Raw genomic sequence first — 72089 nt, forward strand, 5'->3', positions numbered from 1 at the left:
CTTGCTACTGATTCTGCTTCCGCCTCCTCAATCCAAACTAGTTCTCTCTTCTGTTTCTACAGATACTCAGTTTAGCCTCTTCTAACCTCTCCTTATGTCCCTGAAAACAAACAGAAAACTCTTCCAATGGCAAACACTCACAATCCTAATCCCACATATTAGAACCATGAAACATTTGAGCCACACACAACACAACCAACCGGCCCAAAACCAATACAATACAGGCCCAAACCAAATACACAACTCTAACTTCCCATCCAAACCAACTGCCTTTGACCTTACACATGATACCGGCCGTTAGCAACCGCCCTGAACAAGACAATATTTTCTATGCCCCAGCCTCTGATGGACTAGAACTTGTTTTAATCAAACAGTTTTGTCCGAATCTGATAATTATGACACTTGGGCAAGAGATTTATGGCGTGCTTTTGTCACTTAGGACAAAGAAAGCTTTATCGACGACAACTTTCTGTTTCCCACCGAAGTTCACCTCCACCGTCATTGGAAACGGTGCAACATGCTAGTCCGATCGTGGATTAGCAATTGCTTATCACAAGATATCACTTCTGAACTTCCTCCAACGGAAATCACCGCCTATATGTGGGTTAATATTAAGGAGATGTATGGCTGATTAGATCTAGCCAAGCAATTTACTCTTCAACAAAAAATGATCAACATTCAACAAGGCAACCAAACAGTCACGGCCTATTTCAACACCCTTTCAACCGTTTGGAACAATTTGGACGCCACCGAGGAAATCCTTGAAGGCTATCGGCGACTCTCCAGAAATTTCATTAGATTTGAGACTGGGAGCGTCTCAATTGTTTTCTTCTTGGTCCCAATGATAGATTTCTCCCCTTAAGAACTCAGATGCTCACCACCTCGCCGCCACCGTCACTTCACCAAACCTTCCAATTAGCCGTTCAAGACGAGAGTCAGTGGCAACTCATCACCCTAAACCAGCAAAGTGAGGCAGTTGCCTTTCTTGGTTCAAGATCGGCGCCTTTCTCTCAACCTTCAAAGACAAAAATGACAAAACTTTTTTTGTGCAAAATGGAAATAGGTAGCTAGCGTTGCAAGTGAATGAAAGGCATACATTATATGCCTCTTTGAACAGCCCAGATCAATCTCCATCATCTAATGGCCAAAATATGTTGGCTTTAATTCAACCAACAAATGGCCCTTATTCTACCATGTCATCAACTAGTATTAATGGGCAAAAAGGGCCTAACGGGCCTAACTTTACAAGAACACAAAAGGGTCGGTTATTTTGTGATTATTGCAAATGCCGGAACCACACTCGTGAGACGTGTTGGAAATTACCTGATCGTCCACCTTCCACCAACAAAGAAAAATCTGGAAATTCTGCAATTTTTCAATTTGCTAATGGTCCTTCCGGAAACACCACTTCGGCCCCTTTGATCAACACTGAACAACATGATCAACTCCTAAAAATGTTGAACAACATTCCATCGGCATCCATAGCTTCCTATGCAGGTATTTCTTATTGCCTAAATTTAATTTCGGCAAATATTTGGAGGATAATTGATTCAGGGGCTAATGATCATATCATTTGCAACCCAAATATTTTTTTCATGATTTTCCACTCACAAAATCAAACACCTCCACTCGTATGCCTAATGGACAAATTGCATCAACCATTCACATAGGAGTTGTTCATCTAATTGAACATTTAATTCTTAAAAATGTTCTATATGTTCTTGCTTTCCACTTTAATCTTATTTATGTGTCTAGAATTTGTTCTAATAACAATTGCCTTTTAAAATTTCATCTCAATGCATGTGAATTTCAGGACCCTTCAACTGGGAAACTGATGGGCTTAAGTGGAGTCGATAATGACCTTTACTATTGGACACCTAATCCAGTTCAGAGTTTATCTTCTTGTATTACAAATAATAAATCATCTTGTAATACAAATTTCAATAAAAACTCTATTATTTTACATCAACATCTATTACCCAACCTCATTATCCTATTTGTCCACTCGCTAAACAATCCCATACTACTTTCCCACCAAGTAACTCTGGTACTTCACACCCATTTGCCCTAATCTATCTTGATATTTAGGGGCCTTATCAAACTCCTAATCATGATGAATCCAGATTCTTCCTCACTATAGTTTATGACTTTTCCCATGGAACGTGAGTATTTCTCATGCAATCCAAATGCCAAATACTTACCCATATTGGGCATTTTTTATCCGTGGTTCAGACACAATTTCATTCATTAGTTCAATAAGTTCGAACTGATAAATGCTTGCGATTTTTTCAACATTAACTATTCCTCACTTTTTTTGTCTCTTGGTATACTACATGAAAGTTCCTACACTTACACACCTCAGCAAAATGGGGTTGTTGAACGCAAACATAGGCATTTGTTAGAAGTAGCCCGCACCCTTAAACACCAAGCCAATATCTCGATTTCTTTTTGGGGTGAATGTGTGGTAACAGCCACTTACCTGATCAATCGCATGCTGACTCGGGTGCTACAGGGAAAGACTCCTTTTGAAATACTCTTTGGAAAAACTCCAGATACTGGTCATCTTTGTGTTTTTTATTGCCTATGTTATTCAACTATTCTTGGGTCCCATGACAAATTTGGACCCCGAGCCATTCGTTATGTCTTCCTGGGATACCCGATGCTCTAGAAAGGCTATCGTCTTTATGATCCGATTGAAAAAAGATTTTTTTGTTTCTAGAGATGTTTTTCAGAAAGACAAGTTTCCATTTCTAGATGACACTTCCAACTCATCCGCCCATCAACAACCAAAATTTTTGGAGGACGACCCTCAACCAAGGTCAATGTTTACAATGCATCATGTTCTTAACACTAGCATCTCTTTACCAGATTCAGACTCGGATTCAGATTCACCCCAATCACCACCTTCTAGTCTTCCATCTGAATCACATCACTTGGATCTTGCTTCTTCTAGGGCCACTTCACCAGCATGCTCTCCATTATCTCCTATTCCACCATTGACACCAATCCAATAACGGTCCTCTCGTACCACTCCCCCTCCTATATAGGCCATTGATTATGTTTGCTCCACAATACAGGGGTCCTTAGGTACACAATATCCCACTACCAATTATGTGAGTTATGATCATCTCTCACCTGCACATAGGGTTTGTATCACTCATATTTCGACCGAACGGGAACCTGCCTTTTATTCTAACGCTATCCACCATGCTCATTGGTGCCAAGTAATGGCAAATGAACTCAATGCCTTGGCTCATAATAATACTTGGGATCTTGTTCATCGTCCTTCTCACTGGAAACCCATTGGCTGCAAATGGGTAAATAAGATCAAACACAAAGCTGATGGTTCCATTGAGTGCTATAAAGCTCTGTTGGTGGCAAAGGGTTTTACTCAACACAAAGACTTTGACTATCAAGAAACTTCCTCGCCTGTTGCCAAGAATGTCATTGTTCGTGCTTTCTTTTCAGTTGCTTCAGCCAAAGACTGGTCTTTACATTAGATGGACGCCCACAATGCCTTCCGTCATGGTGACCTCCATGAAGAGAGTTATATGGACCTTCCTCCCGGATTTTGCAGCCAGGGAGAGCATACAGTATGTTATCTGCGAAAGTTTCACTATGGGTTAAAACAAGCATCCGGACAATGGAATGAAAAATTTACTAAAGCTCTCACAGGCATTGGCTTTACTCAATCCAAGAATGATTATGCACTCTTTTCCAGGAGGAAAAGTAACACATTCATTGCTCTTATTATTTATGTTGACGACATCCTAATCACAGGAAATGACAAAACAGCCATCAGAGGATTGAAAGAATATCTCAACAAGCAATTTTGTATCAAATATTTGGGGAAACCAAAATATTTCTTAGGAATAGAAATCGCACGATCTCCAGTAGGAATATCTCTCAACCAACGAAAATATGTTCTAGAACTCATTTCAGACTCTGGACTATCAACATGCAAGCCAAGTGTCATTCCGGTTGAACAAAACTCCACACTTACTAATCAATAGTATGATAATGAAACATCCCCGTTAGAAATAGATCCTCCATGGGCAGATCCCTCACAATATCAAAGACTTGTGGGTCAACTCATTTATCTCACCATGACATGACCAGATATTATTTATGCAGTACACATCCTTTGCCATTTCATGCATGGGCCGAAACAATCTCATATGGATGCAGCAATAAAGGTACTCAAGTATTTGAAATGATGTCCTAGCTTAGGTTTACTTTTGCCTCGAGATAGGGATTTAAACATCACAACATACTACGACTCTGATTAGGCCACATGCTTAATGACAAGGAGACCACTCACCGTTTTTTGCATTAAACTTGGAGGTGCATTAATTTCTCGGAAGACAAAGAAACAATCAACAGTATCACTTTCATCAACAGAGGTAAAGTACAGAGCTATGGCCAAAGTCACTTGTGAGATCACTTGGGTTCTTGGATTACTAGAAGATCTAGAAGTGCAAGTAGGGAAATGTGCTCATTTGTATTGTGATAACAAAGCCGCAAATGACATTGCAGCAAATCCAATATTCCATGAAAGAACAAAACACATTGAGATTGTTTGTCAATTCATCAGGGAAAAAATTCAGAAAGGGGTAATCAAGACTATGCACACTCGTACTATAGATCAACCAGCAAACATCTTTACGAAACCATTATGCAGCAGAAAACATTCACATTTACTCAACAAGCTTGGCGTTTTTGACATATACAAGCTTGAGGAGAAGTGATGAATTATGGAATGCCAGGATTATGTCTTAATTCCAGTCACATGATTTCAATAATCTCATTACAGGATTTCAGCAATTACAGTTTCCTTAATTTCCTCCCTAAATTGATTGAATTACAATTTATTGAATTTCCTTTATTACATTCACACACTTGTATAAATTGAGCATTGTACAAAGCTTACCATATACAAAATACAATACAGTTTCTCTTCTTCTCATTCTCTTTCTCTGGCATACTCATGCTTCATTTATGCCGCTCTTACCATCTCAAACTCTAACAACATTTTTTACAATATGGGGTATATCTAGTACTTTAAACTACAAGGTTTGGACCTTAGTGGACCTAAACCCTTGGGAGTTAAATACAATCAACTCTACAAAGATGTGAAAAGTATTTACATCTCTTTTAAGTCTACCACAATCCTAAGAACAGTATCCTCCACACAAGGCACATACTGAATAAATAGAAAAACAAGAATATCAAACATAAAATTTGGAAATATGTCTCTTATACTCAATCAAGTGATAAGCTAAAAGAGATCAATACTATGACATTAACCCTACCCATGAAGAACAACAATAATACCAGTAATGTACAAAATATGTATAAACTCATCAATTTGTTGATATTTAACCTAATAACATCACACACTCCCTTTTTGAGAGCTTTCAACCTTATATTTGTTTGGCCTCGAGAAATTTAGTTTTCTAGCTTTCATAATAAGAACAAAATCACAATCCTACAATTATCATAATTTAATTTCAATATCTTATATTTAGAGCCAAAAGTATAATACAAATTAAAAAAGGTATAAGATTGTTTTTCTTTTTCTTGTTGTCGCTCTTTTTTATTGTTTGGTTGAGACCACCCAAGAATAAAAACTAAAATTTATAAGAAGGAATTATACAAAGAACACATCACTAAATTTTGATACTATTTATTGTCTCTCTTATTTTTTATTTTTTTTATTTTTTTGTTTCCTAGGAAATTATGAGCGAAAGTGGAAAAATCTTGTTGATTTGGAGATTTAACTTCTATCCTTAGGTCTTTGTTGAGCTTTTGTCTTATTTTCTCTTATTTTGTCTCTTTCCAAAGAAATTACAAGAGAAAGTGGTAAATCTTGCAGATTTAGAGATTTAACTTCTATCTTTGATTTTTTTTGTTGAGTTATTGTCTTTCTTATTTTGTGTTTGTTTCCTAGGAAATTACGAGAGAACGTGGTAAAATCTTACTGATTCAGAGATTTAACTTATATCTTTGGTTTTTTGTCGATCTATTTTCTATCTTATTTTGTCTTTGTTTCCCAAGAAATTACGAAAGAAAGTGGTAAAAATCTTACTAATTTATAAAATTAACTTTTAGCCTTGGTTCTTTATCTCGTTTTTATCTCTCTTATTTTGTGTTTGTTTCCAAGAATACATATTAAAAAGGTAAAACTGTTTTCTTTTTCTTATTGTCTCTTTTTTTTTTTTTTTTAATTGTTTGGTTGAGACCGCCCAAGAATAAAACCTAGTATCCATAGCAATGTTAAAACATCCCAACAAGGACTTATACAAAGAACACAACAATAAATTTTGATACTACTTATTATCTCCCTTTTTCTTGTTGTCCCTCTTATTTCATGTTTGTTTCTCAGAAAATTACAAGAGAAAATGGTAAAATTTTGCTGATTTAGAGATTTAACTTCTATCTTTGGTTTTTTGTCGAGTTATTGTCTCTATTATTTTGTGTTTATTCCTAGGAAATTAATTACAAGAGAAATTTGTAAAATCTTGCTGATTTAGATATTTAACTTCTATCTTTTGTTTTTTGTCAAGTTATTTAGTATTTTTTTTTTTTATTTGTGCTCAGAAATAAGATACATCGCTATAGAACTCATCGGTTACTTAGCTTATCTCAGAAGGCTTATGTTGAGCGTGTACTTGAGAGGTTCAATATGCTAAATTGAAAGCTCTAGGATGTACCTGTTGTGAAAGGAAATAAACTTAGCATCAAGTAGTGTCCCCAAAATGAGGTTGAAAAAACATCTATGCATAGTGTTCCTTATGCTAGTGCTATTAGGAGCTTGATGAATACATAGGTATGTACGAGGTCAGACATAACATTTGTTGTTAATGTTCTTGGTCGTTATCTCTCAAATCCAGGTTATGATCAGCCAAGAAAGTCATGAGATACTTGCAAATGATGAAAAACTTCATGTTTGTGTATAGGAAAGTGGAAAATCTTGAAGTAGTGGGATATTCTGGTTCAGTTGGTGGTTGTTCGGATGATTTCAAGTCCACTTCTAGATACATTTTTATGCTCATAGGTGGGGCCATATCTTAGAAGAGTGTTAAGCATACATTGACGGCATTCTTTATCATGTATGTTAAATTCATTGCTTGTTATGGAGTAGCTACTCAAGCTATATGGTTGAAGAACTATATCTCTTAGATTCGTCTAGTCGATTCAATATGTAGACCAATGATGATCTATTGTGATAATAATGTGGTTGTGTTCTTTTCCAAGAACAATAAAATTAGTAGTAAGTTGATGCATATGGAGATAAAGTATCTTACAATCAAGGACCTGGTAAAGGAGTGAGACATTGTTGTAGAGTACATTAGTATTGATTTTATGTTAGTTGATCCCTTAATTAAAGGACTAAGACCTATTATTTTTAAACGTCATGTAGAAAACATGGGTGTTTTAGGGTCTTTTGATATTTTGGGTTAGTGGGAGGTTGAGATATTTCTTGAAACTTTATGTAATTTTATTTTTTTATCATGATTATTGTTTCTTGTATACTTGCCTATATATATATACACGCATGTGGATGATGAAATACAATATTGTGTGTCAAGAATAAAGTTTCTCTTGAGAATGACAATTGTATATGTATGTTTCATGTTTTGATATCTCGAGATCATTGATTGAAACATACAAGCTTCATTGGAAGTTGTGAAATTTCTCTAGCTTTTCTTAAAACATAAAGGTTAAAGAGAAACCATAATGAGGACTGACAAGAAAATAACACATGTTTATGATCACATGTTGGGTGCTATTTTTGCCACACTCCCAGATTAGTGATCTATGTTAATTTGATTATTAATAATCGTAATCATGGATCAATCTTATGTCGATGAGAGATATAAAGATTTCTTTGATTCATTATTGATAATCATATTGGTTGAATTGTTTGGTCGAAGTGTTATCTCTGGACTACTTCGTTTTATTCAAATAGTGGCTACTTTAAAATAAAATTTCGTTTTGTTTACTCGGGAGCCAAAATTGTTTTATTTTCTTAAAATAAAATAACTAATGTTGCCCAAGTGGAAGAATGTTGGAAAATTTCCTAATTGTGGGCTAACATTAATTATATTTTGGTTTAATAAAACAAGGTAAATGCATAGTCCTATGAGAAAATTTTACTGGACTTAATGTGATCATAAATTATAGTCCAATACACTTCATTAGTAATTAATCTCGGTTGACGATAAAGTGTGGGCTTTACGGTTTAATGGGGCCCATAATGGGAGGGATCAGTAAAACATTATATATTGGCTAGATCCCCTTTCCGAAACTAATTAACGTACGTTTTACCAATTCAAAAGCTGTCATTGAAAGCAGTTTCAAGAGAGAAAGACCAGTCAAGGATTCAGCAAAAGTTTTGCGCACATCATAGAGCAGACATGTATTCCTAAAACCCTTATTTTGTTGATTTAGTGTTCTATTATCTATGTGTGATCCTACATTTATTTGGGTATTGAATTTCCGCGTTAGATATATGTGTGTGTGTGAGTTCATTGGGTGAAGCTCATGTTCTCCCAACTTCTCAAAAAGATTAGATGCTTCTTCAAATGGACAATGGATGAATGACCTACAATCATGGTAGTAGACAATATAATGCAACTTTTATTGATTGTTCTATCAAAAACTTGGTATGCTAAATGTGTCTATAACGGTAGTACTAGGAACATCATTCCTATACTCACTCTTGAGTATATAATCGTCCATCCATTTTACTTTAAGATCCAATTGAAGATAGCAAGCTTGATAATACAAGTAAAAACACAAGAATTTGGTAGTATATCGAAGAAACAACCTATCTATCAAGCAATCCATCGTATACATTCCTGGTTTGCACTACTAGGCCACATTTGGCATAAAATGTCACAAGATTTTCCCATTTTCTCTCATAATTTCTTGAGAAACAAAAAGAAAATAAGAGAATTGTTTTTTAATCGAAGTGTCAGAGCCAGCTTGCGCACACCTCTACTAATCAATGAGATCCATTGAATATCCTACAAGTCCAATGAGTCAGATAAGACACAAATATAGTAGGTGATCACTTTGTGAGACTCGAACACAAAACCTCTAAATAACCCACATAGATGGTTAAAGTCTTGTCATCCGATCACAAGGCTAGTAGTTCAAAATAAAAGAAAATATAAGGAGATAAAGTTAGTCATTAGTTCCTTCTTAAGTGTAAGAGCGGTGATTGAAAGCGATGAACGAAGTTTTGAAAATCTTAGTAAAATTAGCATGTGAGTGTTTATTGGAGAAAAGACAAAATACATTTTAAATATATTGTTAAATAAAATAAAATAACCTATTGTTAAATAATAAATTATTCTCTTGTTAAATAGTAAATTATTATGAGATTGAAAATTTAATTAAGGAGCAACAAAAGAGAAATTTTTTTTTGAATGACATGTCATGTCTGGACCAAACATGCATTCCTCAGTTGATTTGTATAAAGTGAGAGAAAACATTTGATAACTAGATTCCATATGTACTTTAAGAATTCTCATTTTTTTTATACTACTTTGCGAACCCAATTGGCAATTGTCCAATGTTTTTGACCAAATTTAATCGATTCTTTTTACTTCGATTAATGCATTAATATTAATTAATTTAACTTGTTTCATTGGATCACAAGATTCTCTTCTAATTTAACGTATAAACCTATGATATAAAATCGATCATTTAAATATGAGATAAATCAACTATTTAAATAGGAAAGGGGAAAGATTCAACTTTTTATTCCTCATATTCTTTTAAAATTTTGATGTGAAGTTTGGTTTAGGTGAATAGTTAAAGTAAAACCTCAGTATAATTATAATGGTAGGACCAAACTAATTTAATTATTATGAAAATGTTATAGTTTAATAGAAGTGTAATTATAAAAATAATTACTATAACGTAGTTATCCTAATTGAAAATGACATAGAGGTTAAGTATGTACTACATTAATAATTAATTCATGGAGCATGTCAAATTCAAGGTATAGACATTGATAAAAGAGATAGATGTGGTTTTAAAAAACTAGTGCACTCATCTATGTAGTGTTTGAAAAATGCAAAGTCATCTTAAAAGCAAATTTTTGCATTATCTGTAATGTTTTTCTTCTAATGTAAATTCTTTAAATACATTGTACTATAAGACAATCTATGCAATCTTCAACCAATTCAAGTAATACATTTCCTTGTTCCTCTAGGTAATCAACCATGCCACCCAAAGTTAATTTAGGAACACAATTGATCGAAAATGTTTGTGTTGAGTTGTGCAAAATGAAAGAATTAAACCCCAATTGGAAGCAAAAAGATATTGTGAAGTATGGAGTAATTATTATTATATAGAGACAAATTCTTTAAGATGGAGGTCTAGAAAAATTATAACTTAAATAATGTGGAGTTTATTGTTAATATATTTAAGGATCAGAATTCTTATGACTACATATAGGCTATTTCTATAGAATCACAGATCTTAGTATCAAATTCTGCATTTTAATGTTGCAGAAAAAAAATTATATTATTTAAAATTTATTTAATTAAAATGGAAGCGTTGAGATGGCCGAGTTGGTCTAAGGCGCCAGATTAAGGTTCTGGTCCGAAAGGGCATGGGTTCAAATCCCACTCTCAACAAATATTTTGGTGCAATTCCCCTTAGAACGCTGCCGTTTGATTCATACATTTTTTATTATTTTGTGCAATTTGCCTTAAAAGGGTGTCCCTTAATTAATTTATTTTCAAGAACTTTCCATAAAACGGAAAATATTCCTTAAACCCCAATGTCAATTCATTCATCCATTTTTGAGAAACTTAAGTTGTAAATTTTAATTAATTATTTTTCGAGAAATTTTCTAAAATATGTGTCGTTTAGTTTTCATTTTTCCCTTGTTTCATCCAGAAATTTGAATTAGGCATTTTGTATTGTAAAGAGAATACAAAGCCCGAAGATGTAAATGTAGAATGTGTAGATCAATAATAATTAAACCCAACTTGAAACGAAAGAGCATTTATCAGACAGTATTTACTTAGAGAGAAGTAAATAGCCATAGATCAAGTTGCAATATATTTCTATATAGGGAAAGGTGGAGATTACCTGCTTCTTTAGCAGCAACTTCTTTAATAAGGGTAAGACCCATACTGGATGAAAAAACCGTAAAACCATACTGAACTACGAAAATAATTTAAAATACCCCTTAGAAATTACTAAACCCCCAATAAAATATGAAAAAGCCTCCCACTAAAGAACCCAAAAACCAAACCCTACCAATTTTCCTGGTTTGGTTTGGTATAGTTCAGTTATATTACTCATATGGTTTATTTTACAATATTATTTGGTTCGAATTGTACTGCTCCAGCCTCAAGACTGCATAACTGTTCACATTATGATAAGCTGTTGCATTCATTTGCATGATAACAAATACATATTAACCTGATGATATCTTGACCTTGCTTATATTCACGCTGGCTTTGGTTTCCAGTTATCAATACAATCAAAAAGAGAATAAAGGACCGTACATGTATATTTATACACATAAACTTGTTTTGTCTCGTTATCCGGAAAAGAATGTTATTATCATCTTCCTACTTTAATCCCAACCAAATGCTTATGCACTTGAATGCCATAGGAGTAACTGGTCCATATTGCTCAAGTTGAGTGTGCCTTTCTTCTTTTAACTTCTTGCTGCTTAGACACAAAGCTTAAACTACTTGTAGTAGAGAAAGACTCAGACTCATCCATGCCACCAGGCCCTGTTTTGATTAGTCTTTCTTCATCAATACCATTTAGCCCAGTAATTCCAAAATTAACAACACTCAGAATTGCCAAGAACCAGTAGAACAGTTCCGCATGGTTTTTGTTCATGTCAAGCCCTTGAAGCCACCCTCTCTTACTTTTTTATAATTACTAGTCACCAAGCTAATAACCTCTACGAAAACTGAGCTCAAGTAGTAACCGATAGATAGAGAGAGCCAAGAAAAGAAATGGATAGAGATCTCATGCCAACAGGAGCCTCACTATAAAAGAACTCCATTAGCCCAACAAGTGTGAACATGTCCGCTATTCCAAAGATTGCATAATGAATAGAAAGCCGAAAGAGGCTAATGTGGTGGACAAATCCATGCTTTCTCTTCACCTCCACAATTCCAGCTATAGTCATTGAAATGGCTGAAGACAAGCCCAACCCTCACCCTTTACAGGTGTGTAATGCCATGGGGATGGCCTGTTACTTTCCGCAAAAAGGGAACAAAACCAAATTCATAAACAGGTATAAGAAGGGACATGAACACCAAAGGAATCAAAGGAATGGAGGCCGGAGGAACTTGGAAACTGCCAAGACCTGTATTCATAATGGTTCTTTGTTGGACAGAAAAGGTTTGCAACTGAGCAAGGCATGTGTTCATGAGGCTAGTGCTTAATCCTTGTTAGGATCTTCACTTCTTCAACTTGTGTCACTGTGCAAACTTTCCATTTTCCTGGCATCATGCCCTTGGGGAGAACGGCTCCTTTGTTCAAGAATTTGGCCAAAATTAAACAATTTAATTAGTAAAGGATAAAGTACGTTTGCTTTTTAAAACAGCAAAGGCGATTAAGTTGCTTCACCTGAATTGGCTGCTGTCGGGGATGAGATCCCCTTGAAGCAGACTCATGATCACGTATTGCAGACAAGTCATCCGAGTTGTGAGGCACTTTTGTCCGCCAGTTCTTTACACTGACCACTAAGACCTGAAAAAATGAAATACTTGGGATTTTTATGAACCAAGGAAACTGTTAGAATATTTAAGAAACAGTATACATGCAGGCCTAGGGAAGGGAACAAACAGACAAACCTCTAGAATCCTCAACAATGGACTATCTCCTGCCACTTGGACTCGATAAAATGGCTTTCCTAATGCAGCAAAGATAAGACCAACAAAAGAGCAAGACATGGAAATGATGAAACCTATATCCCATCCCACAGTTGCGCTGACATACACTACAAATGTGACCCCAATTGTTGTACTTAGCAAAAACCAGTTGAAGAAGCTGGAAACATGCGTTATTTAGGATCCTTGTAATCAAACTGATCAGCACCTAAAGCTGACCCTCTGATTCCACCTCCTCCAAGTCGCAACAAGCATATTGAACCATTAAACAGAAGAGCTTTAGTACCGTCCACACAGCTATTGGAAGACAATCTGGTTGGTAACTGCAACTGTAACTGAATAGGACAATTCCATCAAAAATTCCTCCCTGCTTTTTTCTTCAAACAACAATATAATACAATACAATAAAATCAACCATTCATGTCCACTCGATCCAAATTATTGTCTTGTCTTTTTGCTATGGTATCTAGTCGGCAATAGTGCAGATCTTATCAGTAGCATTACTCAAAAGCGCAAACCATTTTTTCTATTAATCTAAACATCATGTGAAAGTTGCACCCAATCAATTTAACAGAATAATTATAAATAATAAATCCCAACAAATATCGGCCCCTTTATCTTTTTTATATCCAAGAATAATCTAAAATTAAATATATTTAATTTACAAACTAATATAAAAAAAAAAAAAAAAAAAAGATAATGTGATTATGTTAGAACACCCATACACAAGGTTTATAAATCAAAGGGCAGGGGTAAAAATAGGCATTAAGGTGCAATGAGGGTGACGTAACAGTGAATGTGGAGACTTTGTTAGAAGGGTGGTTATAAGAAAGTACACGTGGCTGATAAGTGGTTACAGAATAGAATAATTAGTATATAGACAGGAGAGTGTGAGGTAGGTTTTTTTTTCAAGGAATATCTTCTGAGGACTGATTGGGAGGCCCCCAGCTCCTCGAACTGCTAGGAACCTGCTCATGAATGAATTTGTTCTGTCAAGGGATAATTCAATCCTGATTAATACTATTTTAATTTCCTTCAGATTGTGCACATTTTCTGTTATTTTGTGTTGCGGCTGTGTTTGACTTGTTTTGTAGGGGGGTTCCATCAGTTTGATATCAGAGCCGGGGAATGGCCAAACCGAAGATGGAGAACAGGATGGAAAATATGGAAAAAGAGATGAAGTCGGTGAAGGAGGACATGAGTTCAGTAAAGACTGATGTGGGTAGCCTTAAAGAGTATCTGACCGAGATGAGAGAGTTAATGAGGATGAGGGATGAGAGGAATGAAAAACGTTATCATGAAAAAGAGAAGACATCGTCGACCTTCGAGAATCATGATTCTGGTGTCGTCCGAGAACAAGGGCGAGAAACTAGTGGAGATAGTGGGAAAGAGGAGAAGAAAGGCAAGAAACTTGAGCTTCCAATCTTCAATGGAGAGGATCCATTTGGGTGGATATTCCGAGCAGATCGCTACTTTGCCATTAACATGTATGGATCATCGGAGATGGTCAAAGCCACCGCTGTGTGCATGGAGGGTAGGGCATTGAACTGGTACCAATGGGTTGACAGGCGAAAACCTTTCAAGTCGTGGGAAGAGTTCAAGGCAGCTTCAATCGCAAGATTCCGGTCGTTGTTCCAAGGTTCTGCACACGAAGCTCTGGTGGCACTGAAGCAAACGTCCACAGTGATTGAATACAGGGAAGAGTTTGAATCCCATACGGGACCGTTGAAGGACTTGGGTGAAGAATTGTTGATTGGGGTCTTTATCAATGGACTCAAAAAGGAGATTAGAGTTAAGCTGAGATTGCTGAGGCCCAACTCTCTTCAAGATGTGATTGAACAAGCCCATCGGGTGGAGGAAAAGAACTAGGTTATGGAAAGATGTCGGTCCAAAATTTTTAAAGCCCAAGGTGCAAAAGAATATTACTCAAGGGTGTCCAGCAGACCAGACTTGACCCGATCTGCGTGGTAGCCCAATTCAACAAAACAGTCCAGCAGCCCAGACCCGACCCGACCCAACCCGCGTGGTGGCCCAATTCAACAAAACCACCAGATCCTATTCACGTCTCGCCATCTCGCGCACCAGAAAGGAGAGAGAAAGCACTAGAGAGTGGAGCTTCGAGTTTCAGAGGGGGAACAGGAGGAAATTTTCAGCGACTGTCAAAGGCCGATATCCAATACAAGAGGAAAAGGGGACTCTGCTTTCGTTGCGATGAAAAGTTCAGCCCCAATCATTGCTGTAAGAGTAAATCATTACAGATTCTATTGTTTTTTGAAGACGATGACTCTGAGAAGGATGAATCTCCACTAGAAAGTGACGAAAATTCTAACCCAGAAGGTAATGCTTTAGCTCTGTCCATGAATTCCATTGTGGGTATAACTTCGGACAAAACTTTGAAGGTTAAGGGGCAAATTGGGAATACGGAGGTGGTGGTGTTGGTTGACAGTGGGGCGTCCCACAATTTTATTTCACATGAGTTGGTGTGTAGGCTTGGCATTGCGGTTGAAAAAGGGAAGTTGTTTGGGGTGATGGTGGGCAATGGAGTCACAGTTAAGGGGGAAGAGGTGTGTCAACAGGTTCCTCTAGAGGTACAAGGCATCCGACTTAGGCAGGATTTCTTCCCTTTTGAGTTAGGAGGTGCTGATGTTGTGTTGGGTGTGACATGGTTGAGTTCTTTAAGAGATGTGTGTGCCAACTGGAAGAAGTTAACCATGAAATTAGAGGTGGATGGGGTCAAAGTTTGTTTACAAGGAGACCCATCTCTAGTGAAATCAATAATGTCCCTGAAATCCATGATACGATCCATTAATAACACAAGGGGAGGGTTTCTGGTAGAATGCTTTTGATTGAAGGAAGTATAATATCTAAGGGAGAGGATGTCGACCCTAGAGTTCAAGAAGAGTTGGATCAGTATAGACACCTTTTTTACCAGCCAACCAAGCTTCCTCCACACCATACTCGCGACCACGCCATAACTCTTAAAGAAGGTGCCCTAGCCCCTAACATTAGACCCTATAGGTACTCGCATTTCCAAAAAAATGAAATTGAAAAGTTGGTGGAATAGATGTTAGCAGCCCGAATTATCCAGCCTAGTACCAACCCATACGCTAGTCCGATGTTAGTCAAGAAAAAAGACGGAAGTTGGAGGTTTTGCGTTGACTACAGGGCCCTCAACGAAATAACAATTCCCGACAAGTTTCCCATTTCTACCATTAAGGAATTGTTGGATGAGTTGACAAGGGCGACCATATTCTCTAAGTTGGACCTTCGGTCCGGGTACCACCAAATCAGGATCAAAGAAGATGATATTTCCAAAACAGCTTTTCGAACACATGAGGGGCACTATGAGTTCCTTGTCATGCCGTTCGGCTTGACCAATGCTCCCTCCACGTTTCAGTCCCTAATGAACAGCATCTTTAAGCCAGTTTTGCGGAAGTTTGTGCTGGTGTTTTTTGACGATATTCTTATCTACAACCCTGACTTGGAGTCCCACATAATACACCTTCGGCAAGCTCTTCGGATATTGGACGATAATGAATTGGTAGTGAATTTTAAAAAGTGTTTATTCGGGCAGTAGAAACTGGAATATTTGGGCCACTTCATTTCGGCTAACAGGGTTAAGGCCGACCCCAAAAAATTGCAACTATGGTTTCATGGCCAACGCCAACTAATGTGAAAAGCCTATGCGGATTTTTGGGACTAACGGGATACTACCGCATATTTGTTACGGGGTATGGAAGCATAACCCAACCACTCACGAGATTGCTGAAGAAAAACTCTTTTAGTTGGGATCTGGAGGCCCAATAGGCCTTTGAATCAATGAAGGAGGCTATGACTTCGGTTCCAGTTCAGGCAGCTCCTGATTTCAACACTCGTTTTGAGATGCACACAGATGCCTCGGGCCAAGGCATGGGGGCAGTGTTAGTTCAACAAGCAAGGCCTACAGCTTATTTAAGTAAGGCTTTTTCACCTCAAGCTAAACAAAAATCAGTCTATGAAAGAGAGTTAATAGCCGTTGTTTTTGTCGTGCACAAATGGAGTCCTTACTTATTGGGTAGGAAGTTTATCATTAGAATAAATCAGCGAAGTCTCCAATTTCTCAAGGATCAGCGGATTAAGACTCTGGAACAGCATAAATGGTTGTCCAAATTAATGGGGTTTTCGTTTGACATCCATTATTGGCCAGAAACCACTAATAAGGTGGCTGATGCATTATCCAGACGAGATGAGGAACCAGAATTGACTTCTCTATCGGTGATCCAGTTTGCGGAGTATGAGGACTTGGTAAACGAAGCCCAACAGGATCCCAAGCTTAGGCACTTGATTCAGGACTTGATGTTGGATCCCAACAACCAACGCAATTACAAACTCTGCCACGACTATTTATTATACAAGGACAGGTTGGTTTTGCCTAAGGGCTCACTGTTTGTTGACAAATTAATAACTGAATTTCATTCAAGTCCATCAGGGGTCACTTCGGATTCTTTCGGACATACAAAAGGGTTGCAAATGTGGCTTATTGGGTAGGCATGAAGAAGGATGTCCAAGATTTTGTTAAAACTTGCTCCATATGTCAAGTTAACAAGCACTCAGCTCTGAAACCTGTGGGGCTACTTCAGCCAATTCCTATTCCATCTCAGTCATTCGATGAATTGACAATGGACTTCATTGGGGGCCTCCCAAGGGCTAAGGGGTTCGATAGCATTCTGGTGGTAGTTGATAAATTGACTAAATATGGCCATTTCCTTCTCTTATCACACCCTTATACCGCCAAAGATGTGGCTTTAGTGTTCATGAAAGAGATAGTGAAACTTCATGGTTTTCTAAAGTCCATCATTTCCGACCGGGACAAACTTTTCATAAGCCAATTCTGGCAAGAAATCTTCAGAGTCTTGGGGACAGCTTTGAAATTTAGCTCCGTTTACCATCCTCAAATGGATGGCCAATCCGAAGTGGTGAACAAGTGCTTAAAGGCATACCTCCGTTGTTTCTGTAGCTCATAGCCCCGTCAATGGCCAAATTGGTTGTCTTGGGCTGAATTTTGGTATAACACGAAATATCATCAGTCAACCAAGATGACACCCTTCAAAGCCTTATATGGTCGTGACCCTCTAACTCTTCTTAAGTTCACCGATTATCCCTCCCAGGTGGACGACGTGAACCACCAGATCCGTGAGCGAAATGCTATCCCCCAGGAACTCAAACACAACCTGGAAGTGGCACAAGTTCATATGAAAGAACAAGCAGACCGCCACCGACGGGATATCCAGTTTTCCCCAAGTGATCATGTTTATCTTAGGCTCTAGCCCAACAAATTTAAGTCACTGGCCACACGGTTGAATGAAAAACTTAGCCCCCGGTTTTATGGACCTTTCCGAGCACTGGAGAAAATCGGTCAACTGGCCTACAAGCTGGAACTTCCACTTACAGCTCGTATTCATCCAGTTTTTCATGTGTCCCAGCTGAAGCACAACCTACATAGCTCATTCCCCGTTCAACCTCTACCCTTTTTTTCTTACGAACGACCTGGAACTTCTGGTTCAACTTGCGAAAGTCCTGGATGTGCGCACCCTTATTGATGGTTCCACAGAAGCTCTCATCCGTTGGCACGATTTGCCTTCCTTTGATGCTACGTGGGAATCCTTTGATGTAATCAACAGCCAATTTCCTCACTTCCACCTTGAGGACAAGATGACTCTTCAAGGTTTATAAATCAAAGGGCAGAGGTAGAAATAGACATTAAGATGCAATAAGGGTGACGGAACATTAAATGTGGAAAGTATGGTGAGTTTGTTAGGAGGGTGGTTATAAGAAAGTACACGTGACTGATAAGTGGTACCAGAATAGAATAATTAGTATAGAAAATAATAGAGACATCGGGAGTAGTGCACCGAATCTGTGCACCGAATGACGAGACAAAATCCTGACCCTCGATTAATTATAATTAATATTAATCAACGATCAGGATTTTACCACATCATTCGGTGCACTACTTTTAGTGACTGTATCATTACCCAATTAGTATATAGAGGAGAATGTGAGGTAGGTTTTTTTATCAAGGAATATCTTCTTAGGACTAATTAGGAGGCCCCAACTCCTCGAACTACTGGGAACCTGCTCATGAATGAATTTGTTCTGTCAAGGGATAATTCAATCCTGATTACTACTATTTTAATTTCCTTCATATTGTGCACATTTTCTGTTATTGTGTTGTGTTGCAGCTATGTTTGACTTGTTTTGCAGGGGGGTTCCATCAGATTGCATTTAAATATGTTACTACTTCCAACATTTAATAGTTACTATTACAAAACTAACATATAACATAAAAAGAATTTCATGTCATCATAAGTTTGCATCATCCACTTCACCACGAAAACCAAAATTGTAAAGGCATGCCAAACAAATTAGGACATCAGTGAGAATAAAACCCACTACATCAAAAACAAACTTAGGAGCAAACAAGCCCCATACCTGCAAATGCAAAAACATAGCCACTTTTTGTCAAATGCGTACATATGAATGGTAGCATAGAATGGTAAGAAAATTTTTTAGTGGAAGTATGATATTACCATTAGATGTCGCCTCTGTATAGTCACACAGATTATAGTTGCTATGACAGTAGAGGCCAATAAGTCTATACATCAAATACATCTAAATTTGTATTTCAATGAAATCAAAGAAGTGAAAAAGATCAATCAACCTTCTCCAAAAATTAGATATGTCCAGCTCACAAAGACATAAAAAGATTAGTAGGTGATAAAACTTACTAGGAATAACTGCACTGAAGGGAGTCTTCTATCCTGGTCAGTTTGACCCAACATATGTTGGCGTGCAACCAGAAATGGAAGTCCAAATATCGGAAGAATGTGAGAAAACCCAAACGTATCAAATTGTTAGAAGGATAGCTTGCCGAACAAGGACGAAGTCATCAAACCTGAAAGATATACATATACAGGTCAAAACATTCTCCTACACAGCTATGGTCATTAGCCCATACAATAGTGACTGTGTGGCAACATGTGAGTGATTCAAATGCTAATGAAATTTTAGGGCCCGTTTGATATAGAATTTTTTGAAAAAGGGAAGTTGTTTGGGGTGATGGTGGGCAATGGAGTCACGGTTAAGGGGGAAGAGGTGTGTCAACAGTTCCTCTGAGGTACAAGATCCGACTTAGGCAGATTCTTCCCTTTTGAGTTAGGAGGTGCTGATGTTGTGTTGGGTGTGACATGGTGAGTTCTTTAAGAGATGTGTGTGCCAACTGGAAGAAGTTAACCATGAAATTGAGGTGGATGGGGTCAAAGTTTGTTACAAGGAACCCATCTCTAGTGAAATCAATAATGTCCCTGAAATCCATGATACGATCCATTAAACACAGGGGGGGTTTCTGGTGGAATGCTTTTGATTGAAGGAAGTATAATTCTAAGGGAGAGGAGTCGACCCTAGAGTTCAAGAAGAGTTGGATCAGTATAGCACCTTTTTTACCAGCCAACCAAGCTTCCTCCACACCATACTCGACGAACCCATAACCTTAAAGAAGGTGCCCAGCCCCTAACATTAGACCCTATAGGTACTGCATTTCCAAAAAAATGAAATTGAAAAGTTGGTGGAATAGATGTTAGCGCCGAATTATCCAGCTAGTACCAACCCAACGCTAGTCCGTGTTAGTCAAGAAAAAGAGGAAGTTGGAGGTTTTGCGTTGACTACAGGCCCTTAACGAAATAACAATTCCCGAAAGTTTCCCTTTCTACCATTAAGGAATTGTTGGATGAGTTGACAGGCGACCATATTCTCTAAGTTGGACCTTCGGTCCGGGTACCACAAATCAGGATCAAAGAAGATGATATTTCAAAACAGCTTTTCGAACACATGAGGGGCACTATGAGTTCCTTGTCATGCCGTTCGGCTTGACCAATGCTCCCTCCACGTTTCAGTCCCTAATGAACAGCATCTTTAAGCCAGTTTTGCGGAAGTTTGTGCTGGTGTTTTTTGACGATATTCTTATCTACAACCCTACTGGAGTCCCACATAATACACCTTCGGCAAGCTCTTCGATATGGCGATAATGAATTGGTAGTGAATTTTAAAAAGTGTTATTCGGGCAGTAGAAACTGGAATATTTGGGACACTCATTTCGGCTAACAGGGTTAGGCCGACCCCAAAAAATTGCAACTATGGTTTCATGGCCAACCCAACTATGTGAAAAGCCTATGGGATTTTTGGGACTAAGGATACTACCGCATATTTGTTACGGGGTATGGAAGCATAACCCAACCACTCACGAGATTGCTGAAAAAACTTTTAGTTGGGATCTGGAGGCCCAATAGGCTTTGAATCAATGAAGGAGGCTATGACTTCGTTCCAGTTCAGGCAGCTCCATTTCAACACTCTTTTGAGATCACACAAGATGCCTCGGGCCAAGGCATGGGGCAGTGTTAGTTCAACAAGCAAGGCCATAGCTTATTAAGTAAGGCTTTTTCACCTCAAGCTAAACAAAATCAGTCTATGAAAGAGAGTTAATAGCCGTTGTTTTGTCGTGCACAAATGAGTCCTTACTTATTGGTAGGAAGTTTATCATTAGAATAAATCAGCGAAGTCTCCAATTCTCAAGGATCAGCGGATTAAGACTCTGGAACAGCAAAATGGTTGTCCAAATTAATGGGGTTTTCGTTTGACATCCATTATGGCCAGAAACCACTAATAAGGTGGCTGATGCATTATCCAGACGAGATGAGGAACCAGAATGACTTCTCTATCGGTGATCCAGTTTGCGGAGTATGAGGACTTGGAAACGAAGCCCAACAGATCCCAAGCTTAGGCACTTGATTAGGACTTGATGTGATCCCAAACAACGCAATTACAAACTCTGCACGACTATTTATTATACAAGGACGGTTGGTTTTGCTAAGGGCTCACGTTTGTTACAAATTAATAACGAATTTCATTCAAGTCCATCAGGGTACTTCGATTCTTTGGACATACAAAAGGTTGCAAATGTGGCTTATTGGGTAGGCATGAAGAAGGATGTCCAAGATTTTGTTAAAACTTGCTCCATATGTTAATGCAGCAAAGATAAGACCAACAAAAGAGCAAGACATGGAAATGATGAAACCTATATCCCATCCCACAGTTGAGCTGACATACACTACAAATGTGACCCCAATTGTTGTACTTAGCAAAAACCAGTTGAAGAAGCTGGAAACATGCGTTATTTAGGATCCTTGTAATCAAACTGATCAGCACCTAAAGCTGACCCTCTGATTCCACCTCCTCCAAGTAGCAACAAGCATATTGAACCATTAAACAGAAGAGCTTTAGTACCGTCCACACAGCTATTGGAAGACAATCTGGTAGGTAACTGCAACTGTAACTGAATAGGACAATTCCATCCAAAATTCCTCCCTGCTTTTTTCTTCAAACAACAATATAATACAATACAATAAAATCAACCATTCATGTCTACTCGATCCAAATTATTGTCTTGTCTTTTTGCTATGGTATCTAGTCGGCAATAGTGCAGGTCTTATCAGTAGCATTACTCAAAAGCGCAAACCATTTTTTCTATTAATCTAAACATCATGTGAAGGTTGCACCCAATCAATTTCACAGAATAATTATAAATAATAAATCCCAACAAATATCAGCCCCTTTATCTTTTTTATATCCAAGAATAATCTAAAATTAAATATATTTAATTTACAAACTACTATAAAAAAAATAAAAAAAAATAAAAAAAAAAGATAATGTGATTATGTTAGACCACCCATACACAAGGTTTATAAATTAAAGGGCAGAGGTAGAAATAGGCATTAAGGTGCAATGAAGGTGGCGTAACAGTGAATGTGGAGAGTGTGGTGAGTTTGTTAGGAGGGTGGTTATAAGAAAGTACACGTGGCTGATAAGTGGTTACAAGATAGAATAATTAGTATATAGAGAGGAGAGTGTGAGGTAGGTTTTTTTTCTCAAGGAATATCTTCTTAGGACTGATTGGGAGGCCCCCAACTCCTCGAACTGCTGGGAACCTGCTCATGAATGAATTTGTTCTATCAAGGGATAATTCAATCCTGATTAATACTATTTTAATTTCCTTCAGATTGTGCACATTTTCTGTTATTGTGTTGTGTTGCGGCTGTGTTTGACTTGTTTTGTAGAGGGGTTCCATCAGTTTGGTATCAGAGCCGGGGAATGGTCAAACCGAAGATGGAGAACATGATGGAAAATATGGAAAAAGAGATGAAGTCAATGAAGGAGGACATGAGTTCAGTAAAGACTGATGTGGGTAGCCTTAAAGAGTATTTGATCGAGATGAGAGAGTTAATGAGGATAAGGGATGAGAGGGATGAAAAACATTATCATGAAAAAATGAAGACACTGTCGACCTCCGAGAATCATGATTCTGGTGTCGTCCGAGAACAGTGGCGAGAAACTAGTGGAGATAGTGGGAAAAAGGAGAAGAAAGGCAAGAAACTTGAGCTTCCAATCTTCAATGGAGAGGATCCATTTGGGTGGATATTCCGAGCAGATCGCTACTTTGCCATTAACATTTATGGATCATCGGAGATGGTCGAAGCCGCCGCTGTGTGCATGGAGGGTAGGGCATTGAACTGGTACCAATGGGTTGACGGGCGAAAACCTTTCAAGTCATGGGAAGAGTTCAAGGCAGTTTTAATCGCGAGATTCCAACCGTCGTTCCAAGGTTTTGCACACGAAGCTCTGGTGGCGCTGAAGCAAATGTCCACGGTGATTGAATACAGGGAAGACTTTGAATCCCATATGGGACCGTTGAAGGACTTGGGTGAAGAATTGTTGATGGGGGTCTTTATCAATGGGCTCAAAGAGGAGATTAGAGTTGAGCTGAGATTGCTGAGGCCCAACTCTCTTCAAGATGTGATTGAACAAGCCCATCGGGTGTAGGAAAAGAACTGGGTCAGGGAAAGATGTCGGTCCAAAATTTTTAAAGCCCAAGGTACAAAAGAATATTACTCAAGGGTGTCCAGCAGCCCAAACCTGACCCGATCCGTGTGGTGGCCCAATTCAACAAAACAGCCCAACAACCCAGACCCAACCCGACCCACGTGGTGACTCAATTCAACAAAACCACCAGATCCTATTCACATCGCGTCATCTCGCGCACCAGAAAGGAGAGAGAGAGCACCGGAGAGTGGAGCTTTGAGTTTCAAAGGGGGAACATGAGGAAATTTTCGGCGACTGTCAAAGCCCGATATCCAGTACAAAAGGGGGATGGGACTCTGCTTTCGTTGTGATGAAAATTTCAGCCCCAATCATCGCTGTAAGAGTAAATCATTACAGATTCTGTTGTTTTTGGAAGACGATGACTCTGAGAAGGATGCATCTCCAACAAAAAGTGACGAAAATTCTAACCCAGAAGGTAATGCTTTAGCTCTGCCCATGAATTCCATTGTGGGTATAACTTCGGACAAAACTTTGAAGGTTAAAGGGCAAATTGGGAATACAGAGGTGGTGGTGTTGGTTGACAGTGGGGATCCCACAATTTTATTTCACATGAGTTGGTGTGTAGGCTTGGCATTGCGGTTGAAAAGGAGAAGTTGTTTGGGGCGATGGTGGGCAATGGAGTCGCGGTTAAGGGGGAAGAGGTGTGTCGACAAGTTCCTCTGGAGGTACAAGGCATCCGACTTAGGCAAGATTTCTTCCCTTTTGAGTTAGGAGGTGCTGATGTTGTGTTCGGTGTGACATGGCTGAGTTCTTTAGGAGATGTGTGTGCCAACTGGAAGAAGTTAACCATGAAATTTGAGGTGGATGGGGTCAGAGTTTGTTTACAAGGAAACCCATCTCTAGTGAAGTCAATAGTGTCCCTGAAATCCATGATACGATCCATTAATAACACAGGGGGAGGGTTTCTGGTGGAATGCTTTTGATTGAAGGAAGTATAATTTCTAAGGGAGAGGACGTCGACCCTAGAGTTCAAGAAGAGTTGGATCAGTATAGACACCTTTTTTACCAGCCAACCAAGCTTCCTCCACACCGTACTCACGACCACACCATAACCCTTAAAGAAGGTGCCCCAGCCCCTAACATTAGACCCTATAGGTACCCGTATGTCCAAAAAAATGAAATTGAAAAGTTGGTGGAATAGATGTTAGCGGCCTGAATTATCCAGCCTAGTACCAACCCATACGCCAGTCTGGTGTTGTTAGTCAAGAAAAAAGATGGAAGTTGGAGGTTTTGCGTTGACTACAAGGCCCTTAACGAAATAACAATTCCTGATAAGTTTCCCATTCCTACCATTAATGAATTGTTGGATGAGTTGGCCAAGGCGACCATATTCTCTAAGTTGGACCTTCGGTCCGGGTACCACCAAATCAGGATCAAAGAAGATGATATTTCCAAAACAGCTTTTCGAACACATGAGGGGCACTATGAGTTCCTTGTCATGCCGTTCGGCTTGACCAATGCTCCCTCCACGTTTCAGTCCCTAATGAACAGCATCTTTAAGCCAGTTTTGCGGAAGTTTGTGCTGGTGTTTTTTGACGATATTCTTATCTACAGCCCTAACTTGGAGTCCCACATAATACACCTTCGACAAGCTCTTCGGATATTGAACGATAATGAATTGGTAGTGAATTTTAAAAAGTGTTTATTCGGGCAGCAGAAACTGGAATATTTGGGACACCTAATTTCAGCTAACAGGGTTGAGGTCGACCCCCAAAAAATTGCAGCTATGGTTTCATGGCCAACACCAACTAATGTGAAAAGCCTATGCAGATTTTTGGGACTAACAGGATACTACCGCATATTTGTTAAGGGGTATGGAAGCATAGCCCAACCACTCACGAGATTGCTGAAAAAAAACTCTTTTAGTTGGGATCTGGAGGCCCAATAGGCTTTTGAATCACTGAAGGAGGCTATGACTTCTGTTCCAGTTCTGGCAGCTCCTAATTTCAACACTCATTTTGAGATACACACAGATGCCTCGGGCCAAGGCATGGAGGCAGTATTAGTTCAACAAGCAAGGCCTATAGCTTACTTAAGTAAGACTTTTTCACCTCAAGCTAAACAAAAATCAGTCTGTGAAAGAGAGTTAATGGCTGTCGTTTTTGTCGTGCACAAATAGAGTCCTTACTTATTGGGTAGGAAGTTTATCATTAGAACAGATCAGCGAAGTCTCCAATTTCTCAAGGATCAGCGGATTAAGACTCCGGAACAGCATAAATGGTTGTCCAAATTAATGAGGTTTTCGTTTGACATCCATTATTGGCCAAGAACCACTAATAAGGTGGCTGACACATTATCTAGACGAGATGAGGAACCAGAATTGACTTCTCTATCGGTGATCCAGTTTGCGGAGTATGAGGACTTGGCAAATGAAGCCCAATAGGATCTCAAGCTTAGGCACTTGATTAAGGACTTGATGTTAGATTCCAACAGCCAACCCAACTACAAACTCTGCCACGACTATTTATTATACAAGGACAGGTTGGTTTTGCCTAAGGGCTCACGGTTTGTTCACAAATTAATAACTGAATTTCATTCAAGTCCATCAGGGGCTCACTTCGCATTCTTTCGGACATACAAAAGGGTCGCAAATGTGGCTTATTGGGCAGGCATGAAGAAGGATGTCCAAGATTTTGTTAAAACTTGCTCCATATGTCAAGTTAACAAGCACTCAGCTCTGAAACCTGCGGGGCTACTTCAGCCACTTCCTATTCCATCTCAATCATTCGATGAATTGACAATGGACTTCATTGGGGGCCTCCCGAGGGCTAAGGGGTTTGATAGCATTCTGGTGGTAGTTGATAGATTGACTAAATATGGCCACTTCTTTCTCTTATCACACCCTTATATCGCCAAAGATGTGGCTTTAGTGTTCATGAAAGAGATAATGAAACTTCATGGTTTTCCAAAGTCCATCATTTCCGACAGGGACATACTTTTCATGAGCCAATTCTGGCAAGAAATCTTCAGAGTCTCGGGGATAGCTTTGAAATTTAGCTCCGCTTACCATCCTCAAACGGATGGCCAATCTGAAGTGGTGAACAGGTGCTTAGAGGCATACCTTCGTTATTTCTGTAGCTCACAGCCCTGTCAATGGCCAAATTGGTTGTCTTGGCTGAATTTTGGTATAACACAACATATCATCAGTCAACCAAGATGACACCCTTCAAAGCCTTATATGGTCGTGACCCTTTAACTCTTCTTAAGTTCACCGATTATCCCTCCCAGGTGGACGATGTGAACCACCAAATCTGTGAGCGAAATGTTGTCCTCCAGGAACTCAAACACAACCTGGAAATGGCATAAGTTCATATGAAAGAACAGGCAGACTGCCACCGACGGGATATCCAGTTTTCTCCAGGTTTATCTTAGGCTCCAGCCCTACAAATTTAAGTCACTGGCCATATGATTGAATGAAAAACTTAGCCCCCGGTTTTATGGACCTTTCCAAGCATTGGAGAAAATCGGTCAAGTGGCCTACAAGCTAGAACTTCCCCTTACAGCTCGTATTCATCCAGTTTTTCATGTGTCCCAGCTGAAGCATAGCCTGCATAGCTTAGTCCCCGTTCAACCTCTACCCTCTTTTGTTACGGACGACCTGGAACTTCTGGTTCAACCTGCGAAAGTCCTGGATGTGCGCACCCTTATTGATGGTTCCACAGAAGTTCTCATTCGTTCGCACGATTTGCCTTCCTTTGATGCTACTTGGGAATCCTTTGATGTAATCAGTAGCCAATTTCCTCACTTCCACCTTGAGGACAAGGTGGCTCTTCAAGGTTTATAAATCAAAGGACAGGGGTAGAAATAGGCATTAAGGTGCAATGAGGGTGACGTAACAATAAATGTGGAGAGTATGGTGAGTTTGTTAGGAGGGTGGTTATAAGAAAGTACACGTGGCTGATAAATGGTTACAGAATAGAATAATTAGTATGGAAAATAATAAAGACACCAGGAGTAGTGCACCGAATCTGTGCACCGAATGACGTGACAAAATCCTGACCGTCGATTAATTATAAGTTATAATTAATCGACGGTCAGGATTTTGTCACGTCATTCGGTGCACAGATTCGGTGCAAAACCTTCGGTAACTGTAGCATTACTCAATTAGTATATAGAGAGAAGAGTGTGAGGTAGGTTTTTTTATCAAGGAATATCTTCTTAGGACTGATTGGGAGGCCTCCAACTCCTCGAACTGCTGGGAACCTGCTCATGAATGAGTTTGTTCTGTCAAGGGATAATTCAATCCTGATTAATACTATTTTAATTTCCTTCATATTGTGCACATTTTCTGTTGTTGTGTTGTGTTGCAACTGTGTTTGACTTGTTTTGCAGGGGGGTTCCATCAGATTACATTTAAATATGTTACTACTTCCAACATTTAATAGTTACTATTACAAAACTGACATATAACATAAAAAGAATTTCATGGCACCGTTTGGTTCACAATTTTGTGTTTTTGGGAAAAGTTTTTTGAAAAAGTTAAAAAAAAAGTTGAATTGGGTGGGTATTACGATGTAGGATTTACAAATTGTAAAATACCCCTTATGTTTGTTTTTTTACAAAACACCCCTTATAATAAAACATTAAAAGTTAACAAAAACACCCCCAATCCACCCTCAAATACGGACAGCCAGCCACCACCGCAAGAGGGTGGCCGGAGTCGCCGTAACAAAAACATTAAAAATATTTAGGGGTATTTAATTGAATTAACAAATTTAGGGGGTTTAAAAAATGTTGAATAAAGTTGAATAATATTGTAAGTTTTTGGGTATTTTACTGTTTAACTTTTTTGGGAATACTAAAAGTAGTATTCCCAAAATCTAACCAAACGAAGCCCATGTCATCATAAGTTTGCATCATCCACTTCACCACGAAAACCAAAATAGTAAAGGCATGCCAAACAAATTAGGTCATCAGTGAGAATAAAACCCACTACATCAAAAACAAACTTAGGAGCAAACAAGCCCCATACCTGCAAATGCAAAAACATAGCCACTTTTTGTCAAATGCGTACACATGAATGGTAGAATAGAATGGTAAGAAAATTTTTTAGTGGAAGTTTGATATTACCATTAGATGTCGCCTCTGTATGGTCACACGGATTATAGTTGCTATGACAGTAGAGGCCAATAAGTCTGTACATCAAATACATCTAAATTAGTATTTCAATGAAATCAAAGAAGTGAAAAAGATCAATCAACCTTCTCCAAAAATTAGATATGTCCAGCTCACAAAGACATAAAAAGATTAGTAGGTGATAAAACTTACTAGGAATAACTGCACTGAAGGGAGTCTTCTATCCTGGTCAGTTTGACCCAACATATGTTGGCGTGCAACCAGAAATGGAAGTCCAAATATCGGAAGAATGTGAGAAAACCCAAACGTATCAAATTGTTAGAAGGATAGCTTGCCGAACAAGGACGAAGTCATCAAACCTGAAAGATATACATATACAGGTCAAAACATTCTCCTACACAGCTATGGTCATTAGCCCATACAATAGTGACTGTGTGGCAACATGTGAGTGATTCAAATGCTAATGAAATTTTACGGGCAAGTTTGATATCCCGTTTGATATAGAATTTAATTTTTTTTTTTTTTTTTTTTTAGAGGAGGGGTAATTGTCTCCCGCACAACTCGAACAAGACCCCTTGGTATAACTCATCCCAGTAATTAAGGACTGCCATACGGACATGGGAAAAGGTTTTTTTTTTTTTTTTTTTTTTTTTTTTTTTTGTTTTGAGAATAAGGGATACAATAAATCTTTAAAATGCATTTGGTAGAATGATTCAAATTATTTTCAAATACAATCCAAAAAACTAGTGTTAAATTAGAAAATGATTCAAAGTTATTTTCACAAATTCTATAGTTTTTGATCTATATCAGTTTTTAAATATTATATCACACACATATTAAGATACAACTCAGGTATTTGAATCGTATTTTAGTTTTTGAAAATTATTTTTGAATAACAAATCAAATGGACCCTTACATACTAAGATTTTGGTAAAAGCCAAAAAAAGATCAGAGTTTGCCAGTTGTCCAATAAATGTATTTTTGACTAGTTAGCTCCCATGTGCAATGCAAGGAATTAGCACATTTAAAACTCACCCAATAAATGCAGCACCATATCGGAGGCCATCAAAAGTACACCTGAAGGGAATGTTATTAAAGGTTATAAATCATATGTGCAGGTAAATAAATAAAGCTCCTCAAATAAAACTAAATTATAATAAGAGTATTGTTACACATACCATGTATACAAATTAATATGGCATTACTTTGTAAATTTTTTATATATACAAACTGATGTGACATTACCTTTTAATTACCACATCATTCATTCACAACCATTGAGCTGAATTTTTTACATTCATTCATTCACAATCATTTTGCACTACATGAATTGGTATTTATAGTATCATTCTTATAATAACTATGAATTTTATAGATAGTATTATTCTTATAGTAAATTCCAATGCACTTCCCAAAATAGATCAAGTATTGATGAAAAATAGCATACAAGGAGTGCATAGCTTTGCTCTCAATCAGCTTAAGTTTTCAGAGTAACTAAAATAAATTACAGTTGATGAACAACCAAAAAGAGTAAATTCTGGAACCAAGCAAAGTAGTTGAAGCAAAACATCAAACAAGCAAACAGCAATTTGAATTACAAGCATTTTACCAGTGACCAGTGGAGAAAAACAGGCATGTCACCAAAAGGCTCCATTGTGTCACAGAGAGAGGGTCAAAATTTAGATTTACAAACAGTTTTATCCTTAGGATCCTGTTCTATGTTTCCCAACCTCATTATGCAATTACCTGCCAAGAGAGATATATTAAAGTCTTTTAGAAAGAGTGGTGGACAGCTGTAATCTAACAACAAGAGAAGTACCAATTAATAAAGAATATCAACTATTAATCTTATAACCTACAATAAACATTAAACTAGAAATCAAACAGCATAGAAGACAATGTCTTACTAAACACAATTAAATATCAAGTTAATAGCTCAACTAATATACAGAACGAAAAGCATGTCTAATTATGGATGGGACATTCATCAAGTAAGCATTTGGCATAAAAGCTTAAGCTAACAAGGGCTCAACAATAGTAGTAACCTCTTTTATAAGTCCCCTTACATGTCATGGGGACCAAATCAGATACAGAGAGGTAAAAATATATATGCAAATAAGTACCACATGGGAGATTTTAACTCAGGATCTTCACTCCGAAAACTCTGCTTTGACACCACATTAAGTTAGACTTGATCTACAAGATTTCTAGCATAAGCATGGAGGGGTAAATGTGATAAATGCCAAGTTAATTGCTCAAACACAACACAGACTAGAAAAAATACCTCCAATTATTGATGCTAAAGCGACCAGAGGCCCTTGTGTCCCGGATAGAAGAATGATTGTCGAACTGCAAGCAGATAACATTGCTACTGTCTTTATTACCAAACTATTTCTGCTATCTAAAGGCCCCCCTCTCTCTAACAATTGACTAAATGCCAGTAATAAAAGTTGTCCAAACCCCGCGGCATATATTATACGAGGGATGTAATTTCTTACAGTCCCATGAAGCATCAGAACTGAACTCAAAATATTACTTTTGACATCCAATGCACAGCTATGAGAATATAACATACATTAGTACCCCAAACAACAAACTTCCAAATTCCCCAATAAGAGCTGTAAGCCATGGTTATGTACAGCAAGTATGCCAAAATAGTTAGAGCCAGAATTGGCACAATTTCAACCATGAATGTCAACACAGGATGACCAGGGGCAATTTCAAGCATCCATGAGGAATGGGCGCTCATAAACAGAGAACTCACAGCCTGCTTTGATAGCCCAACTTCTATAGTAAATCATAGAACAGTGATCAAGAAAAGAAACAAAATTGCCTGCAAATATAATCATAAAAGATTTAGCATTATAATAACATTTTCAACAGCTGAGTCAATAAACTATTATAATTACAAAGAATATGCATATAATAAAGACTTTTTATAGTAACCTTAAAGGTCACAAGTACCTACCTCCACTAGCATCTTCCCTCTCTTAATTGAATAACGGAACTTGAATATGACAGTTGTGGCTAAAAGAAAATTTGCCACTTTTCCTTCTTCCACTGAACACAAGGTTTAAAAAAAATTATGCATTAATAGAAAAAGAATATCATACTTAAAAATAGAAAGTGCATTCATGAAGCCAGTCAGAAAAGAGTACTTACAAATAAAACTATTTGATAGAAAGCTGCATGCACGTATCATCATTATAAAGCATGCAAAAAGTAACCTAAAAGATATCTCCAAATGAAGAAAGAGAAACTCCAAACGAATTTTTCATCCTCTTAATAGCAAGGATATGGACTAATATTGAGATTAACATAATCCCAAAACCAATTCCCATCATCTCTAAGTTAAACTCAGTCCATTTGGAGCGTGCCAGCTCAGCAACACTCAATAGAAAATTAGAATAAGCATCAATTTCACTTTTAAGATAAGGTAATAATGAATTGCAGATTTCATCTCTATTAGACAACAATTTCTTGGAGCAACATGATTGATTCTCCTCTGCTTGAGCATATAGATCTGATATGTGTAATAAGTCTTCGCGGGAAAATCCAATGACGGATGAAGCTGAATAGACATCAATGTATCTTTTCACCTGGACTAATCAATAATTGGTAGGAAAGAAGTAATAAGCCAAAAAGAGAGACTCAAATATAAAACTAGAACTCGTTGAATGTTAGAAAGCCTCAAGGGTAATTACTGTCACTTGACACAAAGGTTATGCATTTTAAAAGATTCTGTCTCACCCTTTTGCAAAGTTACTTAATGAATCTTCTAATCTGTTAAATTTTTCTATTCATTCTCAATAGAGAACAAAGTATCTCTTGGTAAAATGCATGTCCAGCCTCNTAAAGCATGCAAAAAGTAACCTAAAAGATATCTCCAAATGAAGAAAGAGAAACTCCAAACGAATTTTTCATCCTCTTAATAGCAAGGATATGGACTAATATTGAGATTAACATAATCCCAAAACCAATTCCCATCATCTCTAAGTTAAACTCGGTCCATTTGCAGCGTGCCAGATCAGCAACACTCAATAGAAAATTAGAATAAGCATCAATTTGCCTTTTAAGATAAGGTAATAATGAATTGCAGATTTCATCTCTATTAGACAACAATTTCTTGGAGCAACATGATCGATTCTTCTCTGCTTGAGCATATAGATCTGATATGTGCAACAAGTCTTCACAGGAAAATCCAATGACGGATGAAGCTGAATAGACATCAATGTATCTTTTCACCTGGACTAATCAATAATTGGTAGGAAAGAAGTAATAAGCCAAAAAGAGAGACTCAAATATAAAACTAGAACTCGTTGAATGTTAGAAAGCCTCAAGGGTAATTACTGTCACTTGACACAAAGGTTATGCATTTTAAAAGATTCTGTCTCACCCTTTTGCAAAGTTACTTAATGAATCTTCTAATCTGTTAAATTTTTCTATTCATTCTCAATAGAGAACAAAGTATCTCTTGGTAAAATGCATGTCCAGCCTCATGACACAATCCGTATGTCAATGACAAGACTATTGTTTTAAAACTGAAAAGTTCTAAATGAAAGAGCGCATCAACATTGATTCTCCACTTTGTTTCTACAAACACAATAAGAATGGGACAATCAATAAAATCACACCTTCATAGCTGATTAACCCTGAAAGGGGAAAAAAAAAAAAAAAAGATGGACAAAGTTATGTTAGTCAAGATTTAGTATTTTCTAGCCTACAGAGATTGTAATATTGATATATTACAAACACAAACTCAAGGCCCAACATTGGTTGTTTCTCTTGATCTGACTTGGAATTTGGAGAAGGAAATATACCTGCCAAGAATTGACGCAGAGTACGTTGCAATAGTTCTGCATCCATTCTTCCACTTTCAACCGATTTGAGCAATTTCCCACATTAACTCTCTCTAGATTCCAAGTACCAGCACCTAACGCATATAGCTCAGAGCTAACACGCCCAATACTGAAAAGAAATCAACTTAAATAGGGTCATCTTGTATTAAAAAAATTTGGAACAACACAAAAGCATCATAATGACACTGGAATTGAGAGACGTTCAAAATCAATGACTGATCAATTAAAGCCAAAAATCCTTACAGTTCTTTCATTTCTTTATTCCCTGAGGGAAACAAAATATCCAAAAGTAATCTTAACGATATGTGAGTTGACACAGAATCATCTAGTCATTAAAATCCCAAAAGATATCAAAATCTTTCTTTTTTTTCCTTACTTGAAAAGCAAGGAAATAGTTTGTAGAACAAGTTTAACATTCCGACAATAATACTACAGGAATGGTTTTGGTATTAATCAACAGGTATCTCCTTCACAATGTGTAATGTACAGGTATTATGCTCAGGCAGGTGTGCATAATATATATACCAGCATAGAAGACAATGTGCTTGCATAGTAACATACAAAAAATGCATCAGCTAATTGAGAAAATCTCCTACACTATGGGACATGTGCACCTGATAAATCAAAAAGCACATGAACTGACGTGGTGCTCACACATTGGCAAAATGTGTCAGCATCCCTCAGAGAAATATTTTTCTCATGTCTCTCTTTTGAAGGAAGAAAATAGAACAAATCAGGAAGAAGTTTGTAGTAAAAAAAAAAAAAATTAATTAATTAATTAATTAAAAAAAAAACAGAGTTAATGCTATTATGCATGGGCCACAGCATACTACACCTAGTGAAGCGGAAATAAAGAAATTTTGCTCAAGGGACACCCTTTTAGACAGCAGCCTTTAGGCTAATCGGCATGTGATAGTTTTCCACCAACATAACTGACTTGCAACAGCATATTAACGAAGTCTAAAAGACAAATACCAAGTTTATTATAAATTCATTGTACTAACTTGAAAAAAGTTAACATGACTATAATGACATTGATGGGATTCTTACACGGTACCTTCCGAAAGGAAAGGGGACACCAAGCAGGGCTGACACTGTTACTGCAAAATCAAGCTGCAGACAGAAACTTAACTTTATATGTTTGATAAGAGAAGTAAATAGTTCAATCAAGTAAAGAAAATCCCATTTATGCCATCAACAAAAGAATAACTATTCTAACCTGTTGGATGGAGCTGATGCACGTCCTTTTCTGATCCTGAAATAGGAAGATGAAAAATGTAATTGATAAAGAAATTACGTGGAATCCCAACTCAAATGAGCAAAATCTTTGTCAATTTCCCAATATACCAGAGTGTTTTATTTTCTAGAGATTTGACAAGCTATAAGAGGGATATATTGTCCACAGAACCTGAAATTCTAAGTGATGTCTCTATAATGCTCATACACTATTACAAATAATATGATATTTTGAGCAGTAGTCCTCTTTTCCGTATTACTATAACGCCTATTTTCTTCATCTGTTGTCCTCATTGTTTTCTTTCTAGTATAGAAATATGAGCAAAGGGAAGATAGTTTCCAATTAAACTGAGGAAAGAACAAAAGCACAAGCATATATATAGTCATTAGAAAAGAGAGATAATACCAAATTTATTTCACAAGATGAAGAATCAAATTCAAATGGTATGGAGGATGGAGGATGGAGGATGGAGGCTGTTTAAAGCTCATAGCGAAAATTGACGTTTCAACCTGCAACATACCATTCAAGTTAGAATGACCGAGGAATAAGATACTAAGTCAAGTTTCAATCAAAAGCAAGATAAATATCCCACCTCTTCAGCAGTACCCCCACCATGATCACCATTAATAGTTTGCCCATGGTCACCCATCACAAGAAGGAAAGTATTCTCATGTATGCCACCTGGTTCTGACTGGCTTCTTATCACTTCGGTTACTTTCTGAAGTAAAATAAGTAGTTAGTTCATAGAAATAACTAAAGAAGAAGAGAGATAAATTGGAATAAGCTTGTATGTGTGTAAGAATACCATGTCAATAAACCTCTGTCATCTTCACAGAGTGAAATCAAATTACAAAAATATCCTAAACATCCGATACCAACTATAAATTACAGCTGATCTTGAAACAATGTCACGTAAGAATTAGTGATCAATTTTCCATTGATATAAAGAGGAACTGAAAATTACAAAGCCTAACCAATTTATAACAGAGATAAATGTGCCAAGTGCTCAAGAAACCAGATCGTAGGTTTAACGGTATATTAAAGTGAAAATTATATAGATAGCAAGAAACTTACTTCTAACATGGCACTGTACTGCTCCAACTTATCTATCATTGGAATGGAATCAACACCAAGAATATGTCCAGCATGATCCTGGATCACATAGAAAATAATTAAAACTAAATTCTCCAATACAGCCTGCACATTGCATCAAGGAACAAATATGCGCCTCCATTGAAACCTTTGATAATTTTATGCACATTATTAGAGATATAAATAGTAAAAATGCCATTATTGTGAAGAGATTAAAACAATTGGGGGAGGAGATATGGGACAAAAATATAAGACAACACCAACTAGTTATATTTGCTTTCAACAAGTGAAAGAATGGAATTGTAGATTTTTTTCTTCTTTACTTTGTATTTCTATAGTCCATTGGTTATGGGAGAAAAAAAAAGCTTGTGAATCATACCACACCAAGAAAATGTGCAATAAGGACATCCCAATCTTCTTCATACAAAGACGGAAATAGGTGCTCAATACATCCATTGTCCACCTGAAACAGAAAATGTCATCAAAACTTTGACCATGGAAAAAAGGCTTATTCAATTTTGGACGCAAACAAAAACCTTAAAAAGCATACCGTATGAAGATCTTTAACGTTGTGATGGGAACCTCTTGTCAATTTAAAACAAACCCAGCCACAAAACAGTCACACGTGAATATTTCCCAACCAACTCCCACAAGCACACATGCCCACTCACACACCCAGCACCCTACTGCCCTTATGCCCTTTATGCCCTTTATATTGATAGACTTTACTAATGGGAGGTCTCATCACATTGAAAGAGGGGTAAGGATAAGATTTTTTGAAATGATTAGGAAACAACTGAGCCCAAGTATCATCCGCCATCATCACTACCCGCTTTCCATTTGAAACCAACTGCAAGTGAATCGATAAATTAGATGAATGAATTTTCATGGAAATAAGAAGTGATATGACTTGCATGAAAATAAGAACAATAATATTCGCATAAAGAGAACAAGGGTAAATAACAGGCACTTAGCCCCATCAGTTAACTTCATTCCGCTTAAATTACTAAAAAAGTATCTGTTAATGGATGAATGTTAGCTATGGAAGAAAAGACATGTGCCAACTGCATTTGTGCAATATTGTTATGATGATCCATCGAACAAATGAAAGTTTACTGATTTCCCTGGACCTTCAATTCGTCTGTGATTACATTTACCAAAGGGAATAAAGGTAAAAGAGGAGCAACGAACCTGATGTATGAAGTTATCCTCAACAATGGCTGGAGCACCGAAGCTATTCCCAACATCAATAAAAGTTGGTAGTCCACCAGTTGTTAAGCCCTAAAAAAGTATTAATAAAGAGGTAAAGCTAAATAGAATGAACCTAGATAAAAGCAATAAAAAAGGAGAGTGACCTTCAAACGCTGCAAACTAGTAGTGGGTGGATCTGCGATAGCTTTGAAGATACGGGCAGAAGTTCCTTCAGTAGATTCTAGCTTCTGAAGAACTGGTAACCTGTCCGTCCACGGTTTTGACTCTGCAATTTAGAAATTGAGTAATACATGAAAAATAAACTAAAAGTACCTCCATTGGAAAATGCAGTTGAATGGCTAAAAAACAGTACAGACCTTTGAAAAATGAACTGGGAGCAACGAAATCAAATCTGAAAAAAGAAAACATTAGGTTAAATTAGATAGAAGAAAAGAAAAAATAGAAGCGAGAGAGTGAAGAAATACCTGAGGGCATCAAGAACGATAATGACTAGACGATCAGCAGGTCTAGTCCAACAAGTGGGATTTGATTGGGTATGATCAAAGCAAGGGGAGTGAGAAACATCAGAAGAATTGCTGTAATAAGGAAGCTCCGTTCGATGTAACAGAAATCCTCGGATGAATATGAGTATGCCTACAATGTGTAACACTGTCAACATCACCATTATCACCCATTTTCGTCGCCCCAACCCTACCATCATGTAGCTCCTAGCAGCATCAAAATTTAGTCCTTCATAGACCTGGAAACAATTGGGAAAATTAGGAATTTTATTGTTCTAGTAACACAATGGAAGGCTCTTGCATGATGCAAGAACTCTGTAGTACATTACACATGCAAGTTTCTTGTACAAATTCCAAAACAAACAATTTCACTTCACCCAGTTTCAAAAATTATCTACTTATTTGATTAGCTTACAAATTTCACAAAGTATGGACATATAACATATAACTAGTGTCAACATAAAGTAGGGGATTTTAGCTACCGCTGAGGTTTAAGCATAGAAACAAGATCCCCCTGAGATTTCTAAAATAACGAAGGATACCCCGTTGCCCTTATAACATTTAGCTCCTGACCATGACACCACTAAAATTCCAAATATACCCCAGGAAAAATCAATAAAAATAACTACAGTTCATAAACCAGAGTTACGAACAGTAACCATATCCTACTATCAATTTTCTACCCAAATAACCACACAAAAACACTGCTTAAATATGTTTATTTAAAAAAAAAAAAAAAAAAAAGGACACCCCAATCCGAAAAATTGCAAACTCATTAGCTACAAACTCAACTATCTTTGAGTTGTCGAATGATTTGATAAAGACTTTTGGGTGTATTACTCAAAGGTCTTAAGTTTGAGTCTTTCCTCATTTACTAATAGGGGTAGTCATTGGAGTTTTTACCCGACGATAGTTCAAGGTCTCAAAGAATAATTTAAAATGTGTGTAACTGACCAATCACCATAGTCAAGTAGAAAGAAAAAAAAACAAAAAAAAAAAAGCGCTACAAACTTAATAGCTGAAACCCATCACCTTAACCCCATCACACCTAGGTTTAATTAAGTGAATGGATTTACTAAAAACTCATATTTTTTGTTTATTATTTATTTTAATTATTAAATTATATGTAAATACGTTTATGTCCTTTAATTGTTTAGTATAACATAAATTTTGTAATGGCAATTTAACAATAAGGGGATAAATGCTATTTCTGAAAGCTCAAGGGAATTTTGTTTTTAACTCAAACATCAAGTTTTTGTAATATTCCTTAAAATTTATTCTAATGTTGGAAGGTTGTGACTTAGTTCTTAGGGACTAGGGTTGGGTAATATTCATCATTTTGTTTGATTTCTATACCTTATTGTTCTTATATATATTTTTGCAAATATATATATATTTTATTTGAGTAATACTTATCTAAAAACTTATTTTACCCCTCTAGTCATAACTTAAATAAGAAGGCAGTCTCTACCAAAGACTTTTAGACGCATAGGATAACTTTGATTTATTTTACAATTTCAATCCTTTTCCATCTATAAAAATGTACATTTGTAGATGCAAAAAATCTACCTTTACGGAAATAGGGTCTAATCCCGTGAGGTTGAGGCCACCAGTAATCCGCTGCACCTGCACATGCGAGGAAACAAGCGTGAAGCGAACGAAAAACACCAGGGTGGTGTTTGTTGTATGCACTCCGACGCTCAAGTCAGCAAGGCTAAGTGAAGCTAATTTAGTCAAGATTAAGGAAAGAGAAGGTTACCAAAAGTCTAGTAAAAAACTATAACTATGGCTGTGATGCGAAGTTCTCAAGAGTGAGAACTACGGGGTCTGAAGGTGTAATATCCCTGTCCCTTGTGAGAGGGTTTGCCTCTGTTTAAATAGCGACTGTAGGATCTTCGAGTCCTAGTAGGACTATGAGTCCTTGCAGTTGAGGTTTTGTGAAAAAAAAAAAAAAAAAACCTTTGACTCCCTTACCTTAGTGGGAAAGGGAGTTCCAACGGGTCTAAGACACGGATCTTAGACGAATTAGGATAGTAATGGACCTCTTCGATAGAGTTTGGATAGCGCTAGAGTAAGTAGGCAACCCTAGGCTCTAAGTAGATCCTAAGTCCAGTATGTGGTCTAGGATCAAGGGGCTTGGGCCTAGACAAGCTGGTGATAAGGCCTAAGTGAATCGAGCCTTTGCTGATTGGGCCCAAGTAGTGAACAACAGGGCAGGTGTACCGAGCGAACTTGATATGTAGACTCTATTGCGGGCTCAATCGGAATTGGGCCATGGCTTCGAGCTTTATTGAAGGTGTCTTTGTCTTTAGGCCTATTTGGGCTGGGACATTTTTTGTCCCTAACAGTTTGCCCCCCACTCTCTAAGTTAAGGAGTGCTTAGCTTAGAGAGTAGATGTTGTATGGAGGTGTGCCTAGTCGTCCTTCGTAACCAACTCGTTGAATACGTGAGTGTACTATTTCTCCGTTCGCGGAGCCAAATAGTATAGCTTTTACTGTAGGTGATGCATTCGGCATACCAGGCCGAGTGGGTGAGTGGAGGCAAAACACAAACATAACTTCACTCGGCGTATCTAACCGAGTGGAAAAGTGGAGTTGACCTTAGGGAATTCATCTGGTGCATCGGACCGAGTGAGGGGGAGTGGCGAATATTCGTGAAAATGCTCTAATTCGATGCATCGAACCAAGTGAAGGGATGTGCCTGCGAAGATGTCCTCACTTGGTGCATCGAACCGAGTGAGAAGATGTGAAGTACCCTTTGAAGGTGCCCGAACTCGGTGCATCGAACCGAGTGAGAGAAGTTATGAGAGCTTGTATCACTCGACGCGTGGAGTCGAATGATGTGTTGCGAACTGGTTGTTTGGAGCTTCCCTTTCGGCTGGGTAGACCAGGTGAATGGATATAAAGTATCAAAAGGTGTTTGATCAGGTAAGTAATGAGATGAATCATCTGCGCTCATTGGAGGTGTTGTCACCCGATCAGGTTGACCGGATGATGATGCTAAGGCAAGCACAACCGTCATGCTTCTGGGTACATGCGTTCCTTTGCTGGTAACATGTGTAAGGTCAGGATTTCAACCTGTTTTGGGCGAGAATTTGAAAAGTCGAGTCGCTTAGGGCAAAACGAGGTTTTGCCATGTAGACCTGTTTGAAGGGATAGTCATTAAATGCTGTTCATAAGTGTCTTTGGGTATTTCATCTTTCTCGTCTCAAGTATTGAAGAGTTTCTTCGTAGGTCTTTCGCAAGGGAGAACCTTCAAAGCTTTAGAGATTTTTCAACGTTTCTTCACGGTAACCGCTCCTTCTGAGTCTTCTTTTTTTTTATTTCCGAGTTTAGTATTGCTTTTGGTTGGTTTCTATGGTAGTATTCTTGTTGTTTTGAGGTGGTTTCGAGCATATAGAGAAAACAAAAAAAGGATTTGGGTTTTTCTTGGATTTGCTTGTGAAAGGGGATTCTCTGATTTTGGAGTGTTTTATTGCGGTATGCATGTCTAGTTTGGAGGAGTTGCATTTGTATTGAATTTCTAGAGAGACTTATAGTGATTTGCTCGAGTTTTGATCTGTTTTTGGTAGCATGAAGTATGCTTGGTTGATTTTTTGGGGTGCTTGGGTTTTTAGCAACGATAGAAGACAAAGTCAAGTTATGGGGTATTTTGGTTCGGCTCGTCTCGATCTGCTTGACCGGGTCAAGTGAAGTGGTCTGAGTGAAGTCTGATTTTTAGTAAGGGCTAGGTTACATATGTTAGAGTAGATGCCCTAGAGCCAATCAATTATTGTAGAATTGACTCTTTGTAATAATGTTCATTAATCAATAAAAGGCATTTTATTCTATATCGCGTAAATCATTATTATTGCAATATGTATTGATATATGTCCTTAGAATGGTAGANGGGAATAATAATATTTATTTCATTTGACAACACACCAATAGTTAAACACAGCATTGCAAATTCTAGCCCATTTGTATCACTCATGGTTAAAGCTATTGTTTAATGGATGAGTATGAGTGAAGTGGAAACATTATATGATATAAGAATTTGTGTTTTGCTACTTGGGAATTATAATTGTAATAGTTTCTAGTACAATAATATTTTACTAGAGAACGAAGAAAAGGAGTTCTTGTGGCATATTTCGGGAAGAAATGTTATGCTTAATTGGCTACAAATTCTGTTGAAATGATGAATGCAATGACAAAATTGGGTTGTTATAGTAAGGTAGAATGCTCAAAATGGGAAAGTGAAGGATTAAGTTTTGGAGATAGAAATGAGGTCAAAATTGCAAATTTTAATCTTTAATGGGATGTAAATTTTGAAAGGAATACTCAAGGCTATTTAAAATCGTCCTTACATGGAGGATATGAAGTTCAATATGTAAAGATTTTAATGTTTACATGCCATGAGCTTAGAAACTATCTAATACGGTTAATATAGATGACATGAAAATTTTTTCACGATTTCTTACCCTATTCTTGTACTGTTGGATAGAAGTAATTTAGACGGTTGATGTTGCTTATACCATAGTGTATTTCCAAAGGACATTAATTTTGTATACTAGATTTAATCCTAACCATCCAAAATGTTTTGATCCATTTGTGTAAGAATAATGTTAAAAGTGTGTAAAAAATGTGGCCTCATTGATCATTCCCATGTATATTAATTGTATGAAAGAGGTAGATATATAGGAATGGTTGAGTGTCTACTTTAAAGGATGCATAATCTTTAGGTTTTGGACTTGGAGCAAATAATAATATATATTTTTTTACTCTAAAAGGAGTTTGTTGCTCTCTATGCTAATGATTAACAACACCAATTGTGATTTTGGGATGATCTCAAGTGAACTTTATCTTTCAATCATGAGGATTACTATATATGTGTATTTTCTTTACTGGAATAGCCAGAATTCGTCCAACCTTTTTAGTCTTTACTAGTCACTTATGAGGATTATGTACTTAATAGGTTTTATTGATTTCATTATTCGTGGGTTTTGTAACACTTCTAGTTGTTGACGGTCAGCAAATATCATAAGTCAGAGGTACATGGCAGTTCCACATTTATGCACTAGGTATAATCCATCGAATCTTCTTGAATTTCTTTTTGTGCTGCACTTGATCTGAGTTTTTATTATGTTCATACTGTGCTCTGATTAATGTGGATGCCTAAACTTTGCTTGTAGATTGCACCTACCATAAAAATTTTCTTGTGGGATGTGTTTTGAATTAAGCCCTATTCTATTTAATGTGTCTCTTGCATCTACTCAGTGTTTACTAACCGTTTTGATTTTGTTATTGAATTTTGTATCATGAAATTAAAAGAAACTTTGATTTGAATGTTCTGAATACTAGAAGGCCATTTATCTTTATTGTGCAGCTGATTCCACTGCCTTCGGTATCTGCTCTAAACGTGGGGCTTCTGGACGGAGGATTCGACTTGGTATTAAAACCAATCGGTCGCCCAGTTTGAGTGGATAAAGAGTTTAATGTCGCAATCAGAGTCGAGCGACTTGAGCGGGCAGAGATGGAAGTTGGAATGAATACGAGAATGCCCCACGATAGTAGTGATGCCAGAGGGTGAAGATGTTTCTGGTCGGCATACCGAAGGAGGTGAATGTGGCTGCTCTTGGGCTGAGTGACACCACCTCAAACAATGGTGATTCAGATGGGCAAGGGACGAGTGGGGAAGACTCCGATGAAGCCGATGGTTTTGGAAGTTTGCCCTTTACCAGTAGTGGCTCCAAGGACGAGCCAAGTCAGCCCTGGAGTGGGATATTGAGTAAGACTACCTGCCTTTGCTAAAAGAAGTGATGTGTGGCGGATCAAACAATGTACCACATTCTGGAGTCCGTCGAAATTAGGGTGCCAAAGTCATACGAGAGGGTCGATTGGGAGGGAAAAGTTGGGTGAGTGCCTACAAGAAATGGTTCCTGATGGGCTAAGTCTCCTATCCCCCGTCTGTCTAGGAGGTCTTGACTATTTCATGATTGCGCCGACCCAAATTATGTAATGGGTGGAGATTTGTGATGCTCTAGAGGACCTTTCTGTGCGAAATCAAGTGATATAAGATGCACGAGCTGCTATACTCATATTTCCTAAAAGAAATGACCAGGATAAGGGTCGGTATCTGATCAATCTAAGCACAATCGGGCTCACCTCGTGACCGACCTCCAGTCGAGTAGTAAAACTAGAAGGAACGCTTCTTCTTCATGAGGGGTGAAGCGGTCTTTGGGGAGAGAGGCCAAGGCAAAATCCTGTACACCTGGCGAGCGACTAGTGAGAAACTTAGTTTTTATTCATGCTTTGATTACTAAAGTCTTATTGTGTTTCTCCTTTGCAGTCTTGAATTCAATCGAGTTGGGCAGAGTGAGGGCGGCTTGGACGTGCAGACTAAAAGGTTCTTGCTATTCCTAAGGCGTAGAGGATTGGCAAGTAGTGTTGGAGGAGGTGAATATGAGGATAAGTCACCTTTGGGCTGGAGTTGGTGCGATTCAGCGAGGTATCCTTTCCTTTCCCTGAAGCAGACTTGGAGTGTGTTGCTCATCCACTATTGCAATCATATTTTGTTCGGTAATCGAGGCTGAACCCACTAACTGTTAAGGAATTTACGATTGCAGAGAAGCTTATGAAGAAGTTAACTATCCCAAAGCGAGTTGAGTCTATTGCGAGACATCGCAAGAAGTAAAAGAATGACTCTTCAACTAAAGAGGAGAAAAAGTGGAAGATGTGGTTGTGACTCCACTTGGACAATCGCCCGCGCCTAGGGCTGGTCATCCAAGACAATGGTCTTGGATGAGGAGACTGAGATGCTTACTTTTAGTACCTAGCTTCCGCATCACCTATTCAGATTTTAGTTCCATAAGCAAGCTGGCCAACTCGTTCCTGTTCTCGACCGATGAGAGTTGACTGAACCAGATGGTGCGATTGTAGCTACTGACTGGGGGGTTTCCCGTGCTTTCCAGGTATGAGTCAGATTTTTACTTATTGTGATGTAGTGACGTATATTGATCGAGTGGTTTTATCGTCCAGGCTTTCACAAACAGCCTACATCTTAGGAATCCATCATATCGTAAGAGAAGAAGATCAGGATGTTTCTAAATTCATGTCAATTTACGACACAGAGAGGCGACGGCCCAGATAGCTAAGTGGGAAAGCCAACAGTGACTGAAGGAAGTCGAGGCCGAGCTAGAGCGATTGAAAAGGAGCTGGCCGAAGAACACGGAGGTTGTCGCTAAGTGAGCAGTGCCTCAGTATTGCCGACGACACCATCATTAGGGCTAGGGGAGAGCTGATGCTAAAGTACAAGGTCGGAAACACTGCCCACTAGAACCCGGATGAGGACATTAAGCTCTTGTGGAAGATGGAGAAGGAGGAGGAAGAGGGTGCTGGTCGCGCAGATTATGCAGAGAAGCGGGTCAATGACCAAGTATTCGACCTCGCTAGTCAGCCGGGATGATCGGTTACAGAGGATGCCGGCGACCAGGCTGCAGGGATGATTGCTGGGCCAGTGACAGGGTGACTAAGTTGGAGATGGGTGAGACGACTCGTATTGACGATGTGGGGCATGTGCCCTTAGTTTTTTTTCTCATATATTTCTGGGGCTACGATGCCCTTTCATGGCGTGTGCCTTTTTTGTACTTGATACTTGCCATTTTAGGCTTTTTGTTTATCTGATACTTAGCCGTTTGGGCTTTATGTTTATGCTTGTGTTTCTGTCTTACTGCTTTCTTCATGGATGGATGGATTGATTGCTTAGATGTGGTAGTTGAACCCTCTTTCCTAGGTAATCGCCTTGTAGATTTATCTTGTCTAAGGTGGAACGTATAGTCGAGACAGCGTGGTCTGGTTTGAGTGCACAACAGAGGCGGCCAGTTTTAAACCGACTACTTGTGTTGTGATGTGGACGAAGGCTGAGTTGCTAGTGTTGCTTCGAAGGTGATAGGAAATGTTGGTATGGTCGACTAGAGATATAAGCCATTGAGTTGTTTTTGGTCGAGTTGGGCTGATCAAAGGTGTAAATTTACATGAATTGTTAAGTCGGTCTGGGCCGACTGATAGTGTAAGTCGATGAATCGGTTTGAGCCGATTGAAGGTGTAGTTTATGAATCAGTCTGAGCAGATTGAAGGTGTGAAGTTTTGTGTGAATTTGTGAAGTCGGTTTGGGCCGACTGAAGTGTAGTCGATGATCAGTCTGAGTTATTAAGGTGTATGCCACCATATCACTGAATAGTTTCTTTTATTGAATTCAGGTCACGAGCCAAATGAAAGTGAGGAGGTGGACAGGCCCATTCATCTTTTTTAAAAACAAAAACAAGAATAAAGAATTGACAATGAGATAAATCTAACTAAAAATAGTAGCGTTTGAGGTGGATTGCATTTCAACTATTGCTGCGTCCTTCCCTCGGGGGTTTGAAGTCTGTAGACGCCTTTTCCTACTTCCTTGGCGATCTTGTAGGGTCCCTCCAAGTAGGGCCGAGCTTGCCAGAGTTAATCTCTTAGTGTTTGAAAGACTTTGGATGACCGAGTCACCTTGTTGAAAGTTCTTACTTTAACATTAGGGTTGTAGTGTCGAGCGGCTTACTGTTGGTAGATTGCATTGCGGATGTTTGCCTACCTCACGTTGTTCGTCGACTATGTCCAAGTTTGACAAAAGTTCTAGTTTTGGCTTCTTCGTCCACCATTGGAGTCTGGTTAAGGGGACTGATACCTTAGCTAGGATGACTGCCTCAGATCCTTATATGAGGGAGAAAGAGTTTTTGCCAATGGACGAGCATGCTATTGTTCGATAGGACCAGAGGACCCTTGGTAGTTTGTCTACCCATACACCCTTAGCTTTCTGGAGGCACTTCTTTAAATCTGCTATGATTGTTTTATTTGATGATTCACCTAGCCATTCGATTGAGGGTTTCGAGGGGTAAAGAAGTTGAGCTTGATCCCCCACATGTCACAGAAGTCTCTGAAGCCTGAGCTGATGAATTGGGATCCATTGTCGGTGACTATTTCTTTGGTATTCCAAATCTGTAGATGACAGGTTTCCAGATGAAGGCTTTTACCTCTCGGTCTTTGACTTGGGCAAGTGCTTCGGCTTCGATCCACTTAGTAAAATAGTCGATGACCGCCAACATGAAGACTCGTTGCCCAGGTGCTGTCAAGAGTTTTCCAACTATGTCCATCCCCCACTTCATGAATGGCCAAGGTGTAGAGTGGAGTTGAGTCTGACACGACCCATCCCGACCTTTCTCATCCCATAGGACCGGCGCTCCCCAGACTCGAATGACCGAGATGTGCGTGTGGGAAAACTGTGAAACCTAAAATCCAATTTTTCTGATATACTATGCTAAATAATTGTATGAAAATGTAATTAGAAATACAAGTATGAATAGGTACATAAACTTATTTAGGAAGTTTGGCAAACATAAATGCATAATCCATGAAAAATCTAGAAACAAAGTATCAAGTCTGTGTAATTACGCAAAAACATAAGACTATTACAAAAACAGAAGTCCATTTTTGGAATATAAGCCATAATACACACATGAGAAGACGTCGACACGTGGCACAACCTTGAGCGGTGACTCACTGCTCCATGATCTCCCTGTAAACCTGGGGGTGGAAAACATTTTTTGAAAAAGGGTGAGCTGAAATACTCAATGAGTGGGGAAAATGGGAGTTTGCAAAACATATATTCAACAATAGTTATGGCATGCAATAGTCCTTATGAAATCTGAAAACAACATGATTCTATAACATGTTATGGAAGCAAACATCATTCATGTATGCATGCAAAACTCGTTTCTAATTGTTCTAAGTACTGTAATCTGATCATTTAAACTGAAACAATTTCGAATCCGTCTCATCACTAAGTGCATAAAAACGTTTATAAGAACTTAAAGTATGCTGTAAATGCTTATGCTTCTGAAAACAATGTTTTTTTCTATAAATCATGCTACAACATCGAATGTTTCATAATTAATGCAATTATCCATAACTGTTCTGATACTGTTACTAAAACTATTAACTGATACAGAAAACTGTAGGCCAGTATCTGAAAACTATAAACTGATACCTGCTTCAAAACAGTAAACTATACTAAAGGTTCTCACCACGAGTAGTACCCTAGGGAAAATCTCGATACCTAGTGGGCGTCCCACACATAGGCAAAGCTAGGAGAAACATCTCAATGCCCAGCAAGATCTATCATCGAGCGGGCAGAGCCTGCAGAAAACTATCTCAATACATGGCGAACAAACTCAACGCCTAGGCAGAGCACTAAATATCTCAATACGCATGCGCAGAGCCTGAAGACCAAATCTTCAATCCTAGCGGAATCCTGCATCGCGTGGGCAAAGCTTGAAACTAGGAATGGTACTTTGTAGGGTGGTTTTAAACCACCAACAATCTCATGCATATCTCAAGTAACATGTAAGTCAAGAGCATATTACATATGTGCTTATAAATCATGCATATATGACATAATATTCAAAAATCACATACAGGGGTGAAACAACAATTTTAAACATGATTCAAAAACTGACGTTTAGCCCAGATCTAGAATTTCTTCAACAACCCATCACAGGTACGTCTGACCCCACTTGTGCAAGTATCACTTTCATACTTTAAAACACCAAATTTTTCTGACAAGATTCACATGCTGCACATTACCCAGCATATACATAGAGTGGAATAAATGGGTCGGGTTAGGCGGGTCAACCGAACCCAGCCTACATTAAGAGGGTTCAACTAGGCAGGCCGGGTTGAACCAGACCCGCATCAACCCCCAGGCGGGTCGGGTGATATATGGTTGGCGGGTTGCTGTTTTGTTTTTTTAGAAAGAACTCGCCAGGTTGTCTGTTGTTTGCAACGACCAACCCACCGGGTTGGCTGAAAAAAAATAAAAAGAAAATTAATTTTTTTTTCAAATACCCCTTACCCTTGAAATATAACCGTTTTAAGCTGTTGGAGTGGTTTTTTCACATTTTCTTTTCCCATTTTTTTTCTATAAATTGGCCCTAAACTCTCATATTTCTCACATCCCAAATTCTCTCATTTTCTCTAATCTCTAATCTCTATTGAAATCTCTCAATTTCTCTTTGTTGTCAATTTGCTCTCATTTTAATTTTTATTAGTTTTTGCAATTTTCAATTCATATTTTCATATTCCAATTCTCCTTCTTTAATTTTTATTTCTTCTATATCAAATTTTTTTTTAACTACAATAGATAGATATTTCTCTCCCATCAATTTCAATGATGAAGGAAACTATTATCCTAGTCCCGCTGAATTTACTAACATAAATGCAGCAAATTCAAATAGTCCCGCTTTCCCAGTCTCAAAACTGATACAGCTCAACAATATGCCCCCGATTCCTCCCCATGCTACTACGCTCCGGTGGTTCTAGAAGTCGTCCTCGTAATTGTCATCTCGTAATCACCCGCTCGTCCAACTTCATCTCAAGCAGAAGCAGGTTCATCAACTGTTGTCGAAACCAGCAATAGACACACATCACGTTTGGGTGCATTTCGATAAGTTTTACAAGATAGAAAATGGGATTCAAGTGAAGAAACCAAGATGCAAGTATCGTGAAATATTTATAAAGCTGATTCAGGTAATGGTACTAGTACTTTAAAAAACATGCTAATAAACATATTGCTCAACATGGAAGTAGAGAAACCAATCAAACTCAAATAACTAATATGGGTACTACTTGGCATTATAATTCTATGTATATAGAGAACAATTAGCTTTATTATTGCTGCAACTGATCAACCTATTAATATGGCTGAAGATAAATATTTTGAAAGATTTATTGAAAATTCATTTTTCCAAGATTTAAAAGTTATTCTAAAACTGCAACTAGAAATGATTTATAAAATTGTTTGGGAATAAAATTAGAATTAAAAATAAAATACATAGTTGTCATGTTATGTTGGCTCTGAGAGCCGATATTTGGAGTAGTAAAGCTAAACAAGATTATTTGTGACTAGTCATTATTTTGATAACGAATGTAAATTAAATAAAACTTTATTAGAATTTAGATTAATGGATGGTATCTAGTGGTCAACAAATTTATAATAAAATTGTTGAAATTTTAGAAGATTATGATGTTATTAATAAAGTGATAAGTTTAACTTAAATAATGCAAGTGCTAATAGTACAACGATAGATTTTTTTTTAAATTAATTATCCTTTTTATAACATTTGAAGTTTTTTCATCACGTTGTGCATGTCACATTATAATTTAATTGTGAAAAGTGGTATGAAACAAGTATAGATAATATGATAGAATTAAGGATTCTTTAGCTTGGATTACTAGTAGTAATAAAGAAATGCTGAATTTCAAGATGCTTGTATAAAATCAAATATGTCTCCTAGAACTTTTGCATTAGACATGCCTGTTAGATGGAATAGTACTTATTTACTGTTTGATTCATGTTTACCTATGCATATAATTAGTTTATTTGTAGCAAATAATAGAGGTTCTCATTATTGGTAGAAAATGATGGCAATAGCTAAATATTTCATTCTTTCTTAAAATTTTTTACCAATCCACTTTACACTTTCTGGTATGTATTATCCTACTAGTCATTGGTATACATACAATTAAAAAATTTCGAGTTATTTAGAAAAAACAAAACAATGAAATTTTAAGGGAACCAATAAAGGCAATGGAAATTTTTTTTTTTTAATGTGTCTAAACCAAGAAATGGTTTAGACACATTAACTGAAAATTTACAAAACGAATATATTGCCAATCAATTAGGAAGGTAAGAGATGTCTTGCAGAGGTATATTTCCAATATGAAACAGGTATGGGAACCTGCAAAGATGCGAAATACCTAAGGAAGTTGCATCAAAAGAAACAAATGAAGACTTCTGCTCCTGGAGTGCATTTAATAGGCCGAAGAGGACCCGAACCCAAGCACAACCTCCTCTTCAGAACGACCAACAACAATATACTATCCTCCATGCAGTCACAGAGAACGAGCTTCAACATATTTAAGAACCCCTAAAATGTTACTACAGATCCACAACAAAGAGCCAACTTTGATGTCTTAGAATATTGGAAAACCAGAAAATGTTTTTTCCAGTATTATCAAGACTTTCCTTGGATGTTTTCGTTGTTCATGTCTCAACCGTCTCATCCGAACAAACTTTAGTGCAAGTGGAAGAATTTTAAATGAAAGGGGGACTAAACCTTTCACAAAAAATGATTGAAGTTCTCACATGTCTTCGAGATTGGGAACGGTCGCGCCATACGATCAATACAAGGTTGTCGACAATACTTTAATAGAATCATTTCAATTTTGTAATATAGATGATACGGATGAGGGAGGTCCTAGTCAACCCCCAAATTAGTTGTTTTGTAAATTGTAACTTGTAAATTAATTGTCAATTATTGCACTCTTTTTTCTTTACCAAGTTTTTGTCTCATTGGGTTTTCTTGGTGAGGTTTTTAATGAGGCAATAATTGTTGTAATTTCTTATTTTCTTTTTGATAAATGAATAAATCTAATTTTTCTATATTCAATTTTATTGTATTAAAATTGAATTAATATTTGAAATGTTAACAAAAAAAGATTAATTTAATTGAATATTGATATTTGAAAAGTTAACTAAAAACAATACACAAATGACAAAAGAAAAGAAAAGAAAAGAAAAAATTAAATTAAAAAAATGGAGGGCTAACCCAGGCTCGGCCCATAGCATAACCCTAGGTTAGGGTTGGCGGCCGGGCTGGGCCAGCCAACCCTAACAAGTGATGGGTCGGGTAGTGCCCGACCTGCCAAAAACACTAACCCCCCACGGCTGGGTCGGGTCGGGTCGAGCCAGGCGGGTTCTTTTCCAACACTACTATATATGAAACCATTATCTAAGGAATGTCATACAATCATAATGAGAAGTACTTTCTTTGACTTCCAAGACTCACTATTCATACTTCTTATAAAATATTACTCACTACAACAAGAGCATGCAAACGTAATTGTTCATAACATATTTTATCTTTTTTAACAAATCCTAGCAATTTACCAACATATTGCCCAACCTAATACACATTATTAAGAAACCAATTTAAAGCAATTCTTCTACAATAAAATATATCCCAAATCTAGCCGAAGCATGGGAGAACAAGCAACTCACACAAACTTCACATATAACCCAAAACTCATCAAACACCTAACATGCAAACATAAGTCTTAAGCTTTTAAGAAAGATCTAATGACATGCAACACAAGTATATTTATTAGAATCAGATCTAATGCAGTTTCACTCATTTATGTTAGTCAAACACATGCAAGCAAGGAAAGTCACATTCAACAGTAGTTGTATCAAACAGCATGAGATACACATTCACTTAACAGGCATTCAAAAAGGTTTGATTTTGGAAAAGTTTTAAGAAACCACTCACAAAAATTCTGCTCAACCGATCTCAACTCAAAGTCTCAAGCACTCCTTTCCTCGACAACCTACACCAAAAACCAAGATCAATCTTCCACCCTTTATAACAAGAAAGAACTAAAATTTTGTCTTCCTAACCCCCTGCTGAATTACCCGAGCTCAGATCGAAGTGATCTGCTTCAAATTTTTCTCAGCCTCGATTTTACTCCTTTCTCTCTCACTCTACTCTCGGCCAACACTTCTTCTTCCTTCCCTTTTTTTTTCTTCTTCATTTGGGCGAGCAGCCTAGATTTATATAAAATAATTTTTTTTCACAACACCCCCCTAAATTCTCTTAATTCTAGTATAACCCGGCCACATCATCTTTTCTTGCAAAAAGCTCGATATTTGTGCCCTTGCTACATGCAAACCCAATAGTTTCATTTCTTTATTTTCATCCCCAACCAAACTTTCAAATTTGATAGAAAAGTCCCTTTTATAAACAAAACCCAAAGAGAATATATATATAAGTGGGGTTTTACAGAGTCGCTCAGGTAGGAGGTGTGAGACATAGGAGAACCTTTGACAGCTATCGCATTTCTTCACATAGGATGCTGAGTCGTGCATATAGTTGGCCAAGTAACCAGCGGTATCACCCGGTGGGCAAAGTTGTGTCCTCCTACATGGTTTTCGCATTCGCCTTCATGGAGTTCAGCGAGAAGATACTTGGCTTCTTCTGGGCTTATGCATTTGAGGTAGGGGCTAGAGAATGACTTCATAAGGAGTTGGCCCTCGCATATGGTGAATCTTGCAGCTTTTGCTCTCGAGATGGCGTGCTTCATTCTTGTCAGTTGGAGTTCATCATGTTCCAAGTATTTGATTATGGAGTCATCCAAGAGTCGACTGGTTCAACATCCATTACTTCATTGGGCTCTTTCGGTTTGGGCAACTTGTTCGTTGGATGTTCCTTCTAATCGACTGCCATTGGAGGAACAATGTGGGATGGATGACTGGGAGGAGCCTTGAAGGGTTGAGCCGAGGTTGGCGAGGGCATCAGCATGGGTGTTCTCCGTTCTTGGACTTGGGTGATAGAGAATTCTTCAAAGGCGGACTGCATCTCTTTGACCAAGTTCAAGGAGGTAGTCATCTTCAAGTCTCGGGCTTGGTATGCCTTGTAGCTGGTTGACTACTATGTAAGAAATCAGATTTTACCTCCAGCTTTCTTACTCCATCTCTTTGGCGAGAGAGAGTCCAGCGATAAGGGTTTCGTATTTGGCTTCGTTGTTTGTGCACTTAAACCCACACTGTATGGCCCGTTGGATGATATCCCCTTCTGGTATAATAAGTATAATGTCGAGCCTGCTTCCATTCACATTGCTTGAGCCGTCCACTGAAGGGTCCACTTCGAAGAGACCCCTATCATGCACAATAACTCTTTTCTGCATGGATGGTAGTGTTAAGAGTAAAATAACAATGAAACTTACCACGCTTGGGATTTGATGGCAGTAGTGTTGGAAAGATATATCAAACTCACTAAGCTCTACTGTCTATTGGGTGATTAGCCGGATACTCTAGCTTATGAAGTATCTTCTTGAGTGGGAGGAGGTGGGATACTATGGAATGGCATTGAAAATATGGTCTGAGCTTCTTGGATGCATAGACGACGGCAAGTGCCAATTTCCCAGCTGGCTGTATCGTGTCTCGGCATCAATTGATTTACTTACATAGTAAACTGGTAGCTGCTTCGCATGTCTTCCTAGACTAATACTATTGAGATGGTTGTCTCGAGACCGCCAGGTAGGTGTAGAGTTTTTCCCAACCACGGGCTTGGAAAGAAGTGGTTGAGATGTTAGGTACCTTTTTAGCTGCTGTAGGCCTCCTCTAGGTGGGGGTCCACTCAAATTTCTTGGATTTCTTGAGTGTGGCGAAGAAGAGGTGGCACTTGTCATAGATCTGGAGATGAATCGGCTCAAGGCAACTACTCGCCCTACAAGGCGCTAGACGTCTTTGATGCAAGTTGATGATGGTATGTTGAGGATCGCCTGTATTTGATCAGGGTTGGCTTCTATCCTACGTGAGTCATCATGTACCCAAATTTTCCTAACAGACCCCGAACAAACTTTGGCTAGGTTTAGCTTCATATGTATTTCCTTAAGACGGCGAATCTTGGTTGAGGTGGTCGAGGTGCTGCTCGGCCATAAGGGACTGTATGAGCATGTCGTCAATATATACTTCCATGGTTGTCTCCAAGGTGTTCGTCAAACATTCTATTGACCAATCGCTGGTAGGTGGCCCCAGTGTTCTTAAGACCAAAAGGCATTACTTTGTAGCATAGGTTCCCCTCTTGGTGATGAAGCTGTATTTTCCGGGTCGTCCGGGTGTATCAAAATCTGATGTATCCTGAAAAAGCATCCATAAAACTTAGGAGTTCATGACCTATTGTCGCATCGACCATCATGTCGATATGTAGGATGGGAAGAAGTCATGGGGCATGCCTTGTTCAAATCTATGAAGTCTTGCAGACCTTCAATTTTCCGTCTTTTTCTTCATAACCACCACGGTTGCCACCAGTTAGGGTAGTGGACTTCTCTGATCAGTCTGTTACTCGCAGTTTGTCAACTTCTCATGATGACCCGGTTGCTTCTAGCGTGAACTTCCTTCATCTCTACTTCACTGGGGGGTGTATCCGGATCTATGTGAATGTGGTAGACGATTACCTCAGGGCTAACTCCCGTCATGTCCGCGTGGGACAGGACAAAGCAGTCTTGATTTTGTTTAGGAAGTCTATAAGTCGTTCTCTTATCCAGGCTTGAGGTAAGAGCAATATGGGTCTTTCGATCAGGTGGTCTGGATGTATCTGCACTTCATCCAACTCTTCCATGGATGGTTGATCTGGCTCGGTCGAAAGGGTTGGATGGGACTGTAGTTCCTATGAAGCGTGACCTTTGCCTTTGAAGGCATTTTTGTGCAGTCTTTGGAGCCTTCGGATAGCCTTGATTCTCTTACTCCCCATTTTGTTGGAAACCTTTAGTTTGATGAAAGGTGGATGGGACAGTTCGCATGTCATGTACCAGGGTCGACCTAAGATGACGTTGTACGGTGAGGGGCAATCAAGCACTAGGAAGATGGTTTGTTTGTTGACTGCACTGGCATAGACAGGCAGGGCATTTCACCGATGGTGAATTTCTGCTCAGAACTGAACCCAACTAGGATGGTTGGTCATCTACTGATGTTGATTCTTCATCCAGCTCATGCCTCACTACTTTAAGGAAGAGGATGTTTGTCGAGGACCCCCCATCTACGAATACTCTTTTAACTAAGATGTTGTGATCTAGAGGGAGATGACCAAAGCATCATGATAAGGACGGCTAGGTGATTGGCTCGTCATCTTCAAACTGAATGATCTGGTTGGTATTCGTGCGGAGGGGATGGATGAATGGACTGAACTTCTAGATGATGGTTGGCTCAAGCATAGCGCTTGGCTGAGAATACTCACCCACTATTTTTTCCTCCAGAGATAATGGAGTAGCACCCCTTTGGTGTCGTTCCCGTAGGGAGGGAGTGTTTCCTTTGAGCTTCTCTGGCCAACTATATTCTTCCATTTATCTATCAATAAGTCCCGGAGATGTTCCCTTTTCAATAGTGCTGCAACTTCTAACTTAGGGCGATGCAATCGACATGTTATGACCATGGTGGCCATGGAATTCGCACCACTAGGTCATGTCCTTCTTCAAGTCGGGATTGAGCTTGGCTAGCCACTTGACAGTAAGCCTCATTCCTTTTATGATTGTCACAACCTAGGCTGGTTTGACGTGAGGTTGTACTCTAGGATCTTGAATTGGTTTGATTTGGGTGATCTATTTTCGATTCTATTCGGCTGGCGATCATATGGTTTTTTTATTCTGCTCAGATTACGAGGAGAGGGTTGATAACGGGGCTCAAATGATCTGGATTTGGGCTTTCTTTCATTCCTCCTGCGTGATGTCATCATATCTGGCATGCCTTATCCGGTTCACCTGGTCTTCCTTCCATCTGATTTGGATCACTGCTTTAGCAAGACGTCTTCTATTATGGTGCAGTCAAGCTTGGTCAAGTCTTTGTATAGTTCTCTATCTAGGAGAGACCTTTTTGAAGCATTTACCACTTTCTCTCTGGATTACAAGATGGGATGGAGATTTTTTCTTTATTGATTCTGCTGACGTACTCTCTTAGTGGCTCCCCCCTCTTTTGATAACTTTGTATAGGTCGCTGACAGCTTCTCGAGTTTCTTGCTGCTGACGAATTGTTCGCAAGGGTGCAATGATTTGGGCAACGAGCTGAGTGAGTTGGGTGAACGAGCTGATTGAGTGGTTGAACGAGCTGATGCGTTGCTTGGAGGTTAGATACCATTGGAGGCTGGTTTGGAGAGGTGGAGCCGAAGCCTTACACTGCAAGCTTCCTTCATGTTTCGGGGTATCGAGACGGCGAACTCCGCTGCTTGTATGAGGCTATGTGGTCATCCGGGTCGATTGTGTCATCGTAAGGCTTCATCTGGGGATGGTAAATTTGTGTGGCATCTCAGCCAGCGCAATTGCATCCACAAGTGAATCAGCATAGCTGTGAGGTTGGTCTTTTGGTCAGGATTGGCACTCAAAGTATATGCCTCATCATTGCCTCTATGTCGGCCAATCTTTTAGCCAATATCTGCTCCATAGGCAACGTGAGGCCACCGGGTCAGCCTGATTGGCTTGGTTGTCATATGATCGCACTCGGTTCGTTTCATTGGTCAAGTCACGTGGGGTAGTTTGGCGAACCATTCCATCATGTGTCCTTGTAATTTGGATCTCCTTCATTCCCTCGGGTTAGGTGGTTCCCATTGTGACTGATCGTGTTTCGGCCTACACAGATGGTAAGAGGGGTTATTTGGAGTCATTTGTCCTGGGGATGGATGGACTCGAGCAGGGTGGATTGAAGGTGAGGGAGCCCGCTCGACCCGCGAGGATTAGTCGAGCCAAGTGGGGTTTGGGTAGGAATGTTTGATTGGAGATGGACAGGATGGCAAGGATGGGTGGCTCTTGTTGTGGGGCTTCTGTTACTTATGTCTTGATCTCGTGCCTGAAGTGGGTCGACCGAGAGTGGCTTATTGGCACTCCTCACTCAATTGGATTATGGGTTGAATCTCCACTAGTGATGAATAGAGTTGTCGCGATCTTGTATCCGAGACGTTAGTCTGTGATCTAAAGTCTGGAAAGGCTGCATGGATAGAACTGATGCACGGAATGTTTGGGTTGTAACTGACAAGGCTGAAGCTCAAGTCATAAATTGACTTACCTTTTCTTTCAGAGACTGGTTTTCGGCCCGATAGAGGCGTTTTCGGTCCAAATGGCGACGTTCTCAGCTTCCAGTGCTGCCACCTTGTCTGAGTGTTGTTGCATAAAGGCAGTCACAGCTTCGAGTCTAGCCTCAAGACTGTGATTGGTGTTATCTAAATTTTCAGTCATAGAAGTTTCCTTGCAAAGCGGTTTGAAAGACAAATGATTGCCAGAGGCCCCACGTGGGCGTTAAACTGTAGATCAAAAAATCTACTTTACGAAATAGGGTCTGATCCCGTGAGGTTGAGGCCACACAATCCGCTGCACCACACACGAGGAACACGCATGAAGCGAACGGAATACCCAGGGTGGTGTTTGCCATAGGCACTCTGACACTCAAGTCAACAAGGCTAGTGAGGCTAATTTAGTGAGGGTTAGGGAAAGAAAGTTACCAAGAGTCTAGTCGGAGGCTATAACTAAGGTTGTGATGCGAAGTTCTCAGAGTGAGAACTACAAGGTCTGAAGATGTAATCTCCCTGTCCCTTGTGAGAGGGTTGTCCTTTGTTTAAATACGGCTGTAGGATCTTCGAGTCCTAGTAAACTATCAGTCCTTGGAGTTAGTTTTGTGAAAAAGATAACTTTTTACTCCCTTACCTTCGTGGAAAAGGGAGTCCCAGTGGGTCTAAGACACGGATCTTAGACGAATTAGGATAGTAATTGACCCTTCGATAGAGTTTGGATAGTGCTGGAGTAAGTAGGCAACCTAGGCTCCAAGTAGATCCTAATCCAGTAGGTGTCTAGGATCAAGGGGCCTGGGCCCAAACAAGCTGGTGATGAGGCCTAAGCGAATCGAGCCTTTGCTGATTGGGCCCAAGTAGTGAGCAACAGGGTAGTGTACGAGCGGACCTAATATGCAGACTCTATTGGCGGGCCAATCAGAATTGGGTCATGGCTCGCCTTTGTTAAAGTGGTCTTCGTCTTTAGGCCTATTTGGTAGGGACATTTTTGGCCCCACAACATTCAAGTTGCTTTTGTATTTTTTTTTAAAGTTAATGACAAATCTATTCTAATGTTTTTGAAATAACAAAAATCATTGTACCATTAAGTTTTTTGTATTAAAATAAACGGTAAAAGAAAATTTTAGTAATATTTTATTAACTCATAACAATGTCATTTTAACATTTTGCTGACACTTAATTAACTATGGAAAATTTTTGTTATTTCAAAATTTTAGGAAGTTTGTTATTTTATCATTCCGCATGAATTATTTTCATTAACTCTTATTTTTTTTTTTTTTTTTTTTTGGGTGAAAGAAGGGGATTAACTCTTAATTCTACACCCCCAGTTCTTTTACCTTTTCAAACGAAATACACAAACCCCCTAATATTTGAATAACAATATCTGTGAACTTTGGAAATAACATTATCCCCATGTTGTTAGATTGCGGTTACAAATTTTCTGTTAAACTAAACATTAAAGGCATAAACGTATTTACATAAAATTTAATAATTAAAGTAAATTAAAAATAAAAAACTTGAGGTTTTTACTTTTTAGTAAATCCATTCACTTTATTTAACCCAAATGCCCAATATCCCTAGCCCCATTCTATCCCCCGTTTATTTAACCCAACGTCCGCACGGTGCATTTGAGTGTTCTTATTTTGTATTAATTCACGTAAGTGTTGTGGTAGTGAATTTTGGGAAGTTGAGTTGTGATATCATTTAATAACATGTGAAGGTGCTTATCTTGGTGATGACATAAACATATAAATAATATTTCTTACACAACATGAATGGTAAAAAATAACTGGCTGATTTTAATTAAAAATATATTCACTCAATCATCTTTTGTCACATCATATTGTATAAGAATATTGTAGGTGTAGTATACTCTTTGGTAAAGTGCCATGGGGTTGAGGTATGCCTTTATATCTACTAGGTTTGCAATGTTTGGGTTTCAGGTGTTTTGGAGAAGACAATTTGTTCATCGTATTATTCATACTTTAGTACTCCTTCAAAAATTATAACTTAAAGCCTTATCTATAAAACAAATAGGAAACTACAATATATACTCCTAATAATATAGAAATCCTTCTCAAATATAATACCAAAGCCATATCTAACTTAGGAAAGCCATATTTGATCGTCGTTGACTGTCGGGCAAGCACCCTTTTGCTGCAAAAATAGACGTAGGAATTGTAGATGCAAAAAATCTACCGTCAGAAATAGGGTCTGATCCCGTGAGGTTGAGGCCACTGACAATCCGCTAACACTGCACATTGAAAAGGCAAGCGTGAAGCTTCCAGAAAACATCGGGGTGGTGTTTTCTGTAGGCACTCCGACGCTCAAGTCGCAAGGCTGAAGAGATTTTGGATAAGAATTAAGAAGATGAAGATTACCAAATCTTGTCGAACTAGGACTACACGGAGACGTCGGGTTCTTGGAGAGAGAACTTTAGGACATGTAAATGGTTTTGAGTAGTGTAGATTGACTATGGAAGATTGCCTCCTTAATGAGAGGCAAGCCTCGGTTTTTTTATATGAACCCAAAGGGCTGGAATCCTAGTAGACACTAAGTCCTATTTTGGGAGATACCCTATCAAGAAAGATATATGATTTCTAACCTTATCAGATTAAGTTTAATAGTTTAAATAAATTTGGAATCTTAGTAGGACACTAGTCCTATTTTGGGAGATAATTCTATCATGAAAGAGATATGATTTCTTGACCTTATCAGATCAAGTTTAATAGTTGAGTAAGATTTGAAATCTTAGTAGAAGAGGAAATAAATAGATTCTATTTCCTATTTATGGCTGAAACCCAGTTTAGCTTAACTATAGGATAGCCCAAACCTAGAGTGGGGTAGTTCCCAAAGTGATTTTAGGTAGGCCCAATCGAGATTGGGTTGAGGCCTTGGGCCGTGACATGTTTATTTTGTTATTGGGCCTCGTCAAGCCCAATACGATTTTTGACCCTAACAGTTAGCCCCACTCTCTAAGTTAAAGAGTATTTAGCTTAGAGAGTAATTAATCGAATGAGTGCAGACTGAGCGGATTAGTGATAGCAGCTCGTTAGGTCTGATGGATCGTTGCGTGGATTGGGTCGATGACTGCGATTTGAGGTGCAATTCCTTCAATCAGTCTGGAACGATTGAATGTGTAAATCTATAAATCGGTCTGGGCCGATCGAAGGTGTAAACTTGTGAATCGGACTGGCCAATCCGAAGGTGTAAACTCGTGAATGGGCTGGGCCGATTCGAGGTGTAAATCTGTTGATCGGTAGGGTCGATTCGAAGGTGTATCCGTGAATCTGGCAGGGCCGATCGAAGTGTAATCCGTGAATCGGTAGGGCCGATTCGAAGGTGTAAATCCGTGAATCGGGCAGGCCGATTCGAATGTGTAAACTGGTGAATCGGGTAGGCCAATTCGAAGTGTAAAACTCATGGATCGGGCAGGGCCGACCGAAGGTGTAAATCCGTGAATCGGGCAAGGCCGATTCGAAGGTGTAAACTCGTGAATCGGCAGGGCCGATCCGAAGGTGTAAATCCGTGAACAGGCAGACCGATTCGAAGGGTGTAAATCTGTGAATCGGGCAAGGCCGATTCGAAGGTGTAACTGGTGATCGCAGGGCCGACCGAAGGTGTATCCCTGAATCAGGCAGGCCGATCCGAAGGTATAAATCATCGTGGATCGCAGGGTCATCCGAAGGTATAAATCCGTGAATCGGGTAGGGCGATCCAAAGGTGTAAATCTGTGAATCGAGCATGGTCGATCCGAAGGTGTAAATCCTTGGATCTAGTAGGGTCGATCCGAAAATGTAAACCGTAAATTGGGCAGGGCCTATCCAAAGGTGTAAATCCGTGGATCGAGCAAGGTCGATCTGAAGGTGCAAATCTATGAATCCGGTAGGGTCGTCCAAGGTGTAAATCCGTGGATCGAGCAGGGCCAATCCGAATGTGTAAATCCTGGAGTGGGCAAGCATCCGAAGGGTATCCGTGGCCGGCAGGCGATCCGAAGGTGTAAATCCTTGGATGGAGCAGGGTCGATCTGAAGGTGTAAATCCATTAATCGGGCAGGGCCGATCCGAAGTTTAATCCGTGGATGAGCAGGGTCGATCGAAGGTGTAAATATGTAGATCGGGCAGGGCTTATCCGAGGTGTAAATCCTGGATCGGCAGGACCGATCCGAAGGTGTAAATCTGTGGATCGGGTAGATCGTCCGAAGGTGTAAATCCGTGGATCGGGCAGGGTCAATCCGAAGGTGTAAATCCGTGATCGAGCAAAGTTGATTCGAAGGTGTAAATCCGTGAATCGGGCAAGACCGATCCGATGCGTATGCCAAATGAGCTTGTATGGAGCTTGTAGTCGAGTCGGCATGATCGACTTGCAGTTGAAACCTTTGAGGGCTATGTGGCCCGTCGGCGTGACCGACTTTGTAGTTGAAAATATTTGATTGAAGCTTGAGCAATGACATGCATGGCATGCATGTTTTAAGCAAATAGTCGAATGGAGTTAATATGCATGATGTGCATGTGTTTGGACTGAATAAAGAGTGAGCTAATGAAAAATGAGCTGTATGTATTTAAGTAATGGCCGAATAAAGAAAGTTTAACCGAATAGAGTGGTAGTTAAAAGGAGACAATGACATATACCTTTCCCCTTCAAGTGTTGCCACCCATGCTTGCTAGACAGTAGAAAGAGAGGTGTTACTTTCTATGTCGAGCTGAACCAGTTGAAGTGAGTGGGCACGTGATTCACTTTTGGGTTCTAATGGAGTAGAGGTCCTGGAGATGCTAGCGTATTGCGGCATCTTCTTGAATGAACAAATTGACTAGTTTTGTGGCGAGTAAGCATTACAAGCTCTAATGACGGCGGCGGACCACCTGGTGGTTTGAGATTGAAGTGAAAAGGCACGTGTAGAGAGGTTAGAGACAGAAGCTATTGCCTTATCTGAACAGAGGATTAGAAGAGAGTTTTTGAAGCAAAGTCATGAATCAAGTGGTTTAGGACAACCACTTTAAACTCTGACACATTATTATTCTATAATTTAGAACAATATATGAAGCTATTATTAATTTAGAACAATAATATGAGCTTCAAGGTCTTATACTACTCACTGAATTGATATATATAATAAATTACGATATGCCGAATAGATATAATATGGCATGTGAAGATAAAACAAACGAAGAAAAATAAAGAAAAAAGAAAAAAATTCTTATCGTGAAGGGATTTCTGATTACATTGTCAGTCAAAGGAGTTCCGTGTCGCATCCCATGTTGTAAGTCGTCGTTGATAGATGATTGTCAGGGCCCCACGGTGGGCGCCAAACTGTATGCAAAAATCTACCGTCATAAAATAGGGTCTGATCCATGAGTTAGGCACTGACAATCTGCTACATGCACACATGAAAGGGCAAGCGTGAACTTCCAGAAAACACCGGGGTGTTTTGCCGTAGGCACTCCGACGCTCAAGTCAGCAAGGCTGAAAGAGATTATTGGATAAGAATTAAGGAGATGAAGAATTACCAGGAATCTTGTCAGAAGCTAGGACTACGGCGAGGCGTCAGGTTCTTGGAGAAGACTTTAGGAGCAAGTAGATGGTTTTGAGTAGTGTAGATTGACTATGGAGATTGCCTCCTTAATAGAGGGCAGCCTCGGTTTTTTATAGTGAACCCAAGGGGTTGGAATCCTAGTAGGACCTAAGTCTTATTTTGGGAGATATCCCTATCAAGAAGAGTATGATTTCTTGACCTTTCATAGTTAAGTTTATAGTTTAAATAAGATTTGTAATCTTAGTAGACACTAAGTCCTATTTTGGAGATAATTCTATCATGAAAGAGAATATGATTTCTTGACCTTATCAGATCAGTTTAATAGTTGAGTAAGATTGAAATCTTGTAGAAGAGGAAATAGAATGAGATTCTGATTTCCTATTTATGGGCTAAACCTAGTTTAGCTTAACTTATAGGATAGCCCAACTCATAGAGTGGGTATTTCCCAAAGTGATTTTAAGCGTAGGCCCAATCGAGATTGGGTTGAGGCCTTGGCCGGTGATATGTTTATTTCGTTATTGGGCCTCGTCAAGCCCAAGACGATTTTGACCCTAATAGGAATCTAGTGATTCAACCGAATTCTAATAGACGGGAAGATTATGATCCTCCAAGACAGACGATCGGCAAATGCGCATCTTTGACCGATGTTGACCAGATATTGACTGACACTTGACCATCATCGATGGTGCCAACAACCACTCTTGTTTTCTTGTTTCAAATTTACAATAAATTACGAAATCATTATTTAATAAATTAAATTTTAAGTTATTTTTGTATTTGAGGATATATTTGTCAATTTATATAAAATCAACTTTACAAATAATCATATTTTTAAAAGCTACTGGAATCTTTTTACAACTCCACTATCATGATTAACTTTAAACTTAATGTTTAAAAGCTGTTACCAAACACTTTTAAACTTAATTGATTATTTCTTAAACTACAACAATCCCAACCACACTCTTAAGTTTGTAACATCTTATTCAACCAAGTAATGATTGTGATAAAATTTAATAATATCCCAATTATATTAAGTCCTAAAAAAACCAAGACTTTGGTTTTGTCACCATGAAAAGTAATGACACACCTAGTGTCACGTTGGGCCAAAATCCAGTCGAGGCCCAATATCTAATTCAAAAGGTTTGATCCATACTAGACCCAAAAGCACAGGAATATATTGAGAATATCTCTAGAAGCTTCCAAATATTTCCTTCACCAAAAAAGCAATAGAATAAGACATTCTATTGGGTGACACTAAATCCTAGTCATCCATCTCAACGGATATGTAAGAATTTGATCATCGGATCTACTTGTAAAATCCTATATAAAACTAGCTAGTTTTGGGTTATTTCATTCATTCCAAACATGTATTCAAATTACTATAAACTTGTAAAGCATGACAAGGAAATCAAGAGCAAGTTCTTTTTATGTTCAAACATATGATTTACTGTGCCACATGAATGCATGATGTCTAAAACTTGTCAAAGAGAACAGAGGCATTCGCATCATCTAATTGTGCATAAAACATACTCAGATTACTATACAACTTGTATAGCAGAAATGTCTTATTGAACTTTCTAACAACGTATAAAAATATTTAAACTCAAAATTGTAAATAAAATGAAATTTTCTCAAAATCCATGTCTAACATGCAAAACAAATAAAGAAATTTCAATGTCTTAATTCTATCACTAAAGGGAACCAACATAGGGATGCCAACCTCTTGCTAATCTGAAACATCACAAATTAGTAGTAAACTATTTGTCTTTTAGGAAAAGATGAAGGAATCCAAACCAACACATGAATTCAATTCACCACAACATAACTAAGGCATATTTCGCATAATTCACACAACCAAATCTTAGAATTTCCTTTCGTTCATTTACTTTACCACTTAGTATGACTTCACTTTTTATAACTTGTAAAACACATAAAATTACGAAATGTTTACTGAAGGTACTAGACAAGTATAATTCTATATAAATTTTCTGAAATTTTAGACGTAATTTAGGATTCCAAAATAGTCATCGAAAATTCTAATTCACAGTTTTGAACACCCACTTTAAATCTCATAACAAATTCAATTTGTACCTAATTGTAATATTTTGTCTAGTTAGTATTCTTTGAAAATATAAGTAAAACTCTACGATGTTATAGAATATTATGTATATAGAATTTAATAGTGGGTCCAAAATAAATTTACTTTATATACAAATCTCTACATCAAGTAATAAAGTTACAAAAATAAATACAAAGTAATCCTCGGACAGTAGGTCTCTCCTCCGCTACTTGACGTTCCTCCCAACTGATCTCATCTTTACCTGCAAAAACAGTGAAATCAACGGAGTGAGCACTAATTGCTCAGTAAGTAACTCACAATACTCCATCTTTCTCCGTTACTCAGATCCTGGATTTTCTTTCCTTAACCAACTTCTCATTCTTCTCTGCTCTTTCTAAGATTCTAGTTTCTTATTTATCGATATGTAAGCACAAATAGGGAAACTAACTCGAGGTAGTAGAAAAGGCATGATGCATATGCACTAATGCATAAACTTTTTCTATGCAATGCATTTTCTTTTTGTTTTTTTTTTTTTGTTTTTTTTTTGTTTTTTTCTTATTTGTTTTTTGTTTCCTTCTTGTTTCTTTCTTTTTTCTGTTTTTTCTCTTCGTTTCAATTCTCTCTTTTCTGTTTCTCTCTTTCTTTATGTTTCTCTTATTTTCTATTCTTTCTTGCTTTTCTATTCTTTTCTTATTCTCCTATTCTTTCTTTCTTTTCTTTTCTATTTTTTCTTTGCCGTCGACCTGTTGAGGCATGGATTCGGAACTCTGGTCGTATGAGTGTATTCTCAAATTCTTTCTTGGGTACAGTCCTCATCCACATGCACTTCTTACGGACTATACAAATTCTTCTTCTTTTCTTAGGCTGCTCACTAAAGGTCGTGTGCATGTGGGGATATTCTTCTCTTCTGTCACTCGGGTTCCCATCGCAACAACCTTCTCTTCTCTTATCTTCTTAATTTCTTTAAATAAAATTTCAGATTTAGGTATTCTTTAATTATGTTCTTTAGATAATGATTCTACATTAATTTCTTTCTTTCTTTCTCTTTATTCTTTATGTTCTCATACATGTTATGTATAGTGCATGTAATATGCTCATTCTTTGCAATTCTTTCTAATGCAAATACCAAATGTAAATGCATTATGGCATATAAAGAATATCATTAGGAACTAGTATCCTCTACCACAACATTTCCATAACAAAGTAATAATCTAATATACTCTATATATGCACTTTCTTTGAAATTTCATCAACACTTACATGCACATACAAACCCTAAATGGTTACACTCCACATATTCTCAAGCCACCAAAATTGAGCAAAAACTCTTAAGGCCAACACCAACCCCAGCCGAATTTCACCTTCCACCCTTCTACATCCATTCTTTCAATTTCAACTCAACACATACAATACATTCACTTCTCTGGCCATAAGATTCACAAATAAAAACCTCAATTTCAATCCATAATTCTCTCATCCAAACACACATACAACTATACGAAATTTCTCTACACAGTATTTTTCAATCAAAGCTAAAGTTGGATTTACTTACCTTGAATTTGAGCAATTCCAACACTAAATATCTCTTTGGTAAATTCCCCTTCCCTTAACCCTAAGCATGTAAAACCTAAGAATTCAAAACTTTAAAATTTAATCTCACATCTTGGTGCAAGAATCTTACCTTTGAATGCTTAGGATTGAAAATCTATCAAAATTAGCCAAATCCTATGAATTTCCTTGGAAATTTAGTGAAGAAATTTGGAGAATTTGGGGTAGGTGGCTTGAACAATGGGTGAGTTCTAGGGTTTCAACTCTTGAACTCTTATTACTACATATAAATATATAGTTTCCCATTTACCCTTGCACTTTCTAAAAATTCACCTATATCCCTTAATCAATTACAAGAATGCCCTCATTTTTTTAACTTCTCCATGTTATTCTACTTCTTTCATTCCCCACTCTCTCATCTAATTATGAGTGGAATGACCATTTTACCCCTAATAACATTTAAAGAATTTCCTTCACACTTGTTCAAGTAACTTTAACAAAATCCAACTAAGGGATTAGGCATAAATAGTACGTACCTTAAGTGGGCAATCTAATTCTATGAATCCTAGAATATATATAATTTCATAATGTAGCAAAACTTCAAGCAACACTATCACCAGAATCTGTAAAAATTTAATTGTGCATTTTTCCTATTACTCCACAAGAACCACATCAAATACAAACAATTGAGTGATAACATCAGATATACTTATATTTGAACAGTTTTAATTTATGCTTACTCTAAACCTGAAGCTGATAAGTATCCCAATATAGAACAAATATGATCAGCATAAAAACACAAATAAGTTGGGCCGGTTTGGTAGGTTATTTAAAAATGATATTCTGAAAACTATTTTAAGTTGAGTTGAGTTCGATTAAATCAAATAGGATAGAATTATGAGAATGTATTTGGTATAATATCGACAATTATATTGGATAAAAATGTTGAAAGTTGTTTGGTACATTTTTTTAAAACATTTTCTGAAAATATTTAATTATTTTAATCCCCTACATTTGTTAATTTACTAAACACCCCACAATAAAAGTTTAAAATAACAAAGACATCCCCACCCACCCAAGCCACTACTGGATGCCAGCCGACATCGCGAAAGGCGCACGACCCCTAGTCTTGCGCAGATCTGGCCTTTTCTGGCCAGATCTACGGCCAAATCTGGTCGTCGTTATGGCCAATCTTGTTGTCATCAACACCAAAAGATTTGGTCTGTCCGCACGACCAGCCAGATCCGGCCAATCATGCATCATTCCAATGATGGCCGTCGCGGTAGTCGACGCCAACATGGTCGGCGGTGGTTTCTGGCAGCATAGTGGTCTTGGGTAGATTAATTTTCAGATTAGAATGTGTGAAAAATAATTGTTTTTAGTTAATAGGGTTAGAAAAATTTTTGAGTTGAATAGAATATGATAATAGAAATCAAGTTCCCCCCTCTTTTATTTTCAATAGAAAAAATCTTATTTGATTCGGATTAATTTTCAGAATATGATTCCAATAAGACAAACACTATTCTCTTTTTTAATCTAAATAGGATAACAGAAAATGATAGTGAAACAAACAGAAGCTTAATATTTAGTTTTTTTTTTTTTTTTTTTAGTCTCTAAATCCCTACACTTGCTTTGTAAGCTTGAGCTTGAACCAGAGTTCCTGTCGGACCGTGTCGTCATTGAGATATAGTTAATACGACTTTTAGCATGCAAGTGCCTATGAGGGTCAAATATGACTTTTGGCCATGCAAATAGCCCTCATGGGTAATAATTTAGTTCTATATGGGGCGTTTGGATCATATAATGTTTTATTATAGGGGATATATATTAACGGAATAAAAAATCACCTTGAGATTACTGGGAATGTTAGAAATGTGTTTATTCGGTTGAATATTCGGTGATATGTTTGGTTGGGAGGATAATGGGTGGGTATGTTATGTAGATTACTAAATTGCCCTCCTTTTAAATATTAATATACATTATTTATTTATTTTTTTGAATAATTCTTTAACCCCTACTTTCAGATTTAGAAAAACACCCTAGCAACCAAAAACATTTTAAACTTACAAAAACACCCCTACCCACCCCAAGCCATTGTCGGCAACCAGCCCACCATTGGCAATGCCAAAAATCTCGCCATGACGCTGGCTGTGCCATAGATCGGCCGTTTCACGGCACAGTCTGGTTGTTTCACGGCTAGATCAGTCGTCATTCACCCACATCCTTGGCCGTGAAACAGCTGATTTGGCTTTTTTGAACTGGATCACGATCCATTAGGAAAAGCCTCACTGACTCACGGCAGTCGTAGCCTTATGCAACTTTTGGCAACCTTCGGTGGCGGTCGATGGTGGCTGCCAATGGTAGCTTCTGGGTATAATGACATTATGTAAATAATGACAATAACAAGGGCATGTCGTCCATAAAATTTAAAAAGCGAGAGACAAAGTGTCTGCATGATGTATTGGGTGTTTTGTAAATATTAACAAAATAAGGTTAATTTGACCAAATGCTCAACTGTTTAGGGGCAATATGGGAAAAAACTTGTAATACTAAGGTAATGTTTAATAACAGCAACTTCACCCCCCCACCACGACCAGGTATTAAGATTATCGGAAATATGCCCCCCAAATGCTACTGTTTGTCATAAAATATCAGAAGAATTTTGTACAAACCATCAACTCGTCACTTGTCAATTTAAAAAATATACCCCAGTTATCTAATATTAACCTGATCCAAACGACCCCAAGTTCGTTAATATAAACCACTTGATCAATTGAATTAGGCTAACACTAGTAGCAAAAGCTTAAGATTAATACCCAAAAGTAAATATCTACAAGGAAAGAAGAGCATTAGCATGATATGAACTAGGCAGCTCATACAAAATCTATAATAAATGGTTTTAAACTTAAACATATGTTTTGACGCCATAACATTTGGCTTACATTAATGAACCCAATTAATTATCTATTAGACTCCCACTCTGAATCTATCACACAAAATCTTTTAAAAACATTTTAATACTAAATAAACCATCCTTATTTCCAAAATATTTTTTGTTAAGTTATCTCCTTATAGGTTACAATAGATTAGAACAATAGATTTAATAGTATAAGAACATATATATTTCTTATATAAATAATATGATGGATAAATTAATTTCTTTCTTTTTCTTGTGTAGTAATTTCTGTAAAAGAATAAAAAAACACAAAACATAATTCAAACTTATAAGATAATGTGAGGTTAATAACATCACTTTTATATGTATCTTATATTTATATAATTAGACCACGAACACTTTTCCATGAAAACTAAATTTTTGAAACACTTACCAAAAAAATGACTTTTTAGGCTCATTTGTATGACTTCTAGAATAGAACTTATTAACGTAGAGGTTATGAAAATAGTTTGTTAAGTATTCGTTAATGTTTTGTTAGAAAAATGTAAAAGAGTTTCTATTATTAATTACCAAAAAGGACTTAATGTACAAATTAGATTAAGTGAACTTATAAAATGGAATAGAATATTTTTGAAAGTTAACACTTTAATAAGCTCGAAAATAGTTTATGAGAGAAGTTCAATCGAGATACAACCACAACAATTATTATTATTATTTAAGCCTATGATTTTAAATAACGATTTTGACATAACCCACTAAACTGACTATTAATAACTTGAAAGCCTTCTTGAGTTACTACCGATCAGCAAAAAAAAAAAAAATATATATATATATATATAAACCTTTATCAATAAAAGCTTTCAATCAAAAGTTAATTTAAAAAAAAATGTAATAAGTTTTGGTTGCTATATGTGATAAGTCTTGAGATTACTAGATTAGTGAGTTAAGTGATATTTTATGAAACATAAGGGGAGAAATAGATAATTGCAAATAATGGGTCTCAATAGTACTTTAAACCTCAGGGGAGGTGGTATAGACCTGTCTCGTTTATACGTTGACATTCTCAATGACCCTTCTTTAGATCTCATGTCATTTTCAAAACACCACGTGGCACTTCAATTACTCTTATTAATCAAATAATTTCTTAAACGTCAAATACTAACCGTCTAACATGAACATTGAACAGGGAGGTAAGTGATGATTTTATGAAACTGAGGCCAGAAAGGGAGTACTTTAATCTATTTGGGTCTTATAATAAGTTTTAAACCTCTGGGAGGTTTGGTATAGACCAGAGCAATGTTTAAAACCCGGCCCTCCCGGCCGGTTTAACCGGTTCACCAGGACCCGAAAGCTTCAACCGGGCCGGGTTTATTTTTTCCTATTCACCCAATACCTTAGGATTTCCTGTGATTCGTCGACAATTAACTGTCGAATGCTGGGGCTTTTGAAGAGCAATGTCCGGTGAATGTAATGGTGGTGAAGAGTTGATTTCTGTTGAGTAAATGATCGAAAATCGAACAAAACTGGCAGCGGCAACAATGAATTTTTCTGGCGATTACGAGGCTACCGGTGGGGTGATGGGGTTTTGTCGAGGAAAGGGAGTAATTCTGGGGTGATAGAGGGGTTGTTGTTTTTCGGAATCAATGGGATCTGGCCTGGAATGCCGACGTCGACGTCGGTGAGATCTGGCCGAAATCGAACCTTTTCGGCCAGATCTTGGGTATATTTGATGGAAATGGGCTCAAGGGATGATTGGGGTTGCATCTGGGTGTCCCGCCGCGCTAATCAGGAGCCAGTCGATTTGCAGTTGGGGTGTGTTTGATAAATTTCAAACTTATAAGGACTTAAAATTTTTAGGGGTATATTTGCTAATTTTAAAAGTTTTTATCACGGTTTGACCGTTGGTCAAACGGTTAAACCGGTCAACTCAAGACCGGAAGCTTTGCCGTTTTTCACCCCGAGTTGGGTTTTAAAACATTGGACCGAGTCTCTTATAAACATTGATTAAACATTGATCATTCTCATCAGACGCCACTTTGATCAACACTTATTTTTATACGCCACGTGGCACTTCAATCAACCTTCCAAAATTTCATCAAGGCTATGGACCCCGCCAAATCCTGATCGACGGTACAAATTCCTCCCAACACGTGATCGTTTCAAACAAAAAACCGCCAAAACCCCAACACTCTCAAATATTTCAAATCCCCCTCTCTCTCTCACTCTCCCCATCACTCTCTCTGTTCCAACCGCCGAAAATGCTCCCGCCGGAGCTCAACCCCGCGCCTCTTCCGGCCGTACATCGCAGCCTCCATCAGTGGCCCCTTCCTTCTCCTCCTCCTTCGACGGCGGCTCCTCCTCCTCCTCCTCCCTTTACTCAAACCCTAACCCTAACGATTCCTATAACCGCAATGTCACCAACCGATCTCTCAAGAACTCGCGCTTCTCGCCTACCTTCATTCGCCCACAACGGTCGTATCGCCCTTGCTTTGGTCATGCGGTGCGTTTTTGCTCGATTTGGGTGGGACCCGGTCGTCGCAACCCTAACCTAG

The 72089-nt window shown here is 38.2% G+C and overlaps 2 protein-coding genes, 1 non-coding gene and 1 pseudogene across 3 annotated transcripts; 1 reads left to right on the forward strand and 3 right to left on the reverse strand.

The window, feature by feature from the left end:
* Window positions 1-10574: 10574 nt before the first annotated feature.
* On the forward strand, window positions 10575-10655 carry TRNAL-AAG. The gene has a single exon. It is a non-coding gene; the product is annotated as a tRNA-Leu (tRNA).
* Window positions 10656-11262: 607 nt separating this feature from the next.
* LOC116118672 lies at window positions 11263-12753 on the reverse strand (annotated as a pseudogene).
* A 20046-nt stretch (window positions 12754-32799) lies between these two features.
* On the reverse strand, window positions 32800-34643 carry LOC116118674. The gene is made up of 3 exons (XM_031404655.1): window positions 34034-34643; window positions 33752-33899; window positions 32800-33176 (listed from the first exon to the last, which is right to left on the reverse strand). The coding sequence occupies exons 1-3, from the start codon at window positions 34042-34044 to the stop codon at window positions 32805-32807; spliced, it is 531 nt and encodes a 176-aa protein (XP_031260515.1). The 5' UTR covers window positions 34045-34643; the 3' UTR covers window positions 32800-32804.
* An 834-nt stretch (window positions 34644-35477) lies between these two features.
* Window positions 35478-38265, reverse strand: LOC116118673 (GPI ethanolamine phosphate transferase 3-like). Its single transcript, XM_031404654.1, has 10 exons — window positions 38247-38265; window positions 37796-38070; window positions 37688-37722; window positions 37475-37596; window positions 37311-37400; window positions 36670-36969; window positions 36499-36582; window positions 36102-36179; window positions 35620-35745; window positions 35478-35536 (listed from the first exon to the last, which is right to left on the reverse strand). Exons 2-6 carry the CDS (start codon window positions 38029-38031, stop codon window positions 36787-36789), a joined length of 666 nt encoding a protein of 221 aa, XP_031260514.1. The 5' UTR covers window positions 38032-38070; window positions 38247-38265; the 3' UTR covers window positions 35478-35536; window positions 35620-35745; window positions 36102-36179; window positions 36499-36582; window positions 36670-36786.
* Window positions 38266-72089: the final 33824 nt, after the last annotated feature.

This window comes from Pistacia vera, unplaced genomic scaffold, assembly GCF_008641045.1.
Source record: "Pistacia vera cultivar Batoury unplaced genomic scaffold, PisVer_v2 Contig854, whole genome shotgun sequence".
Classification (NCBI taxonomy): domain Eukaryota; kingdom Viridiplantae; phylum Streptophyta; class Magnoliopsida; order Sapindales; family Anacardiaceae; genus Pistacia; species Pistacia vera.

Excerpts from the sequence above, each read along its gene's own strand:
- LOC116118673 (XM_031404654.1), bottom strand. The coding sequence starts at position 38,031 with ATGATGGTAGGGTTGGGGCGACGAAAATGGGTGATAATGGTGATGTTG. Across the intron at positions 37,401-37,474 it reads CTAGTTTGCAGCGTTTGAAG|GGCTTAACAACTGGTGGACT; the intron begins GTCACTCTCCTT and ends ATACTTTTTTAG. Across the intron at positions 36,970-37,310 it reads AGGATAACTTCATACATCAG|TTGGTTTCAAATGGAAAGCG; the intron begins GTTCGTTGCTCC and ends ATTCACTTGCAG.
- LOC116118674 (XM_031404655.1), bottom strand. Across the intron at positions 33,177-33,751 it reads TCTGCGTCAATTCTTGGCAG|GTGAAAAGATACATTGATGT; the intron begins GTATATTTCCTT and ends TGATTAGTCCAG.